Source organism: Erithacus rubecula (assembly GCF_903797595.1).
Source record: "Erithacus rubecula genome assembly, chromosome: 3".
Classification (NCBI taxonomy): Eukaryota; Metazoa; Chordata; class Aves; order Passeriformes; family Muscicapidae; genus Erithacus; species Erithacus rubecula.
The window spans coordinates 122,044,251-122,116,339 of NC_136689.1; the positions used below are offsets into that span (position 1 = coordinate 122,044,251).

The 72,089-nt window shown below is 39.9% G+C and overlaps 2 protein-coding genes across 2 annotated transcripts; both read left to right on the forward strand.

Moving 5' to 3' along the window:
- Nucleotides 1–6,494: 6,494 nt before the first annotated feature.
- LOC306799411 (carbonic anhydrase 3-like) lies at nt 6,495–17,939 on the forward strand. The gene is made up of 7 exons (XM_079300406.1): nt 6,495–6,542; nt 6,623–6,820; nt 10,737–10,855; nt 12,203–12,295; nt 13,917–13,982; nt 16,151–16,306; nt 17,484–17,939. Exons 1-7 carry the CDS (start codon nt 6,506–6,508, stop codon nt 17,601–17,603), a joined length of 789 nt encoding a protein of 262 aa, XP_079156532.1. The 5' UTR covers nt 6,495–6,505; the 3' UTR covers nt 17,604–17,939.
- Nucleotides 17,940–34,069: 16,130 nt separating this feature from the next.
- Nucleotides 34,070–49,071, forward strand: LOC306799410 (carbonic anhydrase 3-like). Its single transcript, XM_079300405.1, has 7 exons — nt 34,070–34,219; nt 35,030–35,227; nt 41,932–42,050; nt 42,886–42,978; nt 43,786–43,851; nt 44,722–44,877; nt 47,892–49,071. Exons 1-7 carry the CDS (start codon nt 34,174–34,176, stop codon nt 48,009–48,011), a joined length of 798 nt encoding a protein of 265 aa, XP_079156531.1. The 5' UTR covers nt 34,070–34,173; the 3' UTR covers nt 48,012–49,071.
- Nucleotides 49,072–72,089: the final 23,018 nt, after the last annotated feature.

Here is a 72,089-nt window from a genome sequence, read left to right on the forward strand (position 1 = left end):
TCATTATCGACAGATGATTCTTTCAAAGTTGCTTTGTGGTCTCAGAGTGAAGCTTTGACTCCACTGAAGTGAAACACTGTGCTGGTTGCACATGGAAGGGAGGGGGACGGGGCCTCCGGGGGAATGGAGGGGCTGTCCCCTCTCTGGGAGCTTCCCCTGTGGGATGCGGGGCCCAGTCAGAGGCTGATCTGGTGGTTGGCATCCCAGGTGGCCAAGAGAGAGTTGTTTTGTTTTCATAAATCACATTGGTGGGGGGTGGGCCGCGCTCTTTCGGCTTCCGGCCTCTCCAGAGGTGCAATGGCCTCTGGGTGGGGCCCGGCTGCATGGCCTCAGGCTCGGGCCCAGCATGGCCCCGGCCCCTGCCCTGGCCCTGGTGGCCCTCGGCTCTGCTTGGCTCGGCTCAGCTCGGCTCTGCTTGGCTCGGCTCAGCTCGGCTCAGCTCTGCTCAGCTCAGCTCGGCTCAGCTCGGCTCAGCTCGGCTCGGCTCTGCTCAGCTCAGCTCGGCTCAGCTCGGCTCTGCTTGGCTCGGCTCAGCTCAGCTCAGCTCAGCTCGGCTCAGCTCGGCTCGGCTCAGCTCGGCTCGGCTCGGCTCAGCTCGGCTCAGCTCAGCTCGGCTCAGCTCGGCTCGGCTCAGCTCTGCTCGGCTCAGCTCAGCTCAGCTCAGCTCGGCTCAGCTCAGCTCGGCTCAGCTCAGCTCGGCTCAGCTCGGCTCGGCTCGGCTCTGCTTGGCTCGGCTCAGCTCGGCTCAGCTCTGCTCAGCTTGGCTCGGCTCAGTTCAGCTCCCCTCTCCACGTGGTGTGGCCAAGCAGGGGCATGAGGGAGCCACCAAAGTCTCTCCCTTCCCCCCTCCCTGTTCTGAGAGAAGAGGCCTCCAGCTGACTGCATGGGTTCTACACGTTCTGGATGCAATTTTAACTGTTTTAATGCCTGGATAAGATTCTCAATCTCCTGAGCTCCCCTGAATGAGAGGAAATAGAGCATGGAGTCTACAGAAGGCAGCAGAATGAAGATAAAGTTCCTGATGGGAAGAGATTGAAAAGATGCAACTGATGAGTAGCTGAACACCCTTTTTGTGGGGCTATAAGAGGACTGTGACTACACTAAAATTCCTTTACACTGTGAAATATACTTGGCGAGGTTTGGGTGCTTGAGAAGACTTTTTGCCTCGGGGAAATGGAGCCCTCTGTTTTGGGACTGGAATGTGGACAGAGACATTTGATAGAGAAGGAGATGAGAATTTTGTTTTTCAGCAGCCCATATGTGCATCATAACACGGCTCTGAAAGGACTGTGAAAATGGGAGGAAATCACAGTTTGTAGGTCCAGGCAGATGCAAATTGTGAGAGTGGAAACATCCCCTAAACCAGAAAAAGGGACTTTCCTCTCTTAAGTGAACTGAAATGATTATTTAAGTAGATAACTGACTGAAGTGTTTTCTGGATGTTGTTGTTCAGAAATGTGGAGTGAAGGAAAGGGGGAGAAGGGAATAATCTAGAAATCTTATTCTGAATTCTTTTTGTGTTACTAATAAATTTCTTCTTAAACCCTTTTAAGTTTTAAGCCTTGTCTCTCCTCCTGAATCCTGTCTCTAAAAGAAATTATAAAATTGGCAAAACCCAAGTCACACTGTGACAAACACAGATCTTGATAAAAATGGGATGTTATTCTCTGACCTTTCAAAGTGCACAAATTGTATGGATTCAGAAGTGACTTTCGAAAACTTTGGGAAACACACCTCATGGAATTGCTGGAAAATGTCTATGACATCTTCAAGGGCTGGAAACACATTATTTTCTTATAAAATCCTCCTTTAAGAGAATATATCTCACTGGAAAATATGCGTAAAGTATTTTTGATCTGCTGCATCATTAATTATATACTTATTGAGATGCCTCTTATAGAAACACTTATGAACTCCTCCAGCCCTGTTAGCTTTTCTGTGGCCTGGTTAGGACTGTTCCCAGGCAAATGCTACTGCCAAAGTATCATGCAAGATAAAGGTCATACATTAAACTCTACCTCAATATAGAAGAGTTGCCAATCTGCTGGAATTTCCAAACAGGCACATACAGACCTTGTAAAAGCAAACAGTACAGGTCAAACTCTCATACTTGGATTATTTCAAGTCAGACTGTGCCAGTGTATATAAAAGTTGACATCCCTGCTCAGATTTGGATTTCAGTGTGAGTGCCATACAAGCAAAGCCCTATGGGAATTGAGAGGAGAGTCATATTCCTGCAGAGTTTATCTGTTTAGCTTTTCAGATCCAGAAGAGGTGTCTGCAATACACACTGTATTTTTATGGTATCAGATTTGCATGCAATAAATAATACTCTTTTGTTTTCTTTTTTTTTTTTTTAATGCCAGTCCTTCAATCTGCGCTCATTTTAGTAGACTGCTACAAGGAAAACTTGTTCATCTTTTTGTTCCTTTTTCTAAATCTGCAGTCTGGCTTAATGTTTTCATGTTTATTCTATTATTGTATCTCACTGACTAAATATTAGGTTTTTGCAAATGGTAATGTAGGTTCTAAACCACAATAGAAGGATGATGGGATTTTGTAAGCAAGGTCCCAAAGTCTGAACTGCAGACTGCTGAGCTACATACCTTCTAAATTGGAAAGATGCATTAAAAGTCTGCCTAATATTTGTCTAGAGACACTACACAAAAGTATTATTGAAGCTAAAAAAACTCATTGTGTATAAAACCAGCAAAATCAACCCAATATGTTTCTAATTTTCCTTTTGCAGATCTTCCAATAGGATCTGGCTGTCAATAGGGGTTTCCATTCATTCCTGCAATGTTTTCCATACCATGGCATCTCAGTGGAGGCATATGACAATTTGGTTTTTTGCTATGGCATGCCACCATGGCATCCCTCAATCCAAAGCACTTAGTGACATGCTTTTCTTGCACTGCCTGGCATGCAACGTGCAATATGTCAAAAAACACTGCTGCCCCTTCCATACTGTGTATCATCAAATTCCTTTTTGTTGTATTGTTTTCTTCCACAAGCTATTAAATATAGCTTATAAATATAGCAGAATGCACTTTATATTTAGATTGGCCACAGGCACTGAGTAAATGCTTTTGCTCATTTAACACTACTCAATGTGGGCACATTCTGTGCTCCAGCAAAGCATGAAATCACCCACAGGGAATATCCCTGAGCATGGTGAAACTTGGAAAACCTTAGCTTTGGGCAGAGACATTCTTGAACTACGTGATGCTGGCATATTTACCTGTCCCCTCACAGTCAACCATTCCTAGCTGTCACGCTGGCTCCTGGAAACAGCTGGAAATTGGCACACTGAGGTGAAGCAGTATTTTGGTTATTCTAGTTATTTCAAGGTATTGGCCAAGTCAGCCATGGCTGGAAGAGATCAAAATTTCTTCCAGTCACTTTTCCATGCATCATTCTCCTGTACATGTTTTGTGTGCTCTGGGTAAAGCCATGGCTCTGAGCCATTTTCCAGACTCTGCTTATTCCTGCTTTCCACTCTCAAAAAAGAAAGTCTTTATGACTTCAAGTAAGGTATTTTTGTAAGTGAGATGAGCATGATTATGTTTTATGCTTGTTTAGCAAAAGCAGATGCAGCATCTGAACTGCACATCCAACAGATGGTGCTCCATATAGATTGTTATTTGTACTGGAGTCTCTGTTTCAATCTTTAATTTAGGTAATAAATGTACAAACCCCTCTTTTGGATGAAGAGCACCTTATGTGTTAGGTATCCAACAGGACCACCATGTTTCATTAATTTTGATAGTCTTTTGAACATGCTGTTATAATCAGGTGCCCAACTGTGATTCTGTGCCAGTTTTGGGCAAGATCATGTCTGCAACTACTGAAATCCTGAACTTTTTCATGTATGGTATAGATTGATCTTGTTATACTCTTGCCTTTGCTATTTCAGATGACTGATGGCTTTTACAACATGTTCAAGGTTTACAAAATAGAAAGAAATCACTGCAATAAAGTTGTGAATGCACTAGGTAACACCAGTCCTCTTAAATGTTTGAAGCTGTGACCTTTTCTTAATTATAATACATTTCTGTGACAGAAGTGTTTATTCCCTAGAAAAAGCCATTTTTTACAAGTTAGATGATAATGAATTTCTGAGACAATATCAAAAGAAAAGAATAAATTTAGATCCTAAGGAATGCAAAAATAATGTTATTCTGATTATCTCTTCAGGCATGTAATGCTACTAAATTTGCTTTTTGCTCTACAATTGTTGAGGAAAGCTGAAGGAAAAGAAAGCAGTCAATGAGACACTGTGGGATGACAGCACCTGGGGCTGACTCAAAGTACTCACATTTGTCACTTGTGTGTAAGTTACTGCCTGGAAGGCACAACGTGCAGAAGCTGACAAAATGATGCTGCTCTGGGTGCAACAGGACCAGCTCACTGGAAAGCTAAAATTTGAAGACTTTCAATGTTGGATGGGGCTCTTTAATAAAGAAGATTGAAAAAATTCTCAGAGAGCAATGGGGAAGAACTGACTTGCATCTTTTTCTGTGTAATACAAATCATGTCCCTCACCTCCACAAAGGGCTCCAATAAACATTCCTTGTGTGTGTGAAGTTGATAAAAAGTCTCTCTGAGACTTGCATGAACAAGGCCACTAAAGCTGTCTGCTTATGTGGACAGAAAATGAGCTGCTCCAATTAGAATTTCATGAGCTCACAAGTGTTTCCCTCTAGACGGATAAGGTAAAAACCAATTCAAAAGGATTAATGTCTAAGCTTTCTGAATTAAAATTGCAACAGGTGTCAATTTTGCATGCCTGCCCTTCCAACAGATGTGACATTATCCATTTGATTGATGACAGAGTAAAAACATGTTTTTTCTTTTGTCCCATTGTTCTCTTTTGAAAGCAAAAAGATGTACCTAAGTCACCTCCTAGTATTTTAAATTGAATTCTGAAGATATGAGGAACTAGATGTTTTGAATGATACTTTGATGATGAACATATCAAAAGGATGTTTCTTACAATATTGTGTCAGTTGCTATGATTTATTGAGTTTCAATTTGATTATGATCTTCTCTATGTAAAAATACTATATACATCACTACATAATTTTCTCAAATGCAGATTCTTATGTGAAACATCTTGTCCTGCCTTTGTCTCAAAGGATGCAGGATGTCTACTTATACTCAGAGCAAGAAAAAATTTCTAAGCAAGTTTAATAAAGTAATTTTAGTTATGTTAAACAAAGTCCATATTTAGATATTTATTAGCCTAGCTACACAGCACAACTAGAATGGGAATCTTTATCTTCCAGCTGGTTTTGGGACATCAAATAGGACCAAATTAATCCTAAGCTCTATATATTGCAGCTTCACAACCTTTTTCCTGTACCTCACAAAGGGTAGAACATCTCAAAGCTGCAGGTTTATTTTCATGCTGCATTACAGTGTTGATAGGTACAAGGAGCATCTGAACAAGTTCACCTGTGTTGGAAATCTCCATGGCTTGTGATTCTTCATGACTGACTCCCAAATATTTATCTTGGAATAGTATTTAGTCTGAGTTACGTAGTTTGAGTTTCTGGCTCAAGGTAGACAGAGTTGCAACAGTGTTAGCATGGACTGAGAAAGCTATGGGAGACTGCAGCAAAGTTGGCATTTGAGAGAAAAGCTCTGAGTATTCAAAATAGATGTGTGGACAAAGCCAGCTAACGCAACCATACTGTTGCTAACTCTCCATCATCTGAAAACCAAATGCCTTTCTGACTAAAATACCCACTGCTAAGTTGCCTAACATGAGAAATGTATTTGGTGTAAAGCCCCCTGCATGAAGAACTGATTGGACAACATCAAACCCAAATTTGAGGCAATGGTCAGGAACAACCTCCTTTGGGGCTGGCAGAGTCTCCCTTTGCTCAGTGATTTTGCAGGCTGTGAGATATCCTTTCAGGCATTTCTGAGCTGCTGCATGGGAGCATTTGTGAAAGCAGGGAAGCAGGATTGGGGGAGCTGCCCGCCTGGGAGCTCGTCCAGAATCCCCGGTGTGCTTCACGCCCGCAATGCTGTCCGCGGAGGGGAGAATCGAGTTCCCTCCGTCCGCTCCGGGCTGGAGCAGCCGCCGAGCGCTAAAGGAGCCCCTGCTCACCCGAGCCGGGACCCACGGCCCCGGGCAAGAGCCACCCTCTGTCCCCGGGCTGTCCCTGCGGGACGGGATGGAGGGAGCCGGGAGTCCCGCCGGCATCTCCTGCCTCCTCCGGCGGCGAACACGGCTCTGCCCAGCCCAGCCCAGCCCAGCCCAGCCCTTTCCAGCCCAGCCCAGCTCAACCTTACCCAGCCCTGTCCAGCCCAGCCCAGATCAGCTCAACCCTGCCCAGCCCTGTCCAGCCCTGCGGGGAGGACGCGGAGCCGCGGCGGGGCTATAAAAGCCCCCCGGGCCGGGAGGGAGGGGACCACGGCACCGCAGGGAGCGGCACCGGGAGCGGCACCGGGAGCGGCACCGGGAGCGGACAGGGAGCGGACAGGGAGCGGCACCATGGCTCAGTCCGTGTGGGGCTACGATAGCGAAAACGGTGAGCGGGCTCGGGGCCACCGCGGGGACCGGCATGGTGCCGGCTGAGCAGGGGCGACGTTTCTTTTCTTTGTCCCGCAGGACCCGAGCGCTGGCACGAAAACTACCCCCTGGCCAAGGGCGACAAGCAGTCGCCCATTGAGATCAACAGCAAGGACGTGCAGCACGACTCGTCTCTGTCCGCCTGGCACGCCAGCTATGACCCCGGCGCGGCGAAAACCATCCTCAACAACGGGCGCACCTGCCGCGTCGTCTTCGACGACACCTTCGATCGATCAGGTCGGTTTGGATTTTTTGGGAGTTGTTAGGAATCAGGGTTTGCAAAGTACCAAAAAAGTATCAAAAAAGTACCAAAAGTTTCAAAAAGCATCCTTTAGTATCCAGCAAAATCACACGGGAATGTAAAAAAGGTGCTCCTGGAGTTTATTCTGGTGGATCTGAAGTGGGACAGAAAGGCTGTAAGCTGCAGGGGAACCCCTGAAACACAGACTCAGATGGATGCTGGACTTCTCCCTATGTCACCTCCTTCAACACAGACTCCACATCTCCAGGTTTTGTGTAAAGGACAAGGGTGGTGCCCAGAGGGGTTTAGAATGCCCTGAGGCACTTTGTAAACAAAAAACTTATATATGCATTTCTACTGACTGTGATCTTGATTTCTTCTGCATGGCAGTTCTTTGGGTACTTCAGAGCTTGAAACATTTATGAAAACAGCATTTATGTAAAAGGCATTTTATAGTTTCTGGAAAACTATGAAATGGCTTTGTTATTTAATTGAGGGTGAGCAATTTCATCTCTCTAAATTAACTTGCTCAAAACTTGATTGGAGAGCTCTATCTGTGTAGCTCTGGATGCAGACAGGCAACAACTGTTCAAAATTAATAAATTCACAATATCATATAATGCAAAGAAATCTCAGTATTGATTGGCCCTTCATTAAGAAGGAAAGCAATCTAATTAATGGAAAACAGTTGCTTTCCTCTGTATTTCTGTGCCTCTGTTTTGATGGCACTTGTATTGAGATTTTGTTCTCAGTAAGCTATATCACTAATGAAATACATTCATAGTACATTGAAAGATCACTCTCCTGCTTGTTTATTTTGATGACCCCCTTGTTTCCTTGGATTTCTTCATTTATCTTTACATCTACTTGTTATTGTTACACATCTCTCAGATGGAATCTCAATTATTTAGGACCAAGACTCTCTCTCGGACCAAGACTGCCTCTCTATGTATTTTTATGGTCCTTTAGTATTTATTACCATAGTTTCTACACAGTGGTCTCATAAATTGCATTTTTATTACCATAGAAACACAGAATGGTCTGGATTGGAAGCAATCTTAACAATCATCTAGTTCCAACCACACCCTCATAACCACCTTCCACTAGACTAGGTTACTAAAGATGCATCCAGCCTACCCTTGAATATTTCCAGGGATGGAAATCCACTGTTCCAGTGCCTCACCCACCTCACAGTAAAACATTTCTTCCTAATATCCAGTGTAACCATAGTCCCTTTCAGTTTGAAGGTGTTCTTCCTTGCCCTATCACTACCTGCCCTTGTAACAAATTCTGTTGATAAGCCAGAATGTCCTTACAAAAGCTCTGCATAAAATGAATGCTATGACTGAAAGCATGGGAAGGAAATTGGTAATGAACATTTTCACATGCCTTCTTTACAGCTTCCTAAAGGCTGAAATGTTTTAGGCTACTCAAGAAGTTGTCTGTACAAGGAACATTGGAGAAAGATCCAAATTTGGCCAAACCAAATGCAGCCCTTGGTGCAGCACTTCCTCTAAATCATCTTCCCTCAATTTCCTCCCTGTGTCTCCCCTCTGAATCACCTCTCTTGTTTCTTTGGGCATGCAGTGTGTACATTCACTCCTGGCTGCCCTTACTTTCTGCAGGTTGCTGGACAGTAATTTAGGACTCAAGTGTTTCATAGGCATGTGTCTGATCAGAATCAAATACAATGCCTGACAATTTTGAAAGAACATTAGGAAGAATTTTGTATACATTTTATCACCTTCATTTTTTGGCTTCTGCAGTGCTAAGAGATGAGGATAAGCAGTAGTCACAGATTCCATTTTAATTGGAGAAAGAAATATAGTTGAAGATAGTTGTTTTGGTTTTTTTCAACCACATGGAAAAATTTGAATGTTAAAAAGATTTAGTTTTATGCTAGAGAGATTTGTATACTCTTATGAAGTGCTGTTTTCAAATGCTTCACAGTATTTTAGTTCTGGAAAGGGCCACCTGTAAGAAATGAGTGGTGAATGAGTTTCCAAATCTGACACTGATTCAGCTTGTAAATGTAGGCAGATCACATAAATTCTGCTCCTGTTTTCCATTAATTCCAATGTGAAATGGCAACCAAATACTTTTGAGGAGTTGAGCCTTGGATCCTATGCCTTTTATATCCTATATTTGAAAGCAAAATAATAATAATAATAATAATAATAATAATAATTATTTTTCAATTGAAGGCTTCTACAGAAGGTTTATTCAATATTACTCAATACTATACTGAGTTATGATTATTTATGTATGAACAAAGTAAAAAAGTAAGAAGAATTACATGCATAAGTCTCAACAGTGGTTTTTTTCTCCTCTTGATGGTTGTGACACCTACCAACTAAAGAGAAACTGCAATGTTAAACTCTTGCTCTGTGTAGGTATTCCAACTTGTAGGATATCAAGAATTCATTTGAGACCATTGGGCAAAAGAGGATTTCAATGTTAACTTTGAACTTCAAAGCTATTGGTAGAAGTTCAAACTTGAATGCTATTTAAACAAGGCCTTCTGGCACTGCAGTTGTGAACTACATTATCAGCTTTCTGTGTAAGGAAACACGACTCATTCCAACCTTAGGTAATGAATGAAAAATACATTTGAGAGCTTATCCTCTAAGCAGTCCCTGCTCAAAAGAATCTCCAGGCTGAAAGAGCAGGTGTGATGTTTTGAAAGTCAGAGTTGATGTCAACTGTCAGACTGATGCATGGTCAGCATTATTTGGCTAAGCACAGCACGAGTAACAGTTTCTCTTAGTTTCTCTTGTTGGTGGCTCAAGAACAATTCTCTAACTCACTTGACCTAAACTTTATTGTCTTTATTGAGGGAATATTTATAATTTACTCACTTCCAAGAAATAGATAATTTTTTAAATTTTTTATTTTTGTTAGAAGCAGCTAACTATCTGTTACCACTGTTTAGTTGTCCAACCTGTAAAAGGTATATCTATCATGGACTGAAGGTGCTTTTTAAACCAGGTACCTTTGGCTTAATTGAACAGCCCTAACATCAATCTTTTTTAAAAAGACCCTTTCTTGACAAGAATCACCTTAGAACATGCCCTCCTCTCTCCATACCATGAACTGCAGTGTGTCCACCTGCCAGGAGGAAAGAGGAGTGTTGGGCAGCTGGGGTTTGATTCTGTGCTTGCCTCACAGTGCTCACATCAACACAACTCCTGACAGCAGAATTTAGCCTCGGCCACGCAAACTGGCGAATGCCTGGCTTGGGAGAGGAGCCGCAGTGTGTCCCACAGGAGGGATACACAGGGGTGTGCGGGGTGGTGGCGGTGCTGATGCCGCGTGTGTCCCAGAGATGCCGATGACGTTTCCCGCGGTGCCAATGCCAGTGTCCCGGTGATGCTGCTGATGCCGTGTGTGTCCCAGGGTGTTGATGTCATGTCCCGCGGTGCTGATGCCCTGTCCCTGGACGCTGATGCCGTGTCCCGGTGCCGATGCCCTATCCCGCGGTGCCGATGCCCTGTCCCGGTGCCGATGCCTTGTCCCAGGGTGTTGATGCCGTGCCCCGGGATTCTGATGCCCTATCCCGTGGTGCCGATGCCCTGTCCCGGTGCCGATGCCGTGCCCCGGGGTGCCGATGCCCTGTCCCGGGATGCCGATGCTCTGTCCCGGGATGCCGATGCCCTATCCCGTGGTGCCGATGCTCTGTCCCGGTGCCGATGCCGTGTCCCGTGGTGCCGATGCCGTGCCCCAGGGTGCTGATGCCCTATCCCGTGGTGCCGATGCCCTATCCCGTGGTGCCGATGCCGTGCCCCGGGGTGCTGATGCCCTATCCCGTGGTGCTGATGCCCTATCCCGGTGCCGATGCCGTGTCCCGGCGCTGATGCCGTGTCCCGGTGCCGATGCCGTGTCCCGGTGCTGATGCCCTGTGTGTCCCCGCAGTGCTCAGAGGGGGCCCGCTGACCGGCGCCTACCGCCTGCGCCAGCTGCACCTGCACTGGGGCTCCTCCGACCTGCACGGCTCCGAGCACGTCATCGACGGCGTCAAGTACGCTGCAGAGGTGGGACGGATTTGTAACCCGCATTCAGTGCTCACTGCAATTTTGCATCTGAACACACTAACTATTCTCCCTCTTTTAAGCATTCAGCCACTGATTTTTCTCCGCCTTGTGAATGCTGCGTAACACGCGGTGGGAGAAACTGCCCCTGCCAACAAACGCATCCCTGCAAGTATCTACTGACATGGACTTCTTTTCCTCGTGCCAGAGTTTTGGCTGGTATCTTGGAATGTTTTAAAAATATTTGCGACAAAGTAATCTGTTATTTCCAAGTTGGAAGATCTGCTGAAGTTTTTTTGGCTCTTAGTCATTTCTGGTATAGCTTGAGTTACCAAGCTAGTTTCAGAAAGTACAGAAAAACTCACTTTTGATAAGCTGACACTCAAAATTAGATCCATCTTAGAACTCATTTAGAATATGTTTTAGTTCCTGAACATCTCTGCTTTGAAATAGCTGGGTTTACTTCCAGGATTTTCAGGAACCATGCAAAATAGAATATTTGGGCTTTGTTTGAGTTTTTTGTTTCTATGTTTTTAAATGCAAACCACTGCAGGGCTGTTGTCCTTTTTTTGTTAAAATTCATGAACACTTCAGGCCCTGGAGACTTCTTCAGGTCCTAAATATAAGTGAATTAACTATTGGTGCTAGGGAATTGCTAGCAAATACTGCCTCCTTCCTCAAAATACATACCTATGCCCACAAAAATCCTGCAGTGGTGTTTTCCTGCCTTCCACCTATACTCTCAAGGGCCAGAGCTTGGAGAAGCTTTGCCCACCTCTCACAGGACAAAAACTGAAGAATGTAAAAAATTTGAAATATACCCTTAAAATACAGCATTGTTGAAAGTAGGTATGAGAAAGAAATGTCAAATTATATCCCATAGTAGGTATGAAGAAGAAATGTCAGATTATATCCCCACTCCCTTCCAATACAATGTGCCGAGAGCAGTAACAGATACAAACCAATAATGTGTGCACTAATACAACCCAGTGTAAATCCTCAAACTAACATCTGCATAACCTGAAGATCTAAAAATGTTCTTGAGATGAAGTGCATGTCAGTAGGTGTTTTATGCACTCATGTCTGCATGTCATGTGCTTGGATTAAACTATTTATAGTTGCATGTGGTAAACTCCATTTTCTTTGCCCCATGCTTCAATGAAATGCAAATCAATGCTTTACAGAAAGCATGAGCATAAAAAAGCATGGGAACAGCAATAAGAAATACTTACATAGAGTTTTCTTTTTCATGTCCATTTCTTTACTGAAATCTTAATTTAATTTAAAGTGAAGATTGTGTTGTTGACAATTGCTTGTTTTTATAACTGAGGTTTAATTGAATTTTTTTAGTTGCATATGGTGCACTGGAATCCAAAACATGGTAATTTTGCTGGAGCTTTAAAACAACCTGATGGTGTAGCTGTTGTGGGAGTTTTTCTGAAAGTAAGTGGCAAATATTCAGTCTTTATAATTTTTCTGTATTTTCCTTCTTTCTCTAGTGCCAGGGGAAAAGTTACCATTGCTTTTCCTGCACTGCAGCCCTTTCCTGTGGTGTGCTCTGGGTGAGGAGGAGGGTCTGCACAGGCTGAGTGTTTCCTCTTGTCTTTAATCTGCTAGCAGGTGTTGTATCTGCCTGTCAGCACGGTTATGTTGACTGATTTCTTCCTCTGCTCTCTTTTTAATTCCCACACAAGATGGGAATCAAAATGAGTTCAATGAACCTACTCCAAAAAGAAAGAATTGATAGTAAAATAAGATCACTCAACATTCTAACCTTGCAATGCAGAAACTTTTAAACAAAATAATACTGTACCAGGATTTTCAGATTTATTTGTTTTTAAACTCAACAGAAAGAAAGTAATCCTTGCATCGAATCTGTATGTAGTCTAGGACATTGAGAAATGCTAATGGGCACACATACCAATAGTAATAAATTACAGAAACTTCAGTCTTTTTATCAGCAGGTGGGCATTTCAGCTTCAACACACCATCAGGGAATAGGTGTCCTTTTATTGTTTTATCACTAGTAAGTGGCATTTGTACAAGCAAGAACAAGTGGATGTAATTAATTTTGCTACAGTGTCCCTGGACAAACTAGATGCAGTCATTTTAATTCTATTACACTGTAAGCCAGCCTGACCTTTTCTCTTGTGGTTAGTCTAAACTGAAGGTCAGCACCTGTCCAGATTCTCCTCTATGACTATGCCCTTCAATTATTCTTCCTTTGTCATTCCTTTCAGTCTATTTTAGGATAAAGTTTCATGTTGTAAAACACAACTTACAAAGCATGCCAATATATTCCTATTAAGCATGCTAAAGTCAGCTAAAAGGTCTAGAAAAGTAAATAGTATCATTGTCTTTTCTGGTCCTCTTTTTCTGTTTCCTTCTTGTCCTTTGGTGAAGGAGCTGTTTTTCTCTGAATTTGTCATGTTCCATTACTGGGGTTTATGATACTAGAAAAACAGGATTGAATTATCTTCTGAGGACTTGAAGTTAATCTATTTTGGAAGAAGACATGGCAATAATAGTGCATCTTACACATACTGCCTTTACTTTTCTGGGATGTCAGAGCTTTTGGGAGCTCTAAATGTCATGAGCACAAGCAATATAGTGACCCCATAGCTTGAGGTCGTCTAGACATGAATTCACATGTCTTACATCAAGTCTGTTCTGACTGTGTATGTGCTGCAGAATGAAGTGTCTGCAGGAGCTACAGCCCTTCAGGCCATCAAGACTTTGCCAAATGCTCAGGCATCAGTGGCTGTGGGTTGCTTTTGAAGCAGGAGCCAAGGGTTAAGCCCTGGGTAGTGACACTAAGAGTGCAGTCCATTCCTCAGACAGGCATGATGCCTTGTAGGGTCCTTCAACACATGTTCCAATTGCAAAGCCAGCTACTGGAGTCTGCTATTTTGGATGTTCTTTGAACACAAATAATTTTCTGTCAGTCCCTGCTGAATTCTCTGAGACTGCTGTTGCCTGATGTGACAGATGGGATGTGCTGAATTTCTTTCAAATACTGCAGAACATGATGAAAAGGATCTAGTATTTGTGCTTTGCATTACAGGTTGGAAAAACTCCCAAACCAGAGATGAAGAGAATTCTTGAAGAAATTGAAAACATTAAGACCAAGGTATCAAAACAATTTTTGTGATATAACATAGCTAGAAAGCCACAGAAGCAGGAATCAGTAGTTCAGATTCATATTTTGGCATCGTTTTGATGCCAAACAGTAGCATTAGAGATCAGACACATTGGACTGTGGAGGAGGCACTTTTTTTTGCTTAATTAAATATTTAACTCCTCACTTCTGCAAGTATTCTTGTTAAAGGTGATTTTTTTTTTTACCAATCCATGCATACACAGTTCATAGTTTTATTGGTCCTGTTCTGCAAAAAAATATGCCAGTGAGACAATACCAAGAAGAAATGAAAAACCTTTTGAATTTGAGGATAACAATAGCCAAAAAAGAAAATGCATATAGCAGGAATTTAGTTAGCCTAAAATGAGAAGAAACTAGTAGGAATGATGGCTCCCAGTTGTGTAAGTGAGATTAAAAATGTTATTAGCTTTAAGAAGAAACTGCATTTATAAAAGGAATTACAGTGCAGTTCTGCACCAGTCCTAAGTTCTCTCTTCCTATGATACTAGTATGAATAGCATTGCAAATATATTCTAAACTGTTTTTCAGTTTAATTGATGATCTAAGGCACCAGTCCATACCTATTGCATAGATACAACTGCTGAAGGGAGTTATTTGCAGAGAACTTCAATATTGCATCTATTGTCATTTAGCATTATCATTCACAATAAACTTCCTTTCTACGGATACTTTAGCTATTCTACTTCATGATAAACTTTATGATTTTAATAATGCTAAAACTTGTTGTTATTTCCTTTTTATTTCACCTTGAAGATGCCACCAGATTACCAAATTTGTAGGCATTTTCTTGCAAATTTACCAGAATTCCTTGCATTTAATGTATGGATGTGTGTACTGCCATCGATGTGCAGGTCTGAGCCTGAAAACTCTTCTCTCCTTTGTAAGAGTAATATTAATTTTATTTTTTCAACTCAGTTTTCAAATGCAATTAAAGTCTTTCTGCTGAGGGAACTGAAGATTATTTTTTTCACCACTTCAATGGTATCTCTTTTGATGGCTTTCTTTCATAATGCCTATATTATTTTTTTGGCCATTTACATGTAGAAATTCTGGAAAAAGCAACAGTTCAAGTAAAGCAGAGAAACATAAGTGCATATGCAAAGAGCCACATGCTGTATATTATCTCTTATTTCTTATCTGCCCTCACAGACATTTCCCCAAGATTACTTATTTTTCAGAAAGATTAATGGGTGGTATCACTGGTGTATTTATCACACATGCAGTTTCAATTGCTCTGATGCATTACAGGCAGAGGAGTTTCTTGGTCACTGTACTGTATTTACTGAAAAAGCACAATTTTGCAAATTCATATGGAACTTACAGAATAATCTTTTCAGGAAGATATAATTGGAGTGACTCTTTCTGCTCTTAATTTGTGCAAGGATGCATGGAAGCAATTTCAGCTTCTGCCATTCACTTTGTTCTAATCTAGAGATGATTCTCCATGATAGGAGAAGGAAATAGGAATGATATATCTTCCTTCCCAGAACTGCATCCAAAATATCAATAGAGAAGTGAATTGCATTTCCTCTGTTAGTTTTTGTTGCCCAGAGGGAACAAAGAATACTCATCACAGTCCTGTGGAGTTACAAGCCTATTTGGTGGCAGACAAACAACAAAAAGAGTGTCACTATGGATATATAATTAGAGCACAATCTTGGGAGGAGAGAAGCACAGATTTAAATTCCTCCAGATAGAAGAGAAGACTCTAATGAATCTGGGATAAATGCCTGGCCACCATCCTGTTGGATAAAAGGGTTCTCCTGTTGGATAAAGGTTATACTGTTGAATAAAAGTACCAGCAGTGCCACAGGCTTTAACTTTTATCCCAATGGCCCAAAATAAAACACAACTGTGATAATTCCAGAATAGAAAAATGTAAAAATGAATTTGCTTTGATCCTACAATTGTAGTTTCTTTTGTATTGAATTGTAATTTCTTTTAATTTGCGAATGCAATCAAAATGTCAGTTATTATTAATTGCTGGGAATGTGCTTGACAGAAAGAAAAGGAGATTGATTTCTTGCATGAATCTCAGTATTTAATTACTTCCTTTATAATAACATAGATACTGATGACTTTTAAGACACATATCTCTAGAGTTACTTCAGAGATGGTTTTGGTTTTTTTCCCCTAAGGGGAAGGAGGCTCCTTTTCTGCACTTTGATCCTTCAATTCTTTTCCCCAAATCTCGGGACTACTGGACCTACCACGGTTCGTTCACCACACCCCCCTGTGAGGAGTGCATCACTTGGATTCTCCTGAGGGAGCCCATCGAAGTCAGCTCAGACCAGGTAAACTCCACCAGTTCTCAGCAGTGTCTCAGTGTGATGGTTTGCAAGCCCTGAGTTACCTTGCACTTTTTGGTAGGGAAAGGTTTAGCTGTGGACAGTGAGAAACTGCCTGCAGGATGGACTGCTGAAATGGGCTGTAAAAAGGACCCTGAGAATCAGGTGCTCTTGCAGGACTTCCTGGAACAGCCTCAGTAGTGGTGTTCTTGGGATCCAGAAAAACTGCCAAGCCAGAATTGCCCCTGAGCCACAAAATTCAGCCATCACAGCAGCCTCAGTTGGTTCTACATGTTTTACAATTAAGTGGCAAGTGAAACTAATATTTTGCTGGTTTCCTAGTTTAAGAAATTTCTGGTCCTGACCTTGACTTCTTAAAAGCTGTCGGTGACAGCTACAACGTGAACATTCATACAAATTAACGTACCACTTGCATCCACATAGCTCAAATATGCATTTAAAGTGTAAAAATAAAAAAAACCAAAAAGCCTATCTGGATCAGATGATGTTTTTAGTTCTTGTGTCAAAATTTTTTACTATTTATACCACTTATACCACTTTCTGCTTCAGCAATGCAAGTCAGGGTATATCCTTTCTACAGAAATGGCTGTTTTCAAAACAGATTTATTTTGCATTTGGATGAAAGGGTAACAATTAACAAAGCAACACTGAAATTAAGTTAATTTGAATAACAGCATCTGAGTGCTGAATTCATGATTCAACTTAATAATCCAGTTGGCATATCTCTGCCTTACAGAACAAAATACAAACTTCTGCACCAGCTTCTTCTATCACTGCCTTGCACTGACATAGATCTGCACCCCCTTCACAGATAGCTGTATTTTCAAAAGGTGTTTGCCTGCAGTTCAGCTCTGGCAGGGTCACAGGAAGGTCCTATTATTTTTCTACACTGTGGGTGTGAATCAAAAAAAAAAAAAAAAAAAACCAAAAGAAGTCCAGGCAAGGGTCAGATGATGAACTTCTCTGTGGATGAAGAGTGTGAAGATCCACAGAAACAGTGCAAGCTCCTGGGCTGCAGCAATCTCAGTATTGTTAGAGACCGTCATTGTGTGCTTGTCACTATGTAAGAAAATTCCTTTTTCATCTTAGAGTTTTTTCTGGGCAGAGTGCAGTAAGGTCCACAGTGCTTCCACATGGACACTTGAATTTTTCTTCCTTGCAGATGGCAAAGCTCCGTAGCCTTTCCAAGAATGATGAGAATGAGCCCCCGAGCCCTCTTGTTGACAACTGGCGCCCACCACAGCCTCTGAAGGGCAGGATAGTGAGAGCCTCCTTCAAGTAAAATCTCAAGTCTCACCCTGCTGAACCTGAGTGACAAAATCCCTACAGCACAAAAGTGTAGCTAGTTTGGTTTTTTTGCTGTCTACTGCTTTTCCTCTGCATCCAGGTCTGTGTTTCTCAGTTTGAAATTCTGAGTGGTAAAAGTGAACCTGTTTTTAAAAGCAGAAAAATACTATATGCAAATACTAAGCATAATAAGCAAATGTGAGAAGTAATGATTCTTGACCACAAATGCCTCAGCATTTATGGTCACTTCTCTGCCTTGTGGTCTTGTAAGAAAATAGGCTAAGTTTCAATATTTAGAATTAATTTCAAAGTAAATATAGTAAGGCAAAAAAAAAAAAAAAAAAAAAAAAAAAAAAAAAAGAACCAGTATTTCAGGAAAGCGGAAATAAGCAGGAGGGAAATGCTTGTCTCTACACAGTGATCCTGCTCAGATACCCCTCCCTCAGGCGAGACATCCAAAGAGAAGTATCCTTTTAACATACCAGATTTTCCCTTCCCTGTCTTGCTCCTAGTTTTATATCCAAGATTTCATTAGTGTTCTGAGGTAAAATTGGGAATACTCAGTTTCTGTCTGAAGAAGAAAAAGAAGAGAGATCTTGCTGTTGTTTCAGCATTTGCTGTCTTTGCCATATCCTGCTGCTGCCACTGTTGATCTTTTCTTCCTTCACTTGCTGCTGTTACTTCACCCCTCCAGGGCAGAGTCCTGCTGGTATCATATTGCCTTGTATTTAGTATAGCAGCTTTAGTATTGCTGAGGGTAAGTGCCTTTCTTGTGCTGCTCTGTGTTATCTCCCAGAATGATGGATTTTTGATGCTCTGCCTGCCTTCTATATTTGACACCTTAAGGGTTTCACCTATTAGGGATTTTGTTGCATATGGAAAGGATCTTTCTGGATGATTCATATGTGTCATTTGTCATCCCCACTGGTTCTTTTCTAGGGAGACACATCAGCTTTCAAATGTGATCCAAGGAAGGAACCACTGGCAGACATAAACACCTAAATCAATCTCCCCTGTCCTTCATCATGTAAACTTTATCATTTCAGTGTGCAAGTACCATCTGGCTGAGCCCTCACAGAGATCATGTGATTAAAGATTTACATTATATTCAACACCCAGGTGATTATTCAGTATTGGACATACAGGAGGTTGGATAGTCATAGGGGGTGCATAAATCCCACTGCACAGGAAGTTTCTGGGTTCTCTGTGCTCCTGTCATCAGTAGGTAGCAGTGGGTGTTCTTCTGGAGATGTTGCCACAAACATGTTCACAGCCGCATTTATAAGGGACATGTTAAAGTCTGAAAAAAATATGAGCTACAAATGGCTGGAATAGGCATTTCCCAGTTCTCATGAACTATTTCACTTTCCATCTTTACTAGAAAAATTGTACTCCAACAGGGGAGTAATGAATGGGCAACACTGGACAAATTCTGCTATTACTACCAACACAATTCAGTGAGAATTCAGAAATTAAACTGAGGGCAGATTTTGATCCTTTTTATTAATTTAGTATTGCTAAGGATTCAGCTAAGGATTTCTGAATTCCAACTGAAAGTTAGTAATTTAGTTTATTAGGAAAGTATTTTGCTTAGTATAAAGCAGTTTCTTTTTAAAAACTAAGTTCATGTAGAAGCTAAAGTATTGATTGAATCTTGTTTACAAATGTTTTGGCACTGGCTTAATTTTATCAGCTTTAGATATTATGAGTGCAGAACTTGCAAGGGTATTGATTTTAGGACTCCCTTAGGTCCTCTTTAAACTCCTGAATCTGTACATCTTCTCAACACATAAAAATGTTGCTACAGAAAGCTCATAAGCAACAATTTTTTTTTTCTCATGTACTATGTCTTACATGTAAAATTTCTTCTCATATCCATATGAAGTTGATCTTGGTGATGGGAAAATTTTAACACAAGTATCTGAGATGAGTTTGAGTCTTTCAACCTGAAAGTCATTATCTGTGATGTTTTAATCTCTTCTTATTGAGGCAATAAAACAAGATTAGTTATCTGCATTTCAAATAACTGCTTTTATGTCTTCAGAAAATCAATAAACTGACTTACATAAAGAATAAACTGATTGCTGTTTTTATGCTAAGTGATGACTGAAAGTAGCTTAAGATCTTTATAGAAAACCTTGCTGCTCCTTTCTTTGATACATGTGCTTATAATACAAGAGACTTTTTAGCTGGTGGAGTTTAGTACAAGCACATAAATCAGTTAGCTGAAATGTTACATAATTCTGAAAATTCCTGATTGGTTTATACTTTTGAAACACACAAACTTGTTAAAGAATAATTGCCTGAAAATCAATTGCCTGTTTCCTCTACTGCTTTTAAAAGGTAGAATAGGCAAAGTTTATGAATCACTGAAACAGTTGTTTGGTTTCAACAAGCAACATTTGGTTTGTCTACATTGGCAAAAAGGAAAACACAGTATGAAATTCATATTTCTTCTTCATGCATGTCCTGATTTCATTCTGTCTGTGAATGCTCATTATACAAGAGCATGTCTCACTGCAACTATGCTTTAAAGTTTTGTTTCTCCCTTGAAGAGTAAAGTACACACAGTTTTGTTCCATTGCCTTTCTTCCTTTGATGAACAGTGTAGCTCAGCATTGATTACCTTGGTGACCAAATCAGCGTATGTGGATTCTCATCCTGCTGCCTCATGTATCTTTCTTAGAGAAAAAAAACACCAGTAAAAATTACCCTAATCATTCTGTGGCACTAAGTCCTTATGAATTTAGTGCCTATAATGTATGTATTAACTACAGCAGGGCAAGTGATTCAAATTAATTACCACCTATTAGGTTTTGACAAATACTTTAACTTTCCCAGTGCCCCACACCTCACAAGAGAAATTACTAAAAAACATTCAAAGTTTATTCTTATAGATTCAAAGCTTTTTTTAATTTACTGAAACAGGTGTCACTATCATTCAGTCATGTGTAAAATTCCTGCTATGACCCTCATGTACATCCAGCTATGATTCTGCATTTCTAATACAAAATAAAAAGAACTTTTTTTTTTTTTTCTTTATCTCAAAGAAAGATGCCCTGGATGTCCTTGATGATGTTTTTCTGCTGAACAATCAGCATTGAAGAACATTCATGTTGTCAGGGAGTTGGAAAAAATAGAACAGTATCTATTTCTTCCTGAGGCATTTTGTGCCATACCTCAGCAAAGGGAGTTGTGTGGTGTGTGTTCCACCTTGTTTATCTGCCTGTCATCTCAATGAATTCTGGCATTTATCTTTGTCAATATTGAAGCACAAAGCATGTATTCAGGAATTATTTTATTTCCAAGCCCAAGAATTTAATAGAACATTTTGTAAGATTTCTCACTCCTCCAAGAGGCAATGTAAGAAAAAGAATTAGAGATAAATCAGACTAATTTTTTCTTTTAAAACCCATTTTTAAAAAGCATCTTCTTTTTCAGTTTATGACTGCTGCACATGTTGATGTGCAAAAAAGTACAATAAAAATGAATTAACATATTCAGTGTTATTTGTGAGGGAGAGACAGAAAAACTGTAGTTTCATGTTCATTAAAACACATAAACAAATTTGAATACAGATGGAAAACTTGTGATATTACTGGGAAAATAAACACCAACAGAGTATTGCTATTATAAAAAATTTTAACTATATTTTGACTGGATAGCACAATACTTGCAAGGAGGTCCATGAACTTAAATGTGCAAAACATTTGTAGAATCATAGACCTGAGCTGGATTTTAAACACCATCTAATTCCAACCCCCATGCCATGGGCAGGGACACCTTCCACTAGACCATTCTTTGGAAAAAAAATACATAGTAGATGGAAAAAAATCTGTAAAACAAGAGGATGGAGAAGAAAGAAATGCAATTGGTACTGCAAACTGATGAAGTGAAGATACAAGTCCACAGTCTAAATAGCTCACTTTCAATAAGGATGGCTGTGAAGATCATGAGAGCAAATAAAGAAGGGTTAATAGGAATACATACATACATAAATACATATATATATATATATATATGTGATATTCATATATGTGAGAATGAAAATTACCATTAGGTGAAATGGTAAATTAAGTAGGACAGTAGAGCAAACTTCATACAGATGGAGTTGTTTCTGCTTCAGAAAACAAAAAGATTGGCATAATAAATTGCAACCCTTCTGAAGCACTCTGTTTCACAAGATCTCCCTGGAGATAGCATCCTGCCTCTCTGTGGGAGAATCCAACAGGAAGGTTGGAAGCAATGATGCCATCAGCAAAAGAAAGGTTTCAGTCACTAATGAACCACACCTGTGGTTAGCACAAGCAGGAGCATTGACAGAATGTTATCTGCGTGGGAATTCTCAAAGTAAGTCTCACTGATTCTGCCACTAATTCTTTAAGTCAGAGGTTGACATTAACTCATGCTTTTGCAGCTCTGTCATGCCATCAGTAAGCAGACTATGCAGTAGGTGTTAGGAAAAAATATGCCTTTGGTAAATTTGAGTAGCACACTGTCATTCTTTTGCTGTTACTAATATATTGCAGAAAATGTGTCAGAAAATTGTTGGAGAATTTGAAACTCATTCTTGGAGTTAGACCAGTTTCCTCACTGCACTAGACCAGTTGTCTCAGACCTTTATGCTGGACATAATATATCTTCACTAGACTAAGATTTTTAATTCTTCCTATTCTCATTATTATTTTTTTTTTTAACTTACATTCCCATGATTCATCCTACCTTCACCCCACTGACAACACAAACATCCCTGCTGAAAACAAAAGTGAAGGATGCTGCTTTTTGCTTGGCTAGGAATGGTCATTTTCCAGAGCCCACATGGTGGAGCCAGTTCTTCAGCAGTCACCTTCCTGACACCACTTTCAGCTAGCAGGAGGCCTGGGCAGGGCAAATTCTTCCAGTCCTGCACAATTAACTGATTATTGAAACAAATGCAGTTTGTCCAAGTACTTCTAGGGCTACAGGATCTGGTGTTTAACTAAATATTGATAATAATGGACTGGTATTTATTTCTATCTAAAATAATCTTCTCTATTTTGTCTGTATGTTTATTCATGCAAAGTCTATGTATGTAAGTACTTTTGCATTTGTAGACTGAGAATAGTCAAGATAATTCCATTCCTAAAATCCCAAAGAATGCTATCACAAGGTAAGAGGAGTTACAGTGAAAATCTGCCACTGGCATGTACTGAACTGGTTGCTGATCTGAGTAATTATGAGACCAGGACTGGGGGATAATTTACCCTCCATACTAGCAATACCCAGCCTGAATTGCAATTTCAGTCTACACAGCCCCTTTCTCTCTGCACGTCTCAGTCATCCTTCATGGTTATGATAATTTCTACACTGAATTAAAAAACAAAGACATTTCCATTAAGGTTTGCTTCTTTCAGAGAACAGTGACTTTTTTTCTTAACAGTGCAGGCTACCAGCCATTAAGCCTTAATTTAAAAGCTCCTACAATGTTGTGAATGGTCCATGTAATAAATCTTTGCTGGAGAAAGAGTATAATCATCAAATATTTTTTTCTTGTCAGACATCATTGAGCAACAAATGGCAACAGTGTCAGCAGCCTATCTAAATTTACAGCTAAGCAAATGCTACTGACCCTTGAATAAACAGATGAAAGTTGATTTGTTGCCCAGTAATGTGTAAGACCTATAATTGAAACACTGATTTCATTGTCTCTGTTGGGAAAGGTAGAGAATGCAAGTTTAGAAACAATACTTTCCATGCCTAATGTCTTGAAGCATTTTGCTGTAACTCACCACTGAAAAATTCTGTGAAAGGGAGAGTTAGTGTAAACTAAATAAAGCTGAGGCTATGGAACATTTCTTCTGCTTTTAAGGTAATAATTGTGACAGGATATACATTAAATTAAACACCATAAATAGGGTATAGTATTAATTAATAGTGGAAATAATTATGTTCTTGTACTGGTGTCCATCATCAGACTATTTTAATGCCACTATAAGAAGTCCCACAAAATATTTTTAACATTTCCAGCCAAATTTCCTATATGTTCCTCCCATAGTCTCAAAACCCCAAATTAATAATATTTGCTGTGCATGCAAGTATCTTCTCCTCATCTTAAAGGTGATGGGGGTAAAAGTCCACTGAAGAGAATCTTGGATCTGGCAGTTCTCTGTAAAAGAAACTCCTTGCTGGACTCTGATTGTGACCTTTTATCCTGGATATGATCTCGGTTATGGTGAGGTTTGCTTTCTGGTTTATGTTTCAATCAATTTGATATTTTAATGCTTAACAACAATTAAAATTGTATTTGTTAAAATTAATAAAAGTAAGCATTGACATTTTTTGAATCCGGAAAAAATCTGCTACTTTTGCTACTTTGCTGAGCTTGGCTGTCCTACTTTGTCTCTGTCATACTTAGTCTCTGTAATCCTTGATGGAAGCACATTGTTCCCAGTTTACAGAATCTGACTGAAGGGTTTGCCATTTTTGCATAAGATTTTGGTGTTTGCTGGTGTTTTTGTTTAAATGCTGAATCAAAAGCAACACTAGATTAGGGCTCCCTTTTTTTTTTCCTTCTTACTGTATTGAAATGTGCTTATTCAGGAAATTAAGTCCCATGATTTGGAGATCTTTCTGGAACAACTTCACAATAGCATCTAGGCAACAATATGGATAGAACCATAAAACTTCAAGTTAAACAGTGAATCCATTGTATTTACATCTTCATATCACAGAATGTAGGGTCCAGCTCCTGATGCACCTGTTCAAGTGAGCAATCTCTTCACTTGGCTATATTTACTGTGACTGAGCTGTTGAATAAAAGACATGCACTAAAATTTGTTGCCTGGATAGACTTCATGAATGTGGGTGCACATATTTTCATGTCAGCAAGGGAACTCAAGGAGTAGATGAATTCCATTTATGCAAGCATGGAGAAATTTTAGTGGCCAGTAAATAAGCACCATAGCAGTGCCTGGTTATACCCAGAGAGAAGAAGACAAGCAGTTGAACATCTCCTTGCTCCAGCTTCTGATTCACTGTGTGGTCTATCTGATGCACAAAAATGTCAAGCTTCCTTAGTTGGAACTGGTGAAGAGAATGTGTGAGAACATTCACATAATCTTAAACTAGGATGTGGAGTTTTGCCAAACAGCCCAGATGGAGAGGGCACAAGGCTATATTACCTGCAGAATCTTTCCCGTCTGTGCCTTGTCACAGGGAATCTCTGTATAATCCTGTATCTATCCTGTTAGCAGTTGCTGGAATTTTTTCATTACTGCACGGTTGTAATTTTTTCATTACTGCACCGACACTTAATTAAAGCATGCAAATTATTTACATCAACTTCACTTGGAAAAACACCCCTGGTTGCAGCTGGGGAGGGAAATGACAGTCTTCACCATAAGGCTAAACCCATCTCCATATACATGATTACACTGGCCACAGCCCAGAAATCCCTCTTGTTTATGTTTTCAAAATAATCTGTGAGTCAGTGTTATACACCAAGCATTAGACCTTGCTGTAGGCATGCTTTCTCCTTATGCTTCTTTTGTGTGCACTTGCTAAGATCTACAGAGATTATTCCAGCCTGTCCCAGTGGCTCTTACTTCTTGACTTGTGCCAGGGTTGTCTCTAGCAGCAGGGTCTGTTCTAGAGTTTGCCTCAGGGGTGCAGGATTTTGGGAGTGCCTTTCTCCTAGTGATGCCTTCTTGCTTACCCATGTCTAGCCCAGAATAGGCTGTTTCTCTTTGTGTGGGAGATGGTGACTACAGGCTGCAAACTGAACTGGCATAGCCAATGTGGACTTGTTGGATTTTTTTTGCCCGAGAAGGTGGACAGAGCTGCAAAACTTCCTGGAGTTCTTCCGAAGTTCCCTGTGCTAGGCAGCTGTGTGGTTGACCTGTCTTATCACCAGACAGACTTTTGCAGGTGCAATCTTTCTACAGAAATGCATATTTCTGGATTATCCTGCACTGCCATCTCAAGTGTACCAATGGCTGTTATCTCTAAGATGGTACCCTGCCTGTAATACACTTCTTGGCACGCTGCAGTTGTTCCACCTAACTGCTGTACAGCCACTGCAGTCAACCTGTTGGCTCCACAATTAAACATGGGTGATGTGTGTGCATGTGTGTCTGCGTGTGCTTGCAGAAACAAGTATTTTCCAGTGCTTTCAAAGGAATTGAAAGGTAGCAGGCAAAACAATGCAGTTGACAGAAATGCTTGGATGGCATTCAGAAAGTATCCAAATGAGCTCACAATTATGTGTTGTAGCTGCACTGCATTGCAAAGTGGCTAGATGGGAGCACATGCTGAAATGGGCCAAGTGCTTTACCCACATTCCAGCCAAGAGTGCCAACACATTTTTAACATTCACCTAGATAGGTTTACTTGGGCTTTTATTTGTAGCTTATCCATGTATTAAAGTTTTAACCTACAAATGTGACAAAAATACCAATACTAAAATAATACGCTTTGTTTTCTTGTTTCTGTATTGATTTTTGTCTATGTGTGCTCTTAAAAAGTAGCAGTGCAGAGTGTGCCATAGCAGCTCTTTGATTTTGTAGATGAGTAGCAATAAAACCATACTAAATCCTGGCACAAGATATTTTATAGAGCTATCTACTCCCAATCTGTAAGTATCAGTTCCTTGACAATAGAAACTCTGAGGGAAAAATGGGGATTGTGACATAATAGCAAAATAATTCAACTCAGTATGTTGTTTTTCTTATTCTGGCAGACAAAGATTGCACTGTTGATAGGTTTCCATTCATGCCTACCATGTTTTCCATTGCCTGGCACAAATTTCAGTGAAGTGGAAGGCATATGACAAACTGGCTTCTTGTCTGTAACATGCCACACCAACTATGGCATGTCCAATGAAAAGCACTGTGTGAATGTCTTTTGCACAGTGCCAGGCATGCTATGCACAACCCACTGCAAAACAATATGGTGCTTTCTGCAGCTCTTTTTTTCTCTTTTATTTTTCATACATTCCTCATTAAAATAGAAGGCAAATATATTAATATTTGCACAAGGCACAAAACAATAATTCCAAAACAGTTCTGTAATTTGGTGGAATTACTCTGCAGTCTGGCACTGCACTGAAACACAGTTAAGGCAGATTTGTCTCAGCCTACTCTATTGACTGAACAAATCTAGTGAGCTCTGCTCCTCCTTGCCTGTGGTGCTCCAGCCCGTTGTCTTTCAGGCCCTCCACTGCACTTGCAACGATTATTCAATGTCTTTCTTGCAACAGCAGGCTCAAAATTGGATTCTAGAAATAACTACTTGCACAAGTTGAAGATGGAAATTATCATTCATGCCAACCTGCTGGCTACAGCAAGGGCACACTGCTGGTTCAACTCATTTGTTGTTCACCAGGATCTCCACATCCTTTTGTGCAAAGGTGCCTGCTGGCCAGCCCATCCTCCCCATGTGCAGGAGTTTGCAGTGACTTTGTTGAACGGCTTCAGGCTCCTGTCAGCCCATTTATTCAGCCTGTCTGGGCTCATTTGGACAGCAGCTGATGGTTTCATCCTTGAACATGCTGAGGGTCTATTTTGTGCCATTGTTCAGGTCATTGAAGTTCTGCTAGTAATATGACAAATGAAATTTTCTTCCAGAAAAATAATAGATACTCTGGTGGACCAAATCTTCTTCATTGTATCTGAATAAATTTGATCTAAATTGTTATTATCTGACTTGTCTCTTTTTTATCATAGGTGTACAAAATTTCAAGGATGGGGAACTCTGTTTATACTGGAGCATTTTACCAATGCATCAGTACTTTTACAGGATGTATTTATTGACTTTGCCATCCAGTCTTGTCACTCCTCCACTCACAGACATTGTAATCTGCCTTCATTTTCTCCTCTCTGTTTCATGGACTCCTGGCAACCAGCCTATCTTCTATCATGCAAATAATTCTTGTACTACAAATATTTCTTCACTTTTTTTTTTCCAGTGTGGTTTCTTACCACTTGGCCCACTTTCTCTTTTCTGCCTGCCTTGAGGATTTATATCAGTCTCAGTAACTCATTTACCATGCTTAGTTCCCATTCTCCTTACAGCAAGAGCTCCATATGTCCCTTGTCCAGGCTATTCTCCTCATGATACAAGAGAGGCTTCATATCCCTCTTCTTCCCTTTATTTCCTTCTGTCTTGCCACTTGGCCAATAAATCACTCAGTGATTTATCAGTAAATATGCCTAATTGGGAAGATGAATAGGGAAGATATTCAGTTTATAGCTGGGCAGAGCAATATTAACTGGTGTGACCAGCTGGCTGTTTATTTGATCTGCAGAAAACTGCAGAGTTATTTAGGCTACTGGAGTGCTATGGTGCTGCCCATTCCATCGTTATCACATTACTTCCAAGCAGAGAGAAATGTCATCAACATGATGTCATAACATTCAGTAAACTGGCTTGTGTGATGCTGATCCCAACACTTTTTTTAAATATGCCACAGTTTTAGGCAAACATATATATCAAAGGTACTAAAATGCCTCCTATTTGTCAGCACATTTCCCTCATATTTTTATTCTATTGCATGTGCATACTTTTCAAATTGAATAGCATACCTACTGGTACTGACTACTAGTTCAGTAAAAACTAACACTGGGATTTTATTCCAATTGGTTGCTTTTCATGTATAGATGCAAGAAGAAAATGTCGCTTTCTGAGTACATCCTTTTGAAAAGTGGTGTTGCATTCATTTCCCTAAAAGATCATGTCATTTCTAGCAGAAATATTCCACTTTGTTGACTCTTAATAATGAAATGACAAATGTTTGCTTAGTATTTTTTTAAGCTAATAGCTCTTCTGGCTGTGATCAGCCAATTTTCAAGTTTTTGTATGTTTATATTCAATAAAGGTCAAACAATTGAACTACTTCTGCACTCCTTTCTTCAAGTTAAACTATAGATAACTTTGCCTGCTTTCTTTAGAAGCAGCTGATAGCCATTCTTGTGAAGTGGGACTTCATTCCTTTCTCTTGGTGATATATTAAATATGACTTTATTGCTCTCTCCTGGTGATCCGCAAAATATTCAGAGGACTTTCAAATTCCCTCTACTTAAGTTGTTATGTATATTTATCACAAAACAACATTTAAGTGCTCTGGATGCAATCTCTGAAGATAGTGTGAAATACCTGCTGTACCCTCATTACTTGCAATTTGGCAACTACAGACAGGTTGGATAATTTTTTCCACAGACCTCTTCTCTGTTCCTTCTAGTCTGTGTTCCATTTTGTAAATACTATATTAGAAGTTTATTTTAAGGGTTAAACAGCTGTAAAAGCATGAGCTGGCATTCTCCATTTCTTGCAGAAATAACTCCAGAGAAGCAAGCACAGGCTTAGTAAGCATAGCCTTTTGGCAAAGGCTCAGCTCGTGAGATCAACGCTTTTCCACCACCTTGTTCTTCCTTGCACAAACCATGTAGGATAAGGAGAAAGAGGCAAAGAAAAAAACACATTATCTGGGAGACAATGCTTGAATTAATGATATAGTATCAGTATTTTTATGAATAAGCCAAAACTGGAGTTGGGGTATTCCACATAAGTGGCAGCATATGATGAAAAAAGGTCTGATCTTACTTGCAATTACTATTGATCTGGTAATGAAAAATGGAATTTCTCTGTTTTAATAGTGGACCTTCTCAATATCGTTATTTCTATCTTCATTTAGTTCTAAATAAAAAATGTGCCAGTAACAAGATTCTTTGGATGAGAATCCTGTAATAACCTAGTGCAGCAGGAGCTGATTCTTCCAAGATGTCATAATAGAAATTAAAAAACTTTACATAAACTTTACTCTTTTGTTATGCAAGAAGGTGACTGGTATTCATTAACTTCTATGGTCACACATTAAAAGTCTTTTCACTGACTCTATAACTTGACCTTCTGTGTGGCTGCTTGTGTCAGAGCTTTGTCTCTTTTTTCTCATTTTCTCAGCAAAATGACAGTATGTGGAATTTTTGTAGATAGAGATGAAAGCATCATAGTTGCTGAGATCTCTGGGAAATACAGAGATAAACTGAAAGAATAAATTTACCTTTACATTTATAATCAAAACAAGATTTTGATCTGATGAGTTTTGGAATTACACTTCTAAATCCAGGAATGATGACACTATTACACTACAGGGAAATAGTCATTCTTAAATTGATGAATGTATCAATCTGATTTGAATGAACAGCCTTTTATTAAAACATATTTATCTATGCCCTCTACCTAAGTTCAGAATAAGCTTCAAGCATTTCTCCATCCCCACTGACAAATCCCTAGTTTTAAAGGTGATTAGTATTATGTGGAAAAAGGTCTATCTGAAGCGTTAAGTCCAAGCATATGTCTGAGAAGTAAATATAACTGCCCAACCTAAATCTCCTGGCCAACTATGTGCCTTTGCCTCTTTGAACAGGAATTATCCTTGTACTTGGTCAAAATGAGACTACAGGCTCTGGTGTACATGATCTTTTATCTTATGCATCCAAATGGAGAGATTAATAATCATGAAGGATGGAAACAATATACAGAGGTGATAGTCCTGCTAATCAGTCAAGGATCTTGCACTAATTCCTGGTCCCTTGAGCAAAGCCTAAATAAAGTCATTTGGGAGCAATTGCTATGTCAGGATTGTTAGAAATAGCAACCTCCTCCACTCTCTGGAAGTGAGTTATGAAACATGAGCAAACACAACCTCTTCATCTATTTCTGGAAGTAATTTTCATATCTTTGTCCCCAGCACCATCAGTAGTATCAAGGCTTTGGCTGATTGATCTTCACAATTGCAGATCTACGCTCCCACCATGTTCCTCAGAGTTTTTAGTTTGCTGACACAGAAGAAGCTTTTGTGAGCACTTCTCCATGACATGTAAGGAAAGGGGATTCATGCTGCACTCTCTGTCCTAGGACTTTTCCTCTCACTAGCTATACTGCACAACTATTTAAGTTCTGATATACTTCATCCCTTCTATAAAGGAAGGGAAGATGCAGAATCTGGACCATAATTTTAAAGTGCTGAGGTTCATCTTATATCAAAACTATTTCATGAAATATTTAAAGGCATTTGAACTATAAATATCTTCTGATAAAGACACACTACAGTGAACTCAGATGAAGAGCAAGAGTTGGGGCATTTGAGACTGGAAGTGGGACTGCTGTTTAAGTTAATGATTTGGGTTTCTCTTCCTTATGTGTGTTTGGATCTTAAGAATAAGAATTTAATCCTACCACTTACTACTGAAGATTGAGAATAAAGGGTTTATATAAGCTTTAGAAAATTATCCTGGTAAATTTAATCACCTGTTTAATGCTGGAGTAGTCCTTTTAATTTCTGACTTACACTTTAAATTCAATGCAAATTAATCTAAACTATACCTAAGTGAACAGGAGCAACGAAACTGTAGGATTTTCACAGCAGCTTTGTCAATGGGGATGAAGAAATGTTTGAAACTTATTCTGAATTTAGGTACAGGGCATAGACAAATGTGCTTTAATAAAAGGCTGTTCATTCAAATCAGATTGATACATTCATCAATTTAAGAATTACTCTATTTCCCTGTAGTGTAATTGTGTCATCATTCCTGGATTTAGATGTGTAATTGCAAAACTCTTCTGGTTAAAATGTATAAATCTTGTTTAAATTATAAATGTAAAGGTAAATTTATTCTTTCAGGTTATCTCTGTATTTCCCAGAGATCTCAGCAACTATGATGCTATCAACTTTTTACAAAAATGCATCCTGAATGCTCCTCATTTCTGAACTCAATGATTATCCTTTAAAACACTTTGAAATTAGAGACCAGGACACTCTTTTTTCTTTTCATAAATCTGACTTCAACATAATCTAAAGCAGCAGATTTATTACTTGCAACACAGAGAGGGGACCCACAAAATTGTGACCTGTGGTCTGCCACAAAACAACTTTCTGTATCTCATCAAGATATAACAAAACTTGTTGGAAATCAAGGTTCTGCAGATTTTTGTGCATGGGGTGAATTATCAAGAATTGTGGAATCCTATTTCTAACTCCCTCATTATTCTGCTTTGTAATGATGAACTGCTCCCAGTGTTCCTGACTACCTAATTGCTTCCCTTCTCTTTTTATACCACCTCTGCTTGAGACCAAATTCAATCTTGACTGTTGTCTTCTAGGCCATCTGTGCATTTTCTTAAAACACTTCTCTTGTACAGACCAGCAAAGACTTTTAAAGGCTTTCTTTTTACTGGCAGAGAAGAACAGAGTTTTTAAGGATTCTACACAGGTCTTTTCTGAGAATGAAGTGAGTGAGTATTTCATCTGGAGAGAGGTGTTGATAGGCACAGGATAGTCAGGCTTGCAGAAAGGAGTAAAATCCAGAACAAAGGGGTAAGAACACTGCTTTAAATGAAGAAGAAGGTCAAAGTAGAAGAAACCAGAAGAAAGTCTCCTGTCTCACTTGGTCCCCTTGATGACTCTCAAGGCCTTGAGAAAAAGAGCTCATTGAAAGCAGATACACAAAAGACCTTTCTTTTCCTCTCAGAAATGAATTATTTATTTGATTTAAAGGTCTGAATTAAAGTGTCTAATGTTAAAATGTTTTCTTATATTGCTTCTTCTTTCTTTTCACAGTAATTTTTAGGTTATCTAAATGTCAAGGAGTTCAGAACAAACACTGACTCTGAAAAATTGCTGTGCCTGAGAGCTCAGGACAGAAATTTCAGTATGCAAAAATTTCTGAGTACTACTACCCATTTGTAAATTACAACCTCAAATCTGTCCATTAAAGTCAGTTTAAAAGACACAGTACTTTTAAGCCAGATGCTCTCAGTCTGGAGATCTGTCAATGGGTCATGGCAGTGAGAAGATGCTAAGAAGTAGAAGTAAAAACTGAGGAAGAGGTGGGAAATAGGATGTGCTCTGTCTGACAAAGCTCCTGTGTAGCTTGTTCATGTCTCCACTTTTAATGTTGCAAGAGTCACTGGAATACCTTGGGTGGCTCCAAACCTTGATCTGTTATCTCACCTCAAATTGTTCACAGCAAAATTATATGTAATTGTTTATTGGCTTCTCTTTAGCTTCAATAACTTACAATTTGTTGGTGTTTACCTCTCTGATGAAGCACATAGAAAGACAGCTGTCACTTACCCTCTTACCATTTGTTTGCTATGCAAAGCACACTAAGCTTTTATAGTCTCATCTTATAAAAGAGGCTCTTTAATGGCCTTGTCTCCCCTGCACCTGTTGCAGTTCATCGTAACTCAGCCTCATGAGGCCAACAGACCTGTCTCAGAGGTCACAGCAGGGTCTCTTCAGCTCCAGTGACATGTCCTTGGTTCGTTCCTGGGTTTTTCTGTGAGCAGTTCCTGCCTGGTAATGCTTATTGACATGTTGTTACCAACACAGCCACTCTTCTTCCTTCTCTTTCACTTCATATCAGAAAAAAAACTATCAAACAGAGCTATGATTCCAGACCACCATGTAGCACTTTCAGCTACTAAATTTCACCCACTGTAGTTTACACAACCTTAAGGGATACTGATTTTTTTTGCAGGATGACTACACACTTCCATCCTGTACCATTTGCATTTTTCTTCAACCAGCTTGTACTTCTTTCCCTCACTTCATTACTAGCAAGTAAAATAAGCTCGCTCTTTCCTATATAAAAAGTCTTCTAAAATTTAAACACAGTATTTCACCTTTCAGTCCAGTGTTTTGTCTTCTACTTAGCCCCTCATCCATTTTACACCATTAGTGCTAATCTGTCTTCTCTATCTCATCTGGCAATTCCCTATGTGTCAGAATAACAAATATTTTTACAAGTAATTTGATTTCTACGTGTCACATAAGCATGCTTACAATTTTAAGTGCAATCTGATGCATAACACCCTGCTAAATGAAAGGAGAATTAGAGCTGAATCAAAACAAACATATCCTATGCTTAATACGATAATAACAATTTTATCTGGAGCTGGCAGGAACTGGATCTTCAGCTAGTTTAATGATTTCCATTTACCAACAAACCTTGCGGCAGAGGAAGCAGCACCTTTTTAAAGGCTGGAGCAGCTAATGCCAGTGAATTTTTGCAGGGAAGCTGTTTATGAACGCAACGGGAGCCCGCGCAGCGGGGAGCGGCGCTGGAACCCAGGCGAATACACGGGAATTTCCTAGGGAAGGGTGTGAACCTGTGACAGCCTTTGGCACGCAAAAGCTGGCCCCATCCTCTCACCCCCTGCCGGCCCCGGGATCAGCGCTGTGCCTCACGCAGGGAGCGGGAGCACCGGCCCCTCCGAACGGGACAGGCCTTGCCCCGCCGGGCCTTCTGCAAACGGCAGGAGAAACCCGCCAGCCTCATCCGCGCTTTTCTGTATCCCCATCTCCCCGCCGCCGGGGCAGCCCTTTCCCTCGCTGGGCACGGCCGGCGCTGTCCCGGGCTCCGTCCCGCATTCCCCCGGAGCCGGCGGGCGGTGCAGGCTCTCCCCGCCCCCGGCCCCGGCCCTCGCCGTGGGGACGGGCATGGATTTGGCGGGAGTCTATAAAAAGCCGCCGTGAGGCGAGGCCGCCGTCCTGCCAGAGCCGCGGGCGGAGGCTGGGGCAGCGCACCATGATCAACCCCAACTACTACCCCTGGGGCTACGACGGCGACAACGGTGAGAGCCCGGCCGGCCCCGCCGCGCCGACAGCCCGGGAGCGGGGCCGCTGCCCCGGGAGCCTGGCGGGGATGCGGCTCCCGGCGGGCCCGGGCAGGCGCGGAGGAGGCGAAGCGGTGGAAGGAGAGGTCAATGCAGGGGGTCTTCGAGTTAAATAAAGTCAGTTTTCCTAGTGTTAATGTAAACTAAAGTTTGGCATAGCAGTAAAGTCCGGCTTTAGGCTAGCCCTAATGCGGGAAGAGCAGTGCTGGGCTGCAGGCCCCGCCTGCCTGCAGAGGTTGGGGTATTGCTGATCTCTTGCTCCTGCTCTGCTGCAGGAAGAACAGTTCAGCATTGATCAGGCTTTTTGCACATGAACTTCTTGGTAAAACCATGATGATAATTAAATCCATGTTTCAAATTCTTGTCCTGTCCAACTTTTCTAGTTGCATATGGCTACATGGTAGCACATTGAATCATTTGGGTATATCCCATCATATTTTTAGCTGGAAATATGCAGAAATATGGAAATATACTAGACTTGGAGTATACACCTCTGGTTTGCTTCCTTGCCAGTCTTGAGGTTGCTATAAGAGTTTGGGTTGGGTTGAAGGATTTAAGTATCCAGTATTGCAGCTAGATATCAGTCTGGTTGCTTTTTATGTAGTGAAGCTCTTAATAGAGCATGAATATCAACTAGGCAATTACTTATTAATACACTTAAATTATTTTTCTTTACTTAAGCAAGCCTAGCTTGCATTAATTGTAACAAGCATAATTCATATCTCTCTGGAAAAGATTTTCATTATACTTCTCTGTGTTTTTTTCTAGGACCAGATCAGTGGCACAAGAATTACCCTTTTGCGAAAGGACACCATCAGTCACCCATTGAAATCAATAACAAAGATGTGCATTATGATAGTTCCCTACTGCCATGGTTTGCTAGCTATGATCCTGGTGCAGCTAAGACCATCCTCAATAATGGGAAGACCTGCAGAGTTGTGTTTGATGATTCATTTGATAGATCAGGTCGGTTTTGTTTCCATCTCTGTCATTACATGTAAGTGTCTGTTTCTCAATTTGTGTGGAAGAGCCTGCTCTGAATGTTCAGGCTGCTGGAAGGGCTCTGTGTACTGCCTGTGTGTGATGTACAGGTTTTTCTGACCTGGTAGCCTGTGTTACTGCGGGGAAAGGTCTGGGACTCCTTCTAGAGTTCATTGGTAAAGTCCTAGGGAATGGAGAGAACCTCAAAGAAACTTGGTACAGGGTGAATTAAGGTAAGATAAATTTCTAGGGCTGCAAAAATGTCCTTGCAGTTGTGTTGCTTTCCAGGATGAAGGAGGCTCAGGCTTTATCTGTGAAAACTGAATTCCATTTTACCTATTTGAGATGCCCAGCTTCAGCTTATTTTCATTTTATGTTACAGTATTTAAAAACTCTGTGTAATTTGTGATAAATGAAGTAACAAGCCAGATGTTGCCACAACATCATGATATTGAATGAGTTAAAACTTTTTGGCATTCATGAGGTTTTGTCTTAATGAAGATAATAGGGCTGCTAAATTTAATTGTGTCAGGTTTAATGTTCAAAATCTTTTATCCATTTGCGGCTATGAGACCATACAGTGTACAGACTTATTTCTTACTTGCATTAAAGCTTCCACTTTCTATATAATTGGGAATGACAGCTGTAATTACTCAGAGAAATGTTATTAATAGATTGTTTCATGGTAAGTATATATGGACATGGATTTAATTTAATGGACTTATAACTAATTACTTGGGTTTCATGAAACTGAGGATCAAAATGTATGGAGGATCAAATGAGGATCAGTATATGCTGGACTAGTTAATATACTGTCAAAACTCACAAATTACTATTCAGTCAAGACTTTTCCAGCAAGGTGGGAATTCTCAATGTTATTTGAAGGAAAATATTATTAACATCAGATCAAATGATACACAAGTAAAGAAATGCAGCTGTGGCATATGAGATCTCCATGACTATTACCATTTTTTACCATCTGTTTTATTTGTTAGAACAGCATCAGATATGCCAATGGTTGCATCTTTTGCATAAAAATAAAAGTGTAATTATTGTTAAAATAACTCAGATTTTGAATGGGAGAGAGTATTCTGGCACAGCAATCTAACAACATGGATGCAGCACCACAAAGAGCAGAAAGTTTCAGATGATCTGCTCGGTAACTGTTGTGTTTTGATCTCAGAAATAAAAAGCCACTCACTGCAAAAAAAGTAGGTGGATATCTCAGCTCTTTGAAGTCAAGAAATGTTCAGTGTTTGTTGTTATGTCTCCTTTGTTATACCATTGCCTGCAGAGTCTGTGGGTGGTGTTCTTTCTCTAATATAATGCTAATTGCAGGACGAATTCCAGTGTGCATACTCCCACTGACTTGAACACACTTTCAGTTTTTTAGAATATGTACAGTGGCTTCTTTTTATGTAAAAGAACCACCAGCTGCACAAAACATACATATGCAATAGCAATCATATAGGAATTAAGCTTTTATTCCTTTGGAACAAAGATATTCATTCTCTCTGTGTCTGTGTATCTGTCTATTCCTCTGTCTATCTGAATTATTTCTGGGTTAACCAGAAAACTAAGGGCCTTATTTATTTTCCTGACTTTTTTTTTCAGTTATAGTGGTCATACTTGTATCTGTATTTCTGTCTAGTTTTTGATTAGATTTTGATTAGTTTGGATAAAATAGATTGCTGAATAAATTGCAAAGGTGAGAGATAAAATTGATTACTTTGGATGTCTCCAAGTTTTACATCCATTGTGTATCCTGCCAAGAACACTTGAAGTATTCATATTTTGGGACAGTTTCTTAAATTCAAGCAATTAGTGTATCATCCCATGTAGTTCAGGTATCAGGTTGAAAAAGGCCCTGTTACTTTTATGTTTGGGGTTAGCCCAGTGGAAGGAATTTGAGAATTTACTTCCAGCTATTTATAAAGTCTGATTGACTTGGAGAATCTGCTGCAAAACTGAAAGCTTTGCTGACTTGGCTGACTGATAAAGTTTCTGCAGGAGCAATATCATGCCTTTGCTGTCTATCCATACATGTTAATGGGTTCTTATGGACTCAGTTTCCTGTCTTACCATACTGATGTAGATGGACCTTATGCACTGTAAAATGATTGCAGGTGGGGGCCGGAGTCTAAAAATTAAGGAAAGAACTGGGAGCTGAAATCAAACCTTCTCTACCACTGCTATGTTGTTTTTTGGTTTTTTTTTTGCCTGATGGGCAATTCAGATACTCTTTTAGATACAGCAGTGACTCAATTTTGGTTTGAAATAGGGCTGAAATCTTATTTCCACTATCAGAATCCGTTTATTTCTAAAATTAAAAAAATATTCATATCAGAGAAGTGTCCTGAGAGCTTCTAACTGGTGGGACTATTGTCATGAAGCTCTTTGAGGTATATAACTTCCTTACAGTTAATGAGTCTTTGGCTTTTGTTGTAATATCTTGGTTACATGGTTACAGCAAAGTGTTTGATTGTTTGAGAAACAGTAAAGGTACAAAACTCTGGTAATGGAACCCAGACAGAGCAGCTGGAGAGAGATACACTAAGGCTGTGTCTCATGGAAACCTTCCTCTATCTTCCCTCTGTTTTTATTGGCAGTGGACACCTCAAGCAAATAGATTCTTCTTCTTCTACTGGCTTTCAGATGGGGTGACATTTAAAGGCCTGGAGTAACTCAGTACAGGGTTACCTTGATGCTGTTTTCAGAACCTTTCCTATCAGAGAAATGTGTGGCTTTGAAAGTGGATGATGCAAAAAAAAAAAAAAACCAAACAATTAGAGACAGGTACTGTAAGAAATTGAAGCTTGTTGCTAATCAGCTCTTTTAGCATGACTAGGGCTTGTGGCCAGCCTTTCCTCAAATACTCCTTCATGGGAAATCTCATCTATTTTCACAAATGAAATTTTGATTATCAATTTACGGTAAATAAAACATTCATTTATTTACTGGTTACAAGAGTGAGGACAAACCCCAGTAACTTTAATGAAACCAGGGGGAAGTCTCTCCAAAGACATTCCAGTTTTGGTTGAGTCCTGCAAAATGTTACTTAACATTTTGTCTGCTGAATTTACACTGGAGAAAACCAGTAGCTGTTACAAGAATAGCACCCCTAAATTCCAGTACTTTTGTAGTTGTGGTACCACTCAATGGCTGTACCACATAAGGCAAAAGGCAGCAAAGTTAAATTCTTCCTACAGTTTGGCAACACATCAGTCGTTTGTCCTGTCTGCATGAAGGTACTGATCCTATACTTGGGTACAAGGAATTTGGGATTTGAGCTTCTGTTAACTTTGTATTTCCATTGCTAGAGTTAAAAGTGCTTGACTTTTAATTCTAGTCAAGGGTCTGCTGGGGCTACAGCTACACAGAGGACTCTGTTTTCTGCCCCTGAAGGTGGGACAGCCACCTATTCAGCCCTACACAGATCACAAACAAAGATGATTTGGGAGCTCACTGATGAACAGGCTGTGATCCAGGGTCACAAAACTGGCAAAGATCTATTACAGTGTAGGTGAGGGTGGGTGGCAGGCTGACAGACTTCTGTCTGACACTTCTCTTCCACTCAGTCTCTGAAAGAGTACAAAGTTCAAATAGAAAACAAAAGTAATCCTGCTGACATACCTATTCAGTGCTTGCTTAAAGAAAATTTCAGTGAGTACTGAAATTTGAGTTCCAAAAGCTTTTAGGAAACATATTTTATCCCTCCAGTTAGGCAAACAGTTTCTATACAGAGATCCTTCTTTTGGGCAGAGGCTTTTTTATGACTTTAAAATCTGACACTGATGTGAAACATCTGTGGTTTCTGTACTGCACTGTTAGATTCTATTATGAAGCAGCATAACAAAGGTAATATGTCTTTTCAGTTGTCATATAGTGGTACATCACTAATTTAATTAAACTGTGGTTTACCAGTTCATTTTATCAATTTGGCAGGATGCGAAATCATAAATCTTCCTAGAACAGTCATTTCTTTTCATGTTTAGAAACACAACTCATTTCATGAGTCTGTTTTGTACTCCCTGGGTTTTTCCACCTGCCTTTACAGCAAACAGGGAAGACATTGGTGTAGGCATAACTTCGCCAGTTTTACTTTTAGTGAGTACAAATAACAATTGACACTAGCACAGATTAACAACCAGACCCCTACAGAAGCTGCTCAGCAAGTGGATGTACATATTTGAAAAGCTTCTTGTCACTTTTCTGTTGTCAAGGGCACCCTGCTAGCTAAGGTAAAGTAATTGGAGCAGCCACCTCCACTCAGCTGCATGGCACCTTCATTTTTCTGTCACAGAGTGAGAGATGGTTTTCTTGCCTTAGTTACGTCCTTCTGTGCAACCCTTGCCCTAGTGATTACATTGAAAGTGGAAAAAAAAAAGCTCATTCTTTTATTAGCCCATTTTGCCTCATGCAGCTCAGCTGATGACAGATCAAATAAAAGGTGAGCTTTTTTCCAGAGTAGATGTCATGTGTGTGTCTGTTCCATGATAGGTCATTCTTCAGTGTGGATGTGTGAGGGGCACAGAATTTGGGCAAGACTGATGTGACATTTTTGTGTCTGGTATCAGGCACTGATGGGTCATTGAGGGTGATGTGCAAACCCATCCAGAGTCAGTCACTGAGCAATGGGATGAGAGTTTGCAACAATAAGGCACCAAAAAAGGAGTGAATACTTTTCTCCTCTGTCTTCCTGAGCTGGTTTGTGTGTTCCTGCACCTGGGCCATGTTACTCTAATGACAGCTAGTTTAAGGGAGTTACATCTGGGTAATTCTGCTGTGACTCTCAGATATTTAGGTGAACATATCCAGTGTAATAGTTGCCAGAAAAATTCACTGTTACATATAAATAATATATACTAACATTGCTGGAAAAAAATGTCAAGACGCCATCTCTTCCTATATAAACTTTTATTTTATATTTCTGTTATGTGATTGTGCATCTTTATTTTTGCAGTGTTGAAAACAAAAAAAGCCCAAGAGGATAAAGATATGTTTAGAATTTAAGTTCCAAAGCACATGCTTTAAAAAAAAAAAATCTTACTGATTTTGAGCTATGCAGACATAGTTTGAGATTTTTAGTATTTTAAATATTGGAGAACTTAGTTCTTGTGATGGTTTTGTTTACTTTTTCTTTTTTTTTAAATGCAGGAAAAATTCATTTACTTACATTGTCGTTTTATGAATTTATATGTTCAATGCTACACACTTGTAATTGAAACAAAGGAAATAACTTTTTGTCCTTCAGGAGATGTTTGCATCATCCTTTCTGCTTAAAGTATGCTAGGTAAAAGTTACTGTCTATTTATAGATGAGTTAAGCTGGAATGGGTTGGTGTGAGATGATGCAGAGCTTCACCTAATCAAAATGTCCTGCTAATGGCCCATCAGTGGAAATAGTGATATATTTTTACCCTAAAGAGGATTATTTGGCCTTGCAGATCTATTTTAATGGAGAATTGATGGCCTTGTCAGCTGCTACTCTTACCCTGATTGTGTTCACCCCAGTTCTGAATGTCTGTGGGAAGAAGTAAAAGGAATTTGTTTTGAATAACAGCTTACTCAAGTCTTAGTGCTGTATTACTTGAGGTGATAATGGATTTCATAATTTTCAGATTGAAGGATATTTTTCTCTGGCATATAAAGACCTGTTCTTGAGAGCTGCTGAATGTTTTATAGGAGTGCTCTAACTTCTGTTCTCAAAAAAAGTGAATGAGAATTGAGCATTTTTTAGTATCTGGTGAATGTAAAGATGTTCTTTCTGTTTCATTGATCCCTTCAAATAGAACACCTTAGTTTACAATATTATTTAAAAATGGTGGTATTACTTTAGGATAGTAGGTATCATTCATCGCAGACTGAACTTTTCTTTAGGAAAATAGATTGCATTCTCTGTGATGGTTTTCCTGGTTTATTTACATCTTTCATAACTGGAGGGAGCAGCCATTAGTGCAGAAGCAGCATTAGTAATTTTACAACTTTTTAAACAAGTAAGTTATAGCCTGCAGTAAGATACATATTTTTGTAATGTTTTGTAGAAATTTGTTTACCATCTAGCACTTCAGTAGTTGATCTTAATCATGGTTATATTTGTGTGCTTTCACATCAAAAAATCCTAGATTCATTTCAAGGGGAGATGAAGACATCTAAATTTAAGTGTCTTGTGGTGGGATTTTAATAGTTGGTGGGTTATATCTAAACTGTTTGAGGCAACAGAGTTGAAGTTCAAGGAGTCCAGAGAGCAATTCAGGTCACTGTCTGTTGAGTGCCTACTTTAGGGCAAGCAGAATTACTCTAGAGGCTTGACTGTTCTGATCAGGGGTTACCCAAACACAGGCATCCCATGACATGTTTGATAACCTAATCTATTTTCCCTTGCCTCCAGTTCTTCCACAGGTCCTGGATCAGAAAGTATTAGGTGCAATTTATGCAGCTGAATTAAATCAGTGGTCTCTAGGGACTGTAGTGGAAGCCTAGACACAAAAGTTCTCTCTGCCTGTGAGTGCATGTGGCTGAAGGTGGTTGCCTGACGTGTGGCTAAAATCAGTGCAGATTTTCAGAACACAGTGCACCTGTACAGCAAATATGTAAACACACGTGTAAATATTGTAGATGAGTATGTACTTACTTTAAAAGAAGTGGGAGCTCCTCGAGTCTGATGCTGTGGCAGGTTGTCTCTTGCAGTGCTGAGAGGTGGGCCACTCCCAGGAGTGTACAGGCTGCGGCAGCTGCACTTCCACTGGGGCTCCTCTGACGACCACGGCTCGGAGCACGTCGTGAATGGAGTGAGGTATGCAGGAGAGGTAAGACTCACCACTTCCTTCTTTAAAACACCTTGTAAAATAAAATTTGCCACCGTTGTTCTGGTAAGATAAAATTTTTCATTTCCCTGTTTTTCGGAGAGTTCTGTCTATTTATTTATCTGTGCCTTTTTATTGTTATTCCTGTCGATTCTTATAAACATGAATCAGGTTGAAGTCATTCTCACAGCAGGAAAAAAGAAAAATTCTGTGTGAAACAAAGGTTTCCATGTTCTCAAACCAGTGTGGTGTGAAATAGCACAGCAAGACTGAATTACTCAGAAGCAATCCAAACTTACTAAAACAGTATTCTGAAAATACAGAGTTGTAGTAGAAGTATAAAATTGCAGTGGTAGAAAGGGGTAGGAAAAATTAATTACCTTGGTTCTTTAGCACTTTAGGATTGTAAAGAAAATGAGAAATGTAGGCTAATAATATACCTGAATGGCATTCCTACAGATTCTTTGATAGAATTGCTGTAATTTGAATGCCAAATAGAAATGAATCACGTATTAATAGATGATGTCTGAACTGCATGTTCTACCTGCTTACTTAAGCAACTTTTCTTCAGCTTTAAGATGAGATTACAGTTATTTTTTTTTCAATTTCTTATTCAAATATTTGTAGTTTATTTTAAAGCAAATAGTATAATTAATAATGTATAACAGATATAACTAATATATTACTTTGCTGTCCCTTTTTTCCTCTTTTTTGGAAGACCTCATTATCATTCCTTGTTGCCTCAAACTCACATAGTTATGTGAAAAACTGTACAATCAGCCTCTGATGGCTTGCTTTTGAATAATGGGGTTTTTTACATACTTTTCTTTGTTTCAAGCTACATTTGTTACACTGGAATCCCAAATACAGTAATTATCTTGATGCAAAGAGAAGAACTGATGGGATAGCTGTTTTGGCCATATTTTTGCAAGTAAGTGGAAGCATGCAGCTCTTCTTTGCATTGATACTATGGAGTTTCTATTCTTAAAAGTTTAAAAAAGGGAAAACTCTCTGTGTATATTTTCTAGGGATCCTACCACATTGAAGGGGTTGACTTTCAGTAATGTATCCTTTTGAAGTTACAGAGCATGAGTCATATTATCTCAAGTGGTATCCAAAACTACACACACTTGTCCCTGAAGCTATTGTGTCACTATGTAGCTCATGGAATGGGGACATGTGTCAGAGGTGGCCCTCTGACCAACAGCAGTCAGCTGTCTTTTTTTGCCAGCTGGGGACAGATTTCAAGGACATGGATCTCTTCTAGGTTTTTCATGAACTTTCTCTCAAAGAAAACTATCTCATAGGCAATACATGTTACTCATCTGTTTTTTAAAATCCTTTTAGGGGCATGCAGCCTTAGCTTGAAATATTAGCTGCTGCTCTCTTGTTTAATTCATAGTCACTAGAGACAGCACTAGAGATAGAAAGCTGGATGTCTTTTTTGAGATCAGCAATTGCAAGCAGTATATCTGAGCATGAAATCTGTGTTGTGAAATCACTTGTTAGGCTAAAATTTCTGCACTGACACAATTTACCCCTTTCTTTTATAATATTTGTTGGGGTACAGGCAGAGGTAACAGACAGAATACACAGCTTACCAACCTAGTAGGGGTGATAGGTTGGGTTAATGCATTATAATTTCATAGTTAATATATGTTTAGATGCTCATATAGAGAAATAGAAGAAGGAAGCTGGTTAAGCAGAACTCCTTGTCCTCACACTTTCTTCTTTACAGGTAGGGGAAACTCCCAAACCAGAGATGAAGAGAATTCTTGAAGAAATAAATGCTATCAAAACAAAGGTAATGATGTTGGGCTTTTCATTATAGAAAGATTGCTTTAAGTCTCAGGACAAAAAAAAAAAAAAATCAAGATGTCTGACCTTCTAGTTTGCAAATTCTGCTCTGCAACATTTCTAGAATATATTTGGGAATAAAACCATGGGTAGCAGCTTTTCTTTAACATGAAAAGTCCTTTTTTCCATTTACATATGAGCCTTCTTTGACTTTAGCGGGGCTTGTGAGTTTGGCAAAAATGAGTAATTTGCCTGGTCTTTGCTCACATAAAAACTAGGCATGGAAACTCAGTCGGTAGTGCCAAATAAAAGGCATATTTAGAAATTGGTCCATTTGGTCTTAATATATAGGCTGCCTAATGGATCTCTGGAAATGCCACTGGCTAAACACTTGTGTTAGATAACATTATGTGATAAATCTCACATTTCATAGGCTCTCTTGCTTGTTATTAGCACAAATATTATAGAAGTAGTACCTGTCTCACTTTGTTGTGTGGTGACCTAATGCAGTATTCAATAGATAGAAAGAATTCCCATAAGAAAGGAGGCCAGCAGGAGGATATTTGTGCACAGAAATGAGTGAAACACATTGGAACTGGAAGCCACTTCATATGAGTTAGCTCAGGTACAAGAAGTAGCACCATGGAGTTTCCTGTTTCATCATGCTTCTCTCGCAGGGCCCACCTGTGAGAGTCATTCTGTCCTTACTGCAATGTTATATCTCCTGTAGATCTGTGCTTACTTTCCTAGTTCATGCATTTGAAATGTCTGAGTCACTTCCAGTTTCTTAAAATAACAGAGCTGCAAACTAATCTTGGCTAGATTTGTTGAAGAGTTTTCTGTTCAGTTTTGTTGTGGTTTTGTTTTTATTTTAAAGGGTAAGAATGCTCCTTTTCCAAATTTCGATCCTTCAATTCTTTTCCCTAAATCTCATGACTACTGGACATACCATGGATCTGTCACTACTCCACCTTGTGAAGAGTGTGTTACCTGGATTATTCTTAGAGAGCCCATCATAGTCAGCTCAGATCAGGTAAACTCCATTTTATTTATATGCCATAACCTGAACTTAATCTTCTGACAAGGAAAACAATCACTGGATCTGTGAGAAACTGGGGGATTAAAAGGAGAGTGAAGAACAAGCCCACACCAGACACCAGAGATCTTTATAAAGCAGTAAAAAACATACCACAGTGTAGATGATGAGAGTTTTCTTTCAAGAACATCACTTGTCCAAATACAAATGTGATGGGATTGGTGATTCTGTCTGCCCTGTGTTGCAGATGGGAATGCAACTTGGAAGTGTTGAATTACATGCTTGATTCCTGTTTCTGGAAGGCATACCAGCTAAATTTTCACAAACTGGAGTAATATCAGCTAGCTATAATTTACTGTTATTGTAAAAAAATTCTGTGATCACTTACTGTAAAAAAGTATTTCTTCTTAATTTTCCCTCTTAATTTCCCCCCAATCCCAAAACAGGAATTTGAATGTTCTCTTTCAACACATTTCAGCCTGCAATTCTACTCCTATCACACAGTCAGTTTTCTCATCTGAGAGTATTCCCCCAGTCATCAGGCTATAATGATATGATACCACAAATTTCAAGGCTACAGGTTACAAAGTATTAATAAAATATTAATGAAGGGACTGACATATTAAGTACACATTATATTTATATACATAGCTTTTCATTTTAGATTTTCAAGATGATAATGTGTGTAGTGTATTAATTGATGTGCATGCTATCACAAAAATGAAATGTTTTTATTTTGTAGTACTTTGTATTTAAGTGGCTCTTTATCTTTTAAGTAATACAACTCAGGTATGATGAGAACTTTAGCTGGTATTAGATGAAATATTGTATGTGTTCATATAACTTACAGCTTAATTTTCAGAGCTTATTGAATTGCTCTGCCTTCTGTTTCCTTGTCCATCCAAAATTAAAATGTGGGGGCTATTTTAAAGTGGGTACTTGTGTGAAAAATACAAATATGATCTGACTAGTTTCCACAAAATGAATCATCTTAGATGTTTCTATTACAGAAGATCAGCTATAGATTATATTAGGAAAAGTGTAGTCATTGAACATCTCTGACTTAAAATGCATTTTTGAAGAAATAACTAATCACATGATTGATCCAGCTTCATGAAAAGACTTTTTGACTACAGTTGTGTTTGCGTCATGGTCTTTTTCTCTGCTGTTCTAAAATAAGTGAATTTTGGGAAACATACAGACTGTTCTTTAACTATCCCTCCTGTAGAAAAAATGGAGCATTTAAGTTAAAGATGAAGTTACTACATAAAGACAAGACATTGGCTCTTAACCTGAGGTAGCTGCTTTTCAGGCAGAATTGGCAGCGTGTGAGTTATTGCCTAGAAATACAACAGAAATGCTTCCCTCACTCCAGAGTGCCTGCACTCTAAATAATGCATTCATAAGAGGATTGTGTTGCCAATTATTTCTAATCCTAGACAGTGTAGTTCCATGGCAGCCTCATTAATAGTGATTATTTTAAGTGTGTGTGCATTTGTGGTGGATTTCTTGGATGCTTTTGCAGCCAGATGGTAACTGTATATTAGCCACAAGGGGAAGGGCAGTCACTGCAAATCAGTGCTCTGCAGGAAAATCAATTCACCAGAAATCCCAGTGAGATACAGTGTGGGTGGCCTAGCTGCTCAGATTACTTTTAATGAAAGAACAGGAATTTAACTGTGGAATAACTCTGTCTAATTGCAGAGTAATTTTTTCATCTTTATGTAATCGTAGCCTGAGTACCTGTTGGTTTTTTACTGAGTAGAGCAGATATTTCACAAATAATAAACTCCAGCACTCTTCTCCAACAGTAATTTATCAGTATTGACAAAATTGATGAACAATTTTCATCTCTTCCTGTAAAAATTATTCTTCATCTGAAATCTGAAATTTAATTTCAGAATAATAATCCATGGAATGCACATTATGCTGGTTATAAATGTGACCTCATTATTGTTCAGGCCGACTGACACTGGCTTTTCTGAGCTGTTCAGTGAAGAGTAATATTGAGATGCCCCAGCTAGCTCAGTCCATAAACTGGAACAAGTTTAATCACTGTGAACCCAGGTTTTACAGCTTAAACAGAAATTCTGCTTGTATTGGCCTTAAAATCTGTACTGAAAAGTAGACACATCAGCATATGGAAGCTCCTGGCAAGCAAAGGTGATGTGTGCCCTGCATGGGGCTATGTTTTCAAGTTTACATGGGAAATGTGGGCGTGCTTTTCACGGTGAGTCATTCAAACAGGGCCAGGTTCAAGTGACTGAATTGCAGCTGATGTGCTTTGGGTCTAGTGTAGTGTGTGGTAGTGACAACAAACTAATACAGGGTATCTGTATACATGTTGCATCCTTTGAAAATCAGCAGCAGAAAGAGTGTTAAGCAGTTTTGGCGAGTATGGGCAAAACACTTCATATGGCATCCCTCAAAAAAGGAAACAAACCTTGTAATGGCCAAGGAGAGTCAAGCTGCAGGCCTTGTACAAACCATTTGAAACCAAATCTTTATCCAGATTTAAATTCCAATTCCTGTTATTAATAATGAACTTCTTGTGACACTGCAGCAAAATATACCCTCTGCAGCAGACTTACCATGGAAATGAACAATTTGTTTATAATTTAGCTTTAAAACCTTGTAATTCTAGAGGATTCTTAACAATCAGGCACTAAGGCAGGATTAGAGTAGAGAGGTTTATTATAGCATGTGCTCCTGTATTCATATTTTCTGAGTTCTTCCCGCAGTTTGTGGCTGTACACAGTTCTGTAGAGAGTACCTAAATGACACTGTTTTTCACAATCCTGTTCAAATTTTTCTGTTTTGACTATTCCTGAGAGTATCACTGCAAGGAAAGAACAGAGTACAGCTCTTGTGGTAGTGGGGTGAAGGACATCTTCACAACTTTGAAGGAGACGTTTTTCCACAGCTGGACCAGCCTCCCTAGTTTAACTGCCGGGCTGTGGATTTGATCCCACAGGATTTCCATCAGGACAGTTGTTTTTTGCTCTTTGCAGATGGCGAAGCTGCGCAGCCTCTCCAGGAACGCGGAGAACGAGCCCCTTCGGCCCCTGGTGGATAACTGGCGCCCCACCCAGCCGCGCTATTTCCGCATGGTCAGCGCCTCCTTCCTCTAGGGCGGCGCTGGGAGCGGCCGCCTCTGCGGAGAAGAGGTGGCTTTGTTTTGTGTCCTTTGCTGCATTTACACAGAACTCCAGCTGTAAGTCTGGAGGGTGAAATTTGAGCTGTGGAATGACAATTTCACTTTCACAGGGTAACACTTATAATGTTTAATTTAGGCAAATCCTACTGTTGAAATGGAAGTAGGGAATCTGTTTGGTTCTTCATAACTGCTTTAACATTAGCTTTTCTTAATAGTTCAGAGGAAGAAAGATGACACTACTAATAATTACAAGACAATTTCCTATTGTGCACATGTCCCTTGATGCTTATCTGATTGCATGCTAAAGAGGTTTCAGTTAAGAGAAGTAATTGTTTTCACCATTAAAGACTTATTTGTCAGTAGATGTTTTCAGCATTATCCATATCCAGCTCTGAGCTGCACCAGTTAATTCACAAGGCCTTCTTGGAAATGATAAACTTTTTTGGTCTTTGGTATGTAAAATATGAAAGGATAGGAAATTGTGTTACATCATTGATAAAGAGCTAAACTTTTACTTTCTTAAAATAATGGACAGGTGAAACAGAGGTCTATTCTGAAAATTGTATTCACTGAGTTATATGTAGTTAAAAGTATGGGAAGGGGGAAGAGCTACTGCTTTTTTTGTCACAACTGTGTCCCTTTATTAAAAGACTAATTTCCATTTTAATATGGTACCAGTCAAGGTGACAAATTTTGTGCAGTTGGTCTTTGTATCTTTCGTATATATTTTATTCATGTATGCAAATGGATTTTCTGTGTAAAAAGGGTGTTAAAATAAGAGTCTTTAGTCTTTTCAATTTTTTTTGAGACAAATACTTATTTCATGTATGAATGTAATCAATCCTGCTGTCGATGAAATTTGTGCATAAATACCTGAAACCATGGTTGGACTCTTAATCAAAATGCAATTGACCAATGTGTTCTTATCTCTTGTTTTGGCACAATGAAACAGGATTGTAGATTGTAAGTCTCTAATTGAAATAACACTATTTCTGCATTAAAAAAATCCAACAATAATAAATATATTTACTTAAGATTTTTTGTTCTGTAGTTTTTTACTATTTAGAAACATGCAAAGGTAACAGAATTTCAAAGAAAGACCTGTTAATGCCCTCTGTATTACACCTTCATAGAAACTGATGATGCATAGTATCTTTTTCAGATGTTTGTTTGAACTATTAAGATTTTACATGACCCCTAAATAGCTACATCCTTGAGACATCCACATCTATTCTTTTAGTGGGATCATCTCTATTCTGACAATGGTTTTCTTGCAAAATGATATGAATCAACTTCACAATCTGACTGTAGAGTTGGAAAGTTCAGTTTGTATCCAAACTCACTAAACTGAAAGGTAATTAACCATTGAGCTCAGGAAATACAAAGCAGGTGCTGCTCTGGAAGTGGCTGGTTTCTTGGGTGCCATGTTGCTGAGCTTCTTGATGGGAGAGGGATTATATTCCTTCTTTACAAAAAAGGAAACTGAAGCAAAAATTGATTTTCCATAATGCCTAGTTTGTTGTGAGTTACAAGGTAATTTGTTTTAGAAGGTACTTTATTAAACTGAGTTGCATATCCTAAAGTATGTTTGGTTTTGGTTTTTTTATTTTCCTTGAAATTCATGATATTGCAAATCTGAAAGGTGAAATCTCAGGGGTTTTTAATGATATGATGGTTTCCCAGTCACACTTTGCAGAGGAGCTGTCTGGGTGCTATAAATGCAGCTGAAGTAAGCCTCATCCTTCATAGCCATGTTTATTGACTTGGAAACTTAAAAATTCAAGTAATCTCTCAAAAAAAGGATCATTTAACTCTTCCATGCAGTTGATTTCATTTTATCAGTATTTTTAATTAGTAAAAAGTAGACTAAATTTGGTACAGGGGAGTTGCAGATAGGAGGAATTGTGTGAAAAAGGGTATGTCAGTTGTTTTACAGACTCTGTCCCTATGTTCAGGGACTGCTGGAAGCAATGATGACACATCTAGAAAACAATGGTACAGCAGGCAGCAGCGGAAGAATGGAAATAGTAGGAGTAGAAGGAAAATAAAAAGCCAAAAAAATGGGTTTGGGGGCACTTGAGGAACCCTGTGAATCATGCTGTAAACTGAACATATGAGGAGATTAGGGAGAGTTTTGAAGGCAGCAGGGGGAAATGTGGGGGTGAGTCAGCATTTAGAATGTGCTCATGTATCATGCAATTTTCTGCTCTCTCTGTGTTCATTGTTATTCTGCAGAGGGTTACCCCTTGCTTTGTAGCTTTCCCCAAATACAAGAAAAATTAATCACTGGTATGACTGAATTCAGGTCATGTAGTCATACCTCACCTCTTACCTGCACATTCCCACTATGTGGTCTAACTCTGCACTGCAGGAGCAGGGAGCACTGGGTTCAGAACTACCTGGTAAAAAGGAAAGACATCCAATTTTCATCTTGGTGGGGTAGAACACAGTGAATTACTATTGTATTTGAGTTTGATACTGTGTATGCCTGACTACACTTGGTGACATCAGTGCTAATTGGGAACAGCCCCTCTGAAACAGAAATGAGACACAGCCACATTGCACAGCTCATTGGCAGCCCCTTCTCCAAGTTACATTCCATCTGCTGCAGAGGTCAGAAATAATGTGACCATGCCCTGTCTGCTGTGAGTCTTCCTGAAACTTGAAATATTTTAATGATATGGCTGTACCTGCATCCATGATGTAGACTGACAGTCTTGAACTTGAGCAAGAAGATGCTGTGGAATTAAATGGCAGATGCAGTAGCACCAGAGCTAAGATTATGCTCTTCAACAATCAACTTTAAATAGGATCTCCCTTTCTAAACTTCATCAAAATGAAAGATATCCATGGTAAATGTAGGGGGAGTCCACTTTATTGTGTTTCTCATTGGGAACATTTTCTCTAGCCCCAACATGTTGATCACAGAAGTTATCTGTGGGTTAACTGTCTGCAGCTGGGCAGGAAACTGTCAACCTGCAATCTCACTTTGTAGAGCTCTCTGAGGCAGGCAAAAGAAGGTAGATATAGATAATCTAAAATTTTATATAAAAATAGACATAGCTTTTAGTGTTGAAGAAGAGTCAAAATTCATGTGATGGATATTTCTGAAGAATTTAACTCATTGACTCTTTAGATCAGGACAAAACTTGATTAAACCTGATTTATATCCAAATTTATGCCTATTCTCTATTTCATTAGAGTAATTATAGGAAAATGAACATCTTAAGACCATTTTTTCTATAATAAATAGACAGTGTTTTGCAACCTATATGCATAGCTGTTAATACCATAAGAAGAATTTGGAATAGTTTCAGGTTCTCAGTTGTGGAATTCTCAAGTTTCAGTTTTGGGATCACAAATGGTGGCTGGGAGAGATGCTCTGTCCTGTTGCCCAGCAGTGTGGCAGCAGTGGCAACTCACTGGAGCTGAACTCCAGTCTGGCAGCTGGGGAAAGCCACCCATCCAGAAGGGCACACAGCAAATCCCTAGTCACCGTCATCAGGATGCATCATACCTCTAACAGAACATGCTGAAGTTTGGCTTGGTTTGGAAAATGTTTCATTCTCTCTCCTCAAAGCCTTTTTGCCACTGAACAGACCTATGGCTCTGTTTTTACAGCTTACTGTCTGTCTGTGTATATGTATATATATGTATGTATCAATATATACACAAAACATATGTGCTGTATAAATGCACATTCTGCTGTTGATTTTGGTTAATGTGCAATAGTATTTTGACTGAAACTACAGCTAATTTCAGACTTGGGAGAAAAAGCATCATTCTAGAGACGTTAGTGTGCTTTTAACAAACCTGTCTCTGCTTGGCTTCCTGCCACACCTACCTGTCTTCCAGGATAAAGTAGCAGAGGAAACAGCTCCCTTTCCCTCCTTTTCCAAGAATAAAAAACCTCCTCAGTTTGGAGCAGAAATTCTTTTTTCTGAGATCACTGTGGCTATTAATCACCTTGTCTTGCTTGAAAATGCTTGCTTAAAACCCTAAGAGCACACTTGCTGGTCAGAGACTAGAGCTGGCACTTGGATTCCCAGTTTCAGATAACAACACGTCAAGAGTAAAGAGTCTGTGAAGGACTCTGAAAGTCAAAGTGAGTTATGTGTGTTTACTGTGACAAAAAAGTCAGGATTCATAGAGGTGGTGACACAATCCAAAGGACAGAACAAGAAAATGATGTTAGCAAACAGTGGGAAGGTTATGTTTGCTCTTGCTGGAAGGAAGGGCGTGGCAGCAGTGAGGGTATGAGACACTATGATCCTCAGCTGATTTTAAGATGTTTGGACTGACAGACTTTACACCCAATATTTTCTAAACACCAATGCTGTTGCTAAATAGAATTTGGGTCTTGGCACCATTTCATTTCAGAACTGGTTCTTGGAACCTACTTCTGACTTGGTTGTTTGGTTTTTTTTCAGTTTGAGCTTCTCTTGTAGCTGTTCCAACCTATCCTTCAATTAGATTGTATTATTTTCTAGAACTAAATCTTACCACACGTTCAAACCAAACTTCTTAGGATGTTACTACTTGGACTATGGTACAGAATCATGTTATTAGGTATCATCTTCTGTTCGAGGCAGAAGTCCTTAGTGTTCCTTTATTTACTGTTCCACTGCTCTCTTCTGTATTCCCATGCAAATGACATGTACGAGGGACATTCAAAATCTTGAGTTCATTTAGCCAGTTTTGTAAATACCTCTAAATTATTTCTTCCTTCCCATTCAAATTCTGAGCAGGACACAGAAATACTGTCAGTTTAGAAGGAGCTACTTGCTTTAGTTACTGTATCTGGACCAGGAATACTGGGAGCTAAGTCAGTTACTTTCAACAGTGGTCCTGTTCCTGCTTGAAAGGCTCTGAGCTTTGCTATCATGTTTCTTCTACAAGGTGCCTTATTAAATAAGTCCTGCTTAAAAGCCTTGATGGATTAAGTTAAACAAGCAAAGTGCTGCAAGTAGATGTGAACTCTTGACATATCTAGTTTCTGCTTATATTGACTATTTTGGTTCACTCTGCTAATGATAACTCCTACAGTAAGATGACATACAGAATGGTATTCCCAAGTGTCTTTATTAAAATTGGGTAAAAAGTAGGTTGCAGTTCCAAAGTAATTTATAAGCTTCAGAAAGAGTAGCTGAAGAGATACTTCCACAGATACCCTGGGAGAAAAACTGTAGGTACCTGTGTATACAGGTAATTTAAAATGTCATGTCTTTATTTTGCCCATTTAAAGGCAAAACCAGAGACAAAAAAACCTGATAAACACTCTGTCAGTGCTGCCCATGGTGACCAACCAGCCCTTGTAAACTTCCTTACTGCTTAGGTATTGATTGGCTTTTTGTGCATCTCCAATGAAAGCTAACAGTATTGGGCCATTTGTAAGTAATTCATTTTGCAGTGAGTCAGGGTAAAATCCATGACAAACAAATTTCAGAAGCCTCTGTGACCTGTGAGCATTGTCAGTGGAAGTAATTGCTCTTTCCTCTTTGAACTGGCTGTGCAGCAAACCCAAGGAAAGTCAGAGCCCTTCCCCAGAGGGGGCCTGATGGGTCTCCTCCCATCTTCTTGGCTGCTCTATGCAACCTGCAAGAGAGAAAAACTTTGAGACAATTTCTTACTTTATCAAATTTGGCAAATACATTCAAACGTGAAGGGTCCAACTGCTGGACACATGCACATACTGATATGCAAAATAATATTTTGTTTTGCTGAGCAAAGTGACAGATCAGGTAATAAAAAGAAAATTGGCCTTTAGAAAGAACAGAAGAATATGAGCCTTCCCACCTGAAATTTCATGATTGCAAATATATTTTTATCTCTTATAAGATGATAAAGACACTATTTCATGGGCTTATTGTTTTGCTAAAATTTTGAATAAAAACGGTAATAATACAACTTCTGTAGATAGGAGCTGAGCACAAAGCATGAGATAATGCATTTAATTGATGACATATAAAAAAGAGTGAGCTTGTTTTGCTTAGTACTTGTTGTTCTAAACTGGTAAATTCCTGTTCTTTTTTACTGAGATTTTAAATCACTCTTTTCCCCTCTGCCTGATTCTGTTGTAGGGAAATAAAATAATTATGTTCTTTAGAAGAGATTGGTAATAAGCAGATCTTTCTAGATCAGTGTTTCAGGAGATGATACTTTCTAATATAGATACTTTTAAATAATAAAAATAGTAAGATCAGGGCAGATTCTTAGCTGAAGCACATACTTCAGCAATGTGAAAGTGTGATTGAAATGATTAATTTTTAGTGAGGGTTACCTATTTTTTACTTTTACAGAAAAAAATTCTAACTATTTGCATCTGCATAAAGCCACTAAGAAAGAGGAAGGAATATCAGTAGCTACACTCTTTCCTATTAGAAGCCCTTCCTCGCTGCTATTTGACCCTCCAGTCTGGCAGACCAACTCTTTTATAGCTTTTTACTCATGACATTGGTGTGGCAGGTTTCTGAGGCCAGGGCCCAATGTGTCTGAGCAGCTGTTCTTCTAGGGATCACTGATGATCTTTGTGTGAAAAAAGGTGATTCACTAGAAGATTAAGTGTGTATTTGCCCTATATACAACTCACATAACTGACATCTATCCCTTTATTTATTCTGGCAGACCTAGGAAAAGATGCAGACAGGTTTCACCTCAGATACTTCAGTGTCTCCCCAATGTCTAGCTCTGTCCAGCCAAGCCAGGATGAGTTTCCTACAGAGTTTTTATGAGGCTAAACTGGTACTAGTCTTGCCTTGCATAAGTATTGCATAAGTATTCAGTCAATGAGTTGAGTCCAGTGGTTCAAGCCACTACGGTACTTAATGGCCTTTGGCAGGTTCTTCTTTTCATTTTACACTGGAATACAGAAACTATTCTTAGGAGAAGGCATGCAGAATCCTGCCAATGCTTGGCCCAAGCAATGACTTTATGATAAGCAGTCACTGTGCATAACAAATGCAGCATCTCTGGGGACTAGGAGGTGGGTCTCATATCCATGTGAAAATCCCAACTGTCCTGCTAAGAGAATTGAGTGCCCTTTTTTTCTCCCTCTCTCACTCTGGACCCTGGGTTATTTCACATTTTTCTTCAGGAACTCACCAGCTTCAACTCTTGGAGGACAAAGAATCTCCAGGGCCTTGTTAGTAGCACATGAACCATATCTGAACACACTTTGGCTGGACAGCTGCAAGGTCTCATGCATGCAGAGGGTCCCAGCAAAAATTTTAAAGAACAGTGCTTAAAACTGCTTTAGAGAAGGTTTTTGTTCTACACTTTTTATTAGTTTTGTTTGAAAAAAAAAAAATGGTTACTATATGGTTTCTTCTTGGGTCTATCATGAAATACAGTAAAATCCTGATAGTAGGGTATGTTTATTAATTTGCACACTGTTGAAACATTAGGTCCCAGAGTAGCTGTCTGTCCAGATATGAAAGCTTCTCTATTTTCTTTGCAGAATTTTTTAATTTAATTTTTGTACTTCTTTGTCTATATTTGACTAAGATTTGTTGGATGTTTAGCTGTAAACATCAAATAATTGGGAGAAAATTCATCTTTGATCTGATAGCAAATAATCTCAGGTGCTAGAATTGAAATTGTATTTTTAAAATTACAATATATTTTAGTTAATGGATTTTATTTTCTACATGTCTAGGCAAGGTGTGAATTTAATGCTGTTTGCCTCATGAATAAAGTTGAGATATTAGCACCCACTTTTTGGGTCCAATCCCTGTCATCTGAGCACAGTTCCACTGAAAGTCTTTAAGTGGAAAAGCTTTTTCAGGGTTTCTAGGAGTGTTTTCCTGCTCCACTCTCCCGTGGTGAGCTCTGAATGTGTACTCAATTTCAAGAATATGCACCCTGTGATCATTTGTTGATAATGGTTTCTCTGTAACAATAATACAAACAGTAGAATTTTCATCTCTAGAAATACTGGGGTTTAGCTTTCTGTTCCTAGTTTCTTCATGTGAGAGGTTTTCCACAGCAAGCAAGAAATGTGGATTCACTTTCTTGTTACCAGCTAGGCTAGAACTGATAGATCTGATATATTACAGCCTTCTGCATTCAAAAGTAAAAAAATTGGGAAGACACAGGAATTGGTGTGCTGTTCTGGAAAAGATTGCTTTTATGTTTGCATATAAATTCTACATGTCTCCTGACAGATATTGCACTGGAGATTACCAGCTATTCTCCTTCTGATAGAAAATATAGATACTGGCAAATTATAGAAATATATTACAATTTCTGATAATTTATTAAGTTTATAAAAAGTTACTCTTCTATTAATCTTAGTAAGCAGCATGGTCTTAAGCCTGTCCTGACAAATCAGTTGGTTTTATGGACTGTGAAGAAATTATAGCCTTGCTTGCTCTACTAGCCTTGATATTTCATCCTAGTTCTTTTCACCCCTCCTTTCCTATTTTCTTCCTTTGAGCTATTCCAGTGTAACTCTGTATTCTCTTAAGACTTCAAGGAAAGGTCAGTATCTGTCAAACTTTGCTTTGGGAGACTCACCAATCTGCTGGAATTTCACAGTGAGTCTGGAGCTGATAAATAAGCTTAGGTCAAATTTTAAATCCTGGATTACTCCAAGCAGGCTGTGCCAGAGCACATTTGTGCAGACAGGTCAGATCAGATTTTTATTCTTGACTGGAGCCTTGAGTTTCATCATTCAAGTGAGTTCATACAAAAGCATGGCAATAATCACCTAAGGAAAGAGAGTATGCACTATGCACGAGCCCTGCATGCTTTTGTTTTAATGGAAGCAATTACAACTGGAGTGCAACACTTTTTTATAGAAAGGTTGGGGGTCAATGACCCCCATGAAAGAGAATGAGATTGAATAAATGTTTAATTATCATTCAGGTCTTTAGGAGGGTTACCTGGTACTGACATGTACAATGATTTATGTAGTGCATGGCATAACAAACCCCAGATATAAATTTTCTTCTCAGACATTTAGCAGCATAGCAATGAGAGATCATGTTGTTGCCAGCAGAATTGCCACATTGAGATGGCAACATTTATCATCTCAGTTCATGTGGGTCACATGGATTGCAATAATAAAAGTTAATACAAACATATATAAACACAAACATGCATACTAAAGCACATAAGTAGTCTCATTGAAATGATGATTTTTAAAAAATAAGTCTCTAATATCTTTTATAACAAGTTTATTTACTTAAGGTCACAGCAAACTATTGAGCAATAGTTACACCTGCCATTATTTCTAATTTATAGATCCTGTATCCAGAGAGAGAAGAAGAGGTGGAGGGAGACAAGGAGAGTCAAACTCAGATAATTATAACAACATGTAAGCTGAAGGATTGAATTCCCTTGGATGATTTTCAAGGACCTGATGTAGCTGGATCAGAAAACCAAGTATAAAAGAAAAAGAATAATGGTTTTCATTTCCCTGTTACATTCAAAACTCATAAGGAAAATCCAGCATAGAAGGTTCAGTTGTCTCAGCTGGCTGGAAAGACAATTATTCAGATGGGATCCCGTGTTTCTTCTTTACACACAGAAACAGAGGGAACCACTGGGCTTACAGACACATTCCATTTCTATGTGCACAGCTCTGTTGTTGCACCACTTTGAGTCCTTGTCATCACCAGTCCCAACACCAAACCCTTCAATCACTAAGATATCCCCCCCCCATGTAGTTTCTTTGCATATCACAGTCCTGATACTCATGCCACATGTGTCAGAAATCTCATTGCAAGTCAGGTTAAAAAAAAAAAAAAAACCAAAAAAAAGTGATTCAGGTTGTGATTAATCTTCAAGCATTTAATCTAGGATGAGGCAGCTAGCTTGAGTTGGTTATTAATTACTCAATTTCTGCAATAGGTGGGCCTACCAGAGGTCTCCAACACTTGGATCCAGAGGGCAACTTTCATGCTTGCTTGTCTCCAGTATTTTGGTTAAGTTTATGCCATCTCTCATTTCTCTGACACAAAATGTTGTATCTCAAAACAGAAAATACTATCTGCTGAATGGGAAACTGAGTCATAAGGTAATGTCAATATTATTGCCCTTGTCCATACTCAGGGAGGGAATTGCCATTCAAAAGTACTGTTGCAGACCTAGAGAAATCCAGGTAGGCTGTTTGTTTCCCTCAGAATCCTTTGCACTAAAAGTTAATAGCAACATAGGAAAAGCAGTTGGTACTGCCATGAGTCCCATGCAAGTAGCCCCTTGGGACCCCTATTGCCCCAGGGGTATGTGGCCAGCCAGGTTCATGGAGTGACTCTCATTGACTTCAGAAAACCTGGATTAAGCCTGAGGGCTGTGCACATCTTCCCTGATAATCACAGTTTTCCACAGAGCTGTCTGGACACAGCTGACTGGTACAGGACAATGCAAAGCTGTCCTAGGGATGTCACTGCAAGAGCTTAGATGCTACACTTCAGATGGCTTCCCAATGGAATACAGATCCCACTCTGTGATAACCTCCTTTGGTGACTCACTTGTAGCAACAGCTCATTAGTTTGTCCAGTATTTTCCATTTTCTGCACCCCCAGTGTCTTTCTCACTTTGCACACATGTACCCAGACACATTCCCACAGAGCCAGGCATGAAGGTGCTGTGGGCTGGGAAAGCTGTGGTGAGGAGAAGGTTCCACAACCATGTGTCAGAATGGGACAGCCTTTTCCCTGCCCCTGGCAGGCAGGAGTGTCTGGCACAGAGGGGCAAGATGCAGGAGTGACAACACATGGAAACTGTCTGGGATGTCAGCAGGTGTGCTGGGTCATCAGGGAAAACACTCTATGGTTGCAGGGGTAGTATCCCCTCAATACATCTGTTTAATAATAAATAATAAATCTAAAAAAAAAGCAAAATGCCTAAATAATTCATTACCATACTACAGAACTAAAGAAAGACTCCACAGGAGTCAAAGTAAAGGAGCTCAAACCAAAGAAACCAGTAACTAGTGGAGATCAGGTGGGAAATAGACCCTTCTGCAAACACAAGATGAAGGAGAAATCTGACAACTTAATATTTTATTCTGGGGCTTCAGGAAACCTACCTAGTGCCTGACATATAAAATATTAAAAAAAAAAAACCATAAGAGACTTCAGATAAAACAGCAAAATACAATCAGTGAAATTTTTGTCAGAATATCAAAGTTGCTTTTTTTTAAATACCTTGACGCTGCAGCATTTTTATGAGCCTTTCAGTGCCCTAGTATCTACACTTGTTTTTTTATTTCTGGTACATATCTGGAAAGAGATGAGGAAAACTCTACAATCGCCACAATTCTCACAAGGTTTTGAATGCTGTCATCCCAAGTTAAAACATATTAATTGTCCTAAGTTATCTCACTGGACTCAGAAAAGTATTTCACATATCTTATATATGTCTGAATGCTCTGGCTGACTGTGAGAGCATGCACTCCCTCCCAGCCCTTCACCTGATCCAGATTGTGATAGGGGCTAAGGTGTGATATGCAGAGGTGTGCCAGAAACCTTCCAGGGAACTGTCCACTCACTGCTTCAAGATTCAGATACACTTATTTTCGGGGACAACAGCTTGTTTAAATGCCTTATGGTTTTTTCTAAGTCACTGCTCCAGAATTCATTGTCAGAAGATAGAATCTGAAGATTAAGAGTTTTCAAAGATTCATTAAACAAGCTGTAAAACAAAACAAAACACAAAACAAAACAACTAGCTAATAAAAAAGCATTTAGAAGTAGATTCCAGTGAAAAAAAATACTGCCCTCTACAAAAACAGCATTTCCAAACTGTTTTTAGTCACAAGATCAATGCTGGCCAATTAGACCATGCTTGATAATTGGTACAAGGCAGAGGACAGGTGGCAAAGGCTTCAGTGCTTCACTCATGAAATGCTGAATGATCAATCTTTTTTCTTTTGCATCTGAGGCTGGCCTGGGCTGTCCCAGAGTGGCAGAAGTTCCCAGCTGCTGTGGCCAGGGGTGCCATTTATCATTCCATCTCAGTCTTGTGTGAATGAAATCTGCTGGCAAGAGCAGCAGGTCATGGACAAATCACCTTTCCTCACCTCTGCCAAAAGAGATGCCTGGTCCACATCATGCCCCTGGTAGCCCAGGAGTCACAGGCCAGCAGGAAATCCAGCCAAAAAAATAAATTGGCACCTATGGTGATAAGTCACAAATCACCAATGGAACCATAAAGGCAAGAATAAGCATGATCCTTTTGCCCTTTCAATTTTGATTGCTGATCCCTGAAAGATATTTTCTCTTATTTTCCCTCTTTGTTTCCCAGGTTTCTATTAACTTCCCTCTTCACATGTTGGCTTTATCTTTCTGTTTCTGTGGTTTCCACCTTCCTGAAAAGAGCCTGCAGGCCTTTCAACAGTATAGTGTCAGACTCATAAAGCCATGGTGAATCTCAGTTACCTCTTATTTTAGTCAAAGCTGGTTCATTTTACCTTCTTTCTGCTGATAAAGAATTTTTTTCAAAACATGTCAGGGAGTCTGCCATGCTTTCTGCTGTGACCCAAGGCAAAGCTACAGGGACTTAGAAGGAAAATATAGAAATTAGCTGATTAGAAAATATAGAAATTAGCTCTGAAGAAGTATGATTCTGCTTGGTGAATTCCTACCAAGCAGATCACTTGGACTGGTTTGCATTATTGCCATTTTGCACAGTCCCCTGTCCTAGAATAGGCTTCCGTGCCGGTGAATGGCCCGGTCCTGCCCAGCTCTCCCTGTGTTTCCGTGCCGGTGAATGGCTCGGTCCTGCCCGGCTCTCCCTGTGTTTCCGTGCCGGTGAATGGCCCGGTCCTGCCCGGCTCTCCCTGTGTTTCCGTGCCGGTGAATGGCCCGGTCCTGCCCGGCTCTCCCTGGTGTGGTTCCGTGTCCGGTGAATGCTCGGTCTGCGAGCTCGCCCTGTGTTTCGTGCCGGTGAATGGACTCGGTCCCTGCCCGGCCTCCCTGTGTTTCCGTGCCGGTGAATTGGCCCGGTCCTGCCCGCAGCCTGTCCGCCCTCTAGTGCGGACGGCGGCTCCTGCCTCCCTGTCCCGCGCTCCCGGAGCCCCGGCCGCATCCTGGGGCTCTTCGCCGGCACAAGGCGCTGCAAACATCGGGAAGGCTGGCAGCAGAGCCCAGCCTGCACGGCTGTGACCCCGAGGGGTGCTGTGAACCCCGGCCAAGGAGGATTGCGCGGTCTCCATCCTCGGAAGACCTTCAAAAATCGCGACGTGGTCCTGCACGTCCTGTGATTCTGGGTTTTATTAATGAAGTGTTGTCATCATTGATGACTGCAGTATCTTCCTCATGGGCTAGAGCCGAAATCACAAGAGAAGTATGTAACTCTTCAACCTTATCTCTCTATGCTGAATACCTTCCAGCTTGATGTGAGCAGTCTGGCCTTTTTCTTCAAAAAAAAAACCAAAAAAAACAAAAAAAAAAAACCCAAAAAACAAACGCCAAAAAAACCCAACAAAAACCAAATTCTCCAGAATAGATGGATACAACCTGTACACCAGACTATTTGGATCTTGTTGAATAGTTTTTTTTTTTCCCCCTCATATGTCAGAAATTGGGCACATCTGGGGTATGATGATAGGTTTGATGTATCACCAGTGTTTTAGTGAGACACAAACAATTTCCAGTGCTGTCTCTTCAGCACATCAGTTTGAATTACTTCAAATCTGTATCCAGTGTAATAATCTGTGAAACAATCACTATAAAGCTATAAAATTATACTACATTACACCAAAGTCAAGTTTGCAATAAGGAATTTTTGTTGTTTACAGCTAAGAAAAGCATTATTCTCAACAATAGGTCAGAAAATTCTCAGTGAACCTATTCTGCTTTTGTCTGAAAACAAAGTAAATAGGTGCCCATGAGGAGTGAGTAGACACATATGCAAGATAATTAACCACATAAATAATCTGTATCATTCTTTGTACTTTTTATCATCAGTAAAATGTATATCTAGCTAGCCTTGCTTGCATGTGATCAAAAAATTACCCCATTATCACAGGACACAAGGTCATGTGTTCATTTCAATGTAAAAGTGTATTATGGCCATTTGTTCCTGCTTTGATTACTCATGATCCCAGTGCAGCTGGGGCCATACTGAACCAGACTAGAGGAAACATAGAATTGCATTTGGTATCTCCTCTGACTTTTCTAGTTACTTTATCTTTACTCTCAAATTTTTATAATAACCTTGTGAGACAAAGTGCCCCCTCTGTACATTATTACAACAGGACTATGATGAAACAAAAGATTATTCATTTCTACAATTTATTTGTACTGAAAAAATTTTTAACTACACAGCTTCTTTTTCATATGGAACAACACAATGACAACATTTAATACATTGAATAATTGGGATGTTTATTTCAAACTATGAGTTATCACTCCGGTCTGCAGAACAGGTGTCTGCTGTAAGTTTTAATGCTTTCTCATAAGGATAGACACTGGTTTTCAGTGGGGTTTTTTTTAGGCCACTAAGGAATCCACTTTTTGTTGTTTCACCTTAATTAATCCTTCTTATGGGAACATTTTTCTGCTATCTCAAGTGCTTCTTCCAGATGCTCAGAAAACAACTTGCACTGTCCTTGCATTGCTGATGTAATGTCTTGCTTCTAAAGCAACAAATTGTGAAAACCATTTCTAGGCACATTAGGGACAAGAGAATAATCAGGAGTAGTCAGCATGGCTTCACCAAGGGGAAGTCTTGCTTGATCAACTTGATGAAGTTCTACAATAACTTGAGTGACCAGACAGATGAGGAAAGTGCAACAGAAATTGTCTACCTGGACTTCAGTGAGGCCTTTGCCAATGTCTCCTATAAGATCCTCATAGAAAAGCTGTTGATATACAGGCTGGATGAGTAGACATTGAAGTGGATCAAAAACTGGCTGAATGGCCAGGTCCAGAGAGTCTTGAGAAGCGTGGCTTAGCTGGAAACCAGTAACTACTGGTGTATGCTGTGAGTCAATACTGCATTCAGTCCTGTTTAACATATTCATTAATGATTTGGATGATGGCAAAGTGTACCAACAGCAATTGTGCTGAAGACTCAAAACTGGGAGGAGTGACTGAAACACCCAAGAGTAGTGCTGCCATCCAGAGAGACCTTGGCAAGCTGGAGAAGTGGGCCAACAGAAATGTCATGAAGTTCAACAAGGAGAAATATCAAGTGCTGCACCTGTGGAGGAACAACCCTCTTATGTTGTATGTATGGTGGGTGCCATTTTAAATAAAGGGTTAATGACATTTGCAGTATATGCCTTAAATAAGCACTGGGTGCAGAGAACATTGTGGGTGCCTATGAACAGGCTCCAAATGGAACAAAGTCTCAGATCTGCCTTGCCACGGCAGGACCAAAACTGATACTTTCCATCACAACCTTCCATTCCAACCCTCAGTGTAGACCCCCCACAACCACTGCATTGAGACCAGAGCAAGCAGAGTGGTAAAGCACACACATTCCCAAACCTCTCATGCTAACGAGGGACTGTATAAAGAAACTCAGGGAATGAACTGGGTAAGACCCCACCAGCAAGAAGCCCAGGACACTGAAAGACCATTAGAATGCTACTGGATCCATGATGGTGACTATCTTCTGCTTACCAGTGCCTTTCTCCTACTCCCTTTCTCTCACTCTTTCTGTCTTTCTCTCATTTCTCTATACAAACAATTTTACAAAATAAAGCTGGAGCTGTTGAACCACCATTTGGTATCACTTGTACCTTAATTTGGGCAGAGGACTTTAACATTGAATTGTAACAGCCATTCATCTAAAAATACCTAAAAATACACGCAAGACAGAGTGTTTCAAGGTCTTCCATGTTGCACAATTTGTTGTACAATAGATGCCAATTTATAAGACTACTTTGCATTGTCTACCTAATTTAAACCAATGACATATAATTAAAAACCAGGAGCAATAATCTTCAAGTTCTTTCTGGCCTTTTATTAATCTCTGATCAAGACTAATGTAATTTTCAAAAATATTAAAAATTGTGATTAAAAGTGGCCCAGAGACTCTAGTCACTCTAGACATATTTTAGTCTGAAAATTCATGATTTGTGATAGAACAATTATTGGTCCCAGAAATTGGGATAAAAATACAATATGACATCAGCCTTTCTGACATCCTAGAGAACATGAATCTGTCAGAGAACATCCTTGGGATACACATGCCTTAATGACTCAGTTAGGGCTTACATCACTGAAAACAAAGATAGAATTGGCAGAACTGCCTTAGCTATGTGCTTTCTTCACCCAAAACCAGGAAAAGAAATAGAAGAGAAAAACCAATGTTCCCACAAAAGATAAGTCCATTACCTGGTAAGTCCTTCACTTCAGAGGGGAGCAAAGACAGAAAATTTATTATACTGCAAGGCAGCACATATGTCCATGATTATTGACTACAACATCAAAGCAAAATTATGATTTTATTCACCCTTTGAGAAGCTATAAACAGAGATACCAGTTTTTCTCATTGTCATGAGAAAACTTAAAATTCTCTAGCTGGTGTGATGGAAGCCATGGGTAGCATTTTGCATCAGTCTCTTTAGGATCCTTGCAGTATTTTTCTCAAGCCTGATTTTCAGTGCAGTTCATGCCTGTGTTACCTACTTGTGGCTACACATCTCTGTATCCATGTGTGCCTACACCTGCCCTTGCCATCAATGCCATACACAGAGGTGGAATTGCAATTGCAAAATTGAAGGTTGTGTTTCTGTGGGGCACTGACCCACCAGTTGATGTGAAGACATTATTCCCAGAACTGTTGCACAGTTCTGAAAATATGCCCCAGTGTCCCTGCCCTACAAAAGGGAGCACATTGTTTTAGTCTGTAAGGCAAAATCCTGAACACTTAAAATTTTACTGGAATGTAAAATGCTACTAAAAATCAGCCAGAGCCTGGCATTAGGTTGCAAGTTCTCTGAGGGCAAAGGCCATGTATTTACTTAATGTGTCTGCAGTACCTAAGTACCTGGTGCTGCTGGGTAATATCTCATGATTGAACTTGTTGCCACCATACATGTAGGAGAGTTTATGAGTGGCAAATAATTAACTCTGAAATAATGAAACCCCAAATCAATGTGACACTGCCAGATTAATTAAATATCCATCAAATGGGTCATTTTCCCCTCTCCTCCAAGTGTTCTTCTGAACAATATGCACAGATCTGTCCAGCTATCAGATGAATGATTCATTCCTCTTTCAAACCTAGTAATGATAATACTGAAAAAGAACCTGAATCCCAGCTGAGATAAAAAAACATGCTGCAAAAAATTGGACCAGTGAGTCAGCAATTATCTTTTATATTCTAAATCAAGTTCATACTAAAACGAATATACTCAGGTGGGCAAAATAACAGGATCTTGGCATTTTTGTCCCTGAGGGAACAGTGACTCAGTAATGGCCCAGCTTTCATCTGAGGCACAGATAAATCTGTAGCTGATGCTATGCAACGTAGATAGCTGAGTCAGAAATAAGGATCTGTATTTTGCAACCAGAAGCTGATGAAATCACCAGCAAGCAAGGACAAGTTTCAAAATATTAAATAACTTCAGTATCACAAATAAGGAATTGAGAAATGCCTTCCAGGAAGTTCTACATTCAAATGAGCTGCTCGATACCAGTATTTAAACACAGCTGTGCAAAAACTTGTGTTAACTTTAGCCTAAGACTTTGGTTCAAATCATATTTGTGCTCAAGCAAAATGATGGTCGTCCATAAAAAAAAAAAAAAAAAACAACAAAAAAAAACCCAAAACAAAACAAAAAAAACCCAGACACATTTGTGTGGCATACTAATGTGAGAAAAAATACCAAACTTAGCTTAGTTGCACAGTGCCCATTAATTATCATGAAACATAAAGAGTGTTATAAATGATCATACAAAACCACATATAACAACTTCTAACTGAAAGAAATGGAAGTTTGAATTCCCACTATACCACACAGAGTACTTACATTCTGAGCACTTACGTAGTACTTATGCACAAGAATTATCTGTATAGAAAAACAATTGCCAGAAGTTGAATTTATCGAAGTGTCAGCAATTTTAGTAACCCTACATGGTCTATGGAGAGAAGGAGTGCCCTTTAGGATTGACCTAAGCTGCTGTGTGCCAAACACTGGCCCTTTGGTAGTGAGGAGAGTTAAATTCATTTGACAGCAATTGGGTTGCTGCATTCCTGTTCCATCCCATCACTTGCTATTGACTGCAACTCTTTCAATGCAACTCTTTCAACCATTCTAATCTCAACTCAAAACTTCTGCTGTTAGTCTCCCTCTCACCAGGAGGGGATGGGGGAAGAAAGCAGCTTAAATGGGGTTTAATTTTCCAGCCGTGTTTTAAACCAGCACTGCCATGCAGAATAATAATTTTCTACTTAAGAAAAGTAGAAAATAGTAGTAAATAGAAGTAAAATAGTAGTAAAATAGTAGTAAAGCACAGCTTTACTCAAAACCAGTGTATATGCTATTTCCTTGAAAGTAAAACCCTTGTTACAAATAATATTCAAAGTCTGGTGTAGAAGTACTAGTTATCTTCCCTCCATTCCCCCCACAAAAACCAGAATATGTATACAGGACATCAAGAATGGTATTAAGTCAAACACAATTCAAAACTGTTCATTTTATTCTTGTTAGAAAAGTTATAAATGAGCAATTCCTCACTGCATTTTGACAGATTTTTTTTTTTATTTTATTCTAGAACTTTACTATTTAATAATGATCAGCTGGCATTACCTTCCCCATATATTGGGATTCAGTGTTCATCTTTACCTTTAGCTGTGTGTATGGTGGCAATACCTTCGATCACATGGCATTACCCAACTAGAGTAGATACTTAGCTACTGGGTATACATAAAGTGAACATACAGTTCTTGCCCTCAAAGGACATACTACCTGGCCCTGGCTAGTTTTCAGCAGCAGACATTCTAGTAAGTTTTTTAAGTGCTTAGGACCTTGCCTTAGAGAATAAAATTATGCCTTTCCTATTTCAGGGATGTGTAGAATAGTTGCCTGTAGCTGATGAAACTGAAGAGAGTAGATAAAACTGCTCTAGATAAAACTAGAGGTATACTAGAGGCAGATAAGCTTAAAAATGTAAATGTTTGCAGCAGCATTCAGTATAAACAGGTGTGAAGAAATATTTTTGGTCATGTGTGGGAAATGCAGCATACAGATAGAGATGGATACAATGTTTGACCTAAGACCTTGGAGAAACCTTGGAGAATTAGAGCGTTAGAGTGAAATAGACACAAAACAAGAATATAAGTTTGTTGTTTAAGTAGAAATATGTTTTAAGCAAACACAAATATGCATTATGCGAGCAAAGCAATATGTTAACTAAGATAGTAAAAGATTTTAAAGTTTAGCAATAGAAACTGTCATAAAGGTAGTTAGAAGTTTAAAATGTATCAATGTAAGTTTGTGAAGTGTTATATGACTGGTTGAAAAATGCCGCATTGCAGCAAAGCCATGAAAAGCAAAGCAATTAATGATTGGTGTAAAAAGATGTTAGCTCATTTTGTAGAAGTATTTGATTGGCTAAAAAAGCTAACACAAGGCATTGTAACTAAGAACTAAGCGATTTCTGATATTGTGGTGTTGGATCCAACACATTTAATGTCTCACCCTTCTATGAGATTGATAATAATAAAGCAGTAGGACATTTTTTACAATGTCTCTCAATTGCCCTGTCTCTCATAATATTAATATCCCGGTCAGCAAATTTCCAGCCCACTTTTAGTGCCAGATAATGAACTTTGCTCTCGTATTTTCAGAAGAAAATACTTATGAAGTGTGCTAGTTGGACTGGGTGATCTTAGCGGTCTTCTCAAAACTTCATGATTTTATGACTCTATTTGCATCTTTCTGAACAAGATCACAGAATCAGAGAATTTTTAGGGTTGGAAGGGACCTCTGGAGTCCATCTAGTCCAACCCCCCCTGCCAAGACAGGTTGCCTAGAGCAGATTACATGGAAACACATATGTTTTTGCACACCACCAGACAAAGACTCCATGACCTTCCCTGTGCAGCCTGTTCCAGCACTCTGCCATTCTACACATAAAGAAAATCAGGGGAGAGTTGCTTGGATGTGACTGATGGAGTGTTTCTAGGAGAATTATTCCAGCCAGCGTGGGCAAGGTGGAAGGGCCTGGTGTTTATTCAGCGAGGTTCAGCCTCTCTCTGCAATGGCATCCTGACCCACACAGGTAGACAGGACAGCTTTGAGCAAATCCTCTGATTTATAAAGTCAGTTCATGACAGTTAATTTCTACTTTTATGTGCTGACAATTTGAGTTCTGAACGGGCCTTGCAGCTCCTAACGTGGCAAGAACTTGCTACAGACTGAGCTCACAGCACAGCCACCCACGAACGGGCGCTGGGCAGCCCGCAATTTCCACAGAACGAGACAAAAAATGGGGGCGATTCGTGTGGCGTCCCGTTGAGCGATGCTGCCGTGCTCAGCGGCAGCGCCGCCACAGGAGCCCGGGCAGACCGAGCCCGCGCCCCGCCGGGCAGCGCCGCGCTCCGCCCGCCGAGCGGCAGCAGCGGCCCAGCGCCCGGGCGGCTCCGGGGCTCGCCTCGGCTGGCCGACATGGGCCGGGCCGAGATGGGCCGGGCCGAGATGGGCCAGGCCGAGATGGGCTGAGATGGGCCGAGCTCAGCTGGGCTGGGCTGAGATGGTCCGGGCTTGGCTGGGATAGGCAGGGCTGGGCCGGACTGGGCCGGGCTCGCTGCCCGCTGCTGCGATCAGGTCTGGGTGGCGGCACATTTTCCCGTGTTCACGGCCAGTTTTAACTGGCCGGGAGCTCTGATGCCAGCCTCTCCACGGTCTGAGAACAGCACCGGGCGCCTGCTGTGCCTGTAGTTCACATACGGAGAAGCGAATGCGGGGCGGGCAGGCTGGGACACCGACAGCCCGTGTCCCGCTGTCTGTCGCCGCTCCATGTCCCGGGTCACCCCGTGCGAACTGTGGCGCTGAACCGGGGCCAGCCTGGCCTCTGCCGAGGCGCTGCAGGCTCTGCCCTCTCCCACCGGCCCAGCCTGGGATCTGGGGAGCAGCCTGGGATCTGGGGAGCAGCCTGGGATCTGGGGAGCAGCCTGGGATCTGGGGAACAGCCTGGGATTTCGGAACAGCCTGGGTAGCCCTGTTCGTAGTGGGCTGAACACACCCCACGGCACAGCCAGGGGCTGAGATGTGCAGCGCGGGGAGATCTAATGGGGTTGAGAGCTGCAAGCAGAGGGAGCAGGTTAATGCGGGTTTGAACTCCCTGCGGAGGCAATTGGACGTGTTCAGGCGTTTGCAATGTGCTTGTATTTGGTACAAGCTTTCCTTCCCCGCACATGCACGTTGGGTTTAATAACACAAATGTAGACCTTTGCCTTCGCTTTTCAGAGGAACTTATCACTTACAGAGGTGTTGTCACCGATGCAGCTCCACGCAGTCACAAGACCCAGTGCAAAAGAACATAACCCGCATTTATATGCATATCTGAACGACAGTAATAATGCAGGCAGACACAGGCAAATGCAGCTGAGATTGTGCCTTCTGAATATGCTGTGGGTTTCAGCTTCATTGTTTTCGGGGTCTTCTTGGGTCAACCCTATTGGCCACTTTCCTGTAGCCCTTCAGATGCCCTCTCCTACTCGGTATGCTCTGTGCTAGGCACACTGTATTCAAGTAGATAAATTTCCATTATGCAAGCAGAAACAAACCTTATAAACCTTGTCAGAGGCAGAAGAAGAACTCACTGCTGCTAGATGGCAGGGTTTAAAACAAAGCCTAAATTAGCAGAAGAGCTTGCAGGGCTTTTCTCCTATAGGTGGAAGGACCAAAAAGTCATGGAGTTGTGATTCTGAAACTCCTACTTAAGGTCCAGCAGAGCCATGCTTCCAGATCTGGTATGGCATATTCTCTGCTGTGTATCAGTGAGTAAATGAGACAGTTTTATGTCTCACACATATTTAAGTCCTTTTATCTGAGGAAAGAAAAAGGGTATAAAGACGAACCCCCAAACAATGGAGGAATTATTCTATTAGATAAATTATATTTTCTCTAACTTTGGGAATAATTCTGAGTCAACATCCCTTTGCCTCAATATATAATGGTTTAAAATGTATCTCAACTGAGGGGTGGCCCTAGTAAAGCTGCAGGAAGTGCTTCTCTCCAGCTGCTCCCTGGAAGACCCCAGCAGCAGTGGCAGGTGATTACAGACATTTTTTTCATGGGACCTCTGTGGAGGCACAGAAGAAGCATTCCAACCTGCTTCCATTTGCCAGGTCTGTCAGGGTGGGCAGGAATAAAACCAGAGAGAGCTAGGCTGCACCTGGCCCTGGCCCAGTCACTATTTTTTGCTGTCATCAGAGGTAAACATTAATATTACCATAGAACTGAAGAGTTGGAGCTTTTTTCTAGAACTGTTGCATTTAATGACAATTATTTAGCATGATTTCTTGTGTGACTTTTTATGCTGTACAGTGTCTTCCCTACCTCCCTTAAATCTGTGATTTTGTGCCTCAGTGAGTTTATTATTTCTGTTTCTCCTTTCTTTGTTTATCAGATCTGCTCTGTACACCAACAGTTTTTGAAAGTGCACCCAAGATAATTAATACTTGCTGAAGTCAAGGTGAAGTCTGTGAGTGACCGAATGTGAACACATATATGTTTGACAGAGGTCACCTAGTGCATTATTTTATCTATGTGTTGCTTAGCTTCCAAGTTATGTAGGAGGCCTTGAAAATGGAACTGCTGTAACTGTGACTAGGTATGTCTTTGCTTCCTTTGAACTATCGTTGCATTTTGTGGAGAAAATTCTTTTTGTATCTGCATATTGTTTTCTTCTGCTAGCATCAATTTGCATTGAATTCTCTTACAGATTTTGTGCAATAAAACTAGGTTTATATTCCAAGGCATTGGTGTTTCCTTGAACTTTCATGAAACTTTTATGCTCAAGTATTGATATTTATTTCCTTGTAAGCTTAAAACCGTGCAAGAAAACAAAAGATATTAAATAAGTAGAGGAAAAGCAGCCAGCAAAATAATACAAGTACAGCAGGACATAGTGAAATAATTAACCCTAAGTTCATGAAACTGAGGTTCAACAAAGGCTTGCAGGCAGCCTGCCTAATAGCAGTTATATAATAGCAATAATTTGTTGCCTTTCTGTAGAACCCTTCTTACCCCCCTTCTCCCCCCTGATAAAATGTTTAGCACACCTTGTACCATGCTGCAGGGGCTTGAGCACATAAGCTTATTGTTTTACTGTTTATACCTCTCTTTCCCAAATGCCTGGAATTTCTGGTTCCCCAGCAACCCCAGGGGTGTCCAAATCCTGCACTTTGCACTATGCAATCTGTATGGTCTGGAATGGGTTTAGGGTAATTTAATCTGCAAAACAAAAACAAAAGCAAAAACAGCAAAAGAAAACAAGGAGTGAAACCTGCAGAACATAGTACCTGAATTTCATAAGAATGGGTTACAGGGAGCAATTCAGCCATGGTGATTTATGAATGGGGAACTATTTATCAACTCTGTCTTGCTTCTATTTATCCTGTCTTCCCAAACATTATCCATGCAACACAAGACTGTGATCCCTGCCAACTGCAGGAATGAAAACTGACATATTAAACAGACTTATCATGATATGAGGCTCTCTGCATCCACTGTCTCTCACCAGTTTTAAATATTATTGCCTTCACTTACACAGGGCTTATTCATGTAAAATTGCAACAGTGGTATTATAATGCAGTGGTAGCATAATGCAGGAAGGGCTTGGCTGCTGATTTTTTTTCCCCTTTCTAGTAGGAAGGATAGAGGGGCATCAGCAGGATTAGGAAAGAGAAAGCAGCAGGGGAAGGTACTTAGCTGTCTTTTCCTCATAGTTAAACTAAGTGTTCCATTTGGCAAACAATAACCTTCATGACAATAGCCATTAACTATGCTGTCATCTCTTAGGTGTTGAAACATTTTGTACAGAAATTCACCTTTTGTGAAAGCAGGGAAGTTGACACTATTAATATAACACCTTAGGGAGCTTTCACAGTCTTGTGGTTCTTCCTCTCCCAGATGATCTCA

Excerpts from the sequence above, each read along its gene's own strand:
- LOC306799411 (XM_079300406.1), top strand. The coding sequence starts at position 6,506 with ATGGCTCAGTCCGTGTGGGGCTACGATAGCGAAAACG. Across the intron at positions 6,821-10,736 it reads CGACACCTTCGATCGATCAG|TGCTCAGAGGGGGCCCGCTG; the intron begins GTCGGTTTGGAT and ends GTGTCCCCGCAG. Across the intron at positions 16,307-17,483 it reads TCGAAGTCAGCTCAGACCAG|ATGGCAAAGCTCCGTAGCCT; the intron begins GTAAACTCCACC and ends TCTTCCTTGCAG.
- LOC306799410 (XM_079300405.1), top strand. The coding sequence starts at position 34,174 with ATGATCAACCCCAACTACTACCCCTGGGGCTACGACGGCGACAACG. Across the intron at positions 42,979-43,785 it reads TTTTGGCCATATTTTTGCAA|GTAGGGGAAACTCCCAAACC; the intron begins GTAAGTGGAAGC and ends TCTTCTTTACAG. Across the intron at positions 43,852-44,721 it reads TAAATGCTATCAAAACAAAG|GGTAAGAATGCTCCTTTTCC; the intron begins GTAATGATGTTG and ends TTTATTTTAAAG.